Source organism: Mytilus trossulus, chromosome 3 (assembly GCF_036588685.1).
Source record: "Mytilus trossulus isolate FHL-02 chromosome 3, PNRI_Mtr1.1.1.hap1, whole genome shotgun sequence".
Classification (NCBI taxonomy): Eukaryota; Metazoa; Mollusca; class Bivalvia; order Mytilida; family Mytilidae; genus Mytilus; species Mytilus trossulus.
In genome coordinates, this window is record NC_086375.1 from 69,220,285 (window position 1) to 69,272,202 (window position 51,918).

The window sequence follows — 51,918 nt, forward strand, 5'->3', positions numbered from 1 at the left end:
ATTCTATTATATAGATAGGTTAACCGATCTACAGATATTTAAAAAAAAAAATATTGAAATCTTATTTTTTTTTTCAGAAAACTTAATTTGAACCGCTAGATATTACTTATTTCAGCGACGCATGCATGATTATTATCTGAGAATGTTAGGCATGCTGACTATGCGGTATGGGATTTGCTCATTGTTGAAGGCCGTACGGTGACCTATAGTTGTTAATGTTTGTGTCATTTTGGTCTTTTGTGGATAGTTGTCTCATTGACAATCATACCACATCTTCTTTTTTATATACACAATTTATAGTTTGCTTTTTATTAAATCTTCGTGTGACTTTTATCCTTTTTATATTCTTAAAACTGTCACCAATTGATGTTTTTTTATACTTAAGTATCGTAAGCACACGCGGAATTGCCAGTTGTCAAATTATTCTCGAAATTTGTCTAATGAACATGATGAACATCAAATTCTTCTCAAAACTTTCTCAACAAAACTGTTTTCAACAGGATGTATGCTGTAACCGTTTTTAATTAGATCAGCGAATAAAATTGAGAATGAAGATGGGGAATGTGTTAAAGAGACAACAACCCGACCATAGAGCAGACAAAAGCCGAAGGGTCTTCAATGCAGCGAAAAACTCCCGCACCCGGAGGCGTCCTTTACCTAGCTCCTAAACAAATATGTATACTAGTTCAGTAAAAATGGACGTCACACTAAACTACGAATTCTAAACAAGAAACTTAAAAAATCAAAAATCATACAAGACTAACAAAGGCCAGAGGCTCCTGACTTGGGACAGGCGCTAAAAAGCGGCGGGGTTAAACATGTTTTTTTTTATATATCTCAACCCTCCCCTTATACGGTATACCTCTAGACAATGTAGAAAAAAACAAACGCACAACAGTACGCACAGTAAAACCTAACGAAATATACTATAGTGGTCGACAAACAAAATGACTAGCGCATGTAGAGTATAACTTATGATATTGCACATTTACAAGATTTACAACTATTAAGATCAGCTGATGTAAAGGGTCTCCACTGCCTCTGTTTCACCTCCTCTGATGGATTAATTATATCTTTTAAAACCTTTTTAAAAAGTTCATTAACCATTGTTCCATCTTTGGCACTTGTTTCAATGTAAGGAATGTCATGTTCATTGGCGAAGTCCTGTAAAGGATATCTATAATTATACACAAGAATATAATAAAACTATGATTATTAATTATAACTTTAATAAAATTTGGACATTTATAAACTGTGCAATGTGTTTTTTGTGTTTACTTTTAGAATAAGCATTATTAATTTTGTGTCGCCTAAAATAAATGACGGGTAGCGCATAAAGTTTATATTAACGTATGACACCAACATATGACGGGTGACACATTTAGTATAAGTTAACGTAGGATGTCGATATGTGTGATAAGTGATACATGAAGTGTAAATTAACGTTCGATCCAGATATATGACGGATGACGTATGTGCTGATGAATTAACGTTTAATACTGACTAATGACGGGTGACGTATGCAACTTTCAAATAACGTATGATCCCGATTTTAGTATTTTTTTCTAGTATAACTTCATATAGCACGCTCTGAGTCGGACGTTTGAATCGACGATTTATAAAACGTTTCGGGCATTGAAATAAATATGGAAAGAAGAACATACAAAGTGTCTAGTAAATTTTCAAACACGTTTTGTTTTAAGTCGCTCCTTGTGAGTTCACGTGGTGTGTTTTGTTCATATTCGCTCATGCACTATTCAAGCATTATATCTTTTTTACAGCCTGGTTTGGCTTCTACGTATTTCTAAATATTTAACTTAACTGAGAAATTGAACCAAGCATTCAACTCTAACGTAAATTGTTGTATTGTAAAGAAAAGATGTGATTTTGTCGAATATTTTTATACAGCAAAGAAAAGAAAAAAAAGCAAACAAAAATGAATATGCAAGTGCCTCTGCTGATAACTTCGGATCCTTTAATTGTAAAGTTTACTTACCTCTGCTAACAGTTTTCCAATAGCTCTGTCGTCTGTTGTATCTACTTTATTACCAACAAGAACTGGGAGTACACATCTGTTTGAATATTGTCTGATTCGGTCAAAAAATGATTTGATGTTTGCAAAGGAATCCTTAAAGAAAGAATAATTGCATACACCAGGAGTAATATGAAAGGTACGATTGAACAAATTATTAATTTGTTAAAAGATAAAAGATCATAAATAAAAAGAAAATTTCTTCAAACATTTTTTTTGAGAGGATTAATATTCAACAGCATATATAGTGAATTGCTCAAAGGCAAAAAAAAAATAAGTTCATTAGACCACATTCATTCTGTGTCAGAAACCTATGCTGTGTCAACTATTTAATCACAATCCAAATTTAGAGCTGAATCCAGCTTGAATGTTGTGTACATACTTGCCCCAACCGTTCAGGCCGGGTTTAACCTCTGCGGTCGTATAAAGCTGCGCCCTGCTGAGCATCTGGTTTGATTGTTATTATTATCCCGGGTTTTTAACCTCTTTCATTCCTTAAATGTTCAACGGTTGAATCAATTATTTGCCGTCAATTTATTTGTGTGCCAGTCTGGAACTGTACCGTAAAATAAGAAATGACCGTAGTTAGCATATACTTACATAATTTGTGACGTCGAATATCACAATAAAACCGTCTTTATTACGAAACTCTGAAAACCCTTTTTCTCCAAAGAGCTTTTTAGAACACGAGTCATACTAAAAAAATATTCAAAACAGCATGATAAATTTCTGTTAACTTCACACATAGCTTGAGAGAAATCTTCAAAACGCATCAAAAATTATAGCATTGAAAAAAAGGTGAAAAAAAGAACGTACTCTTACTTAAAATCACGTTTTGAAATATTATTTTTTATTGAAATCACCATAGCACCTTATATAGATATAGGAAGAATTGAACTTGAAACTTAAAAATAAAATTTAAACACTGGAAATGTACTGTTTGCCTACTTACGATTTCCAGTTCGATATCTTTACCGTCGATAACTACGGATTTCTTGAACTGAAAATCAAACAAATAGAACGTGTCATTGGATGGTATTACTTCCTTACATTGTTTTCAAAAATCACATATTGTCATCCTTCTTTTTGTGAATATAGTGCCATCTTTAATTAGGTCTAGATCCAGCTTGTTGGTTGTTTGTTTTAAATCATTTTCTAAATATAAAGTTCTGTAACTCCCAAACAAGTTGTTAAGAGAGGGTGGTTAAGATGATATTGAATTTACCGTTGCTTATCATGACGACGGTCAATGGAGAGTCTAAAACGGAGAATCGAAATGGGGAATAGGTCAAAATCGACCATAGAGCAGACAACAGCCAAAGGCCACCAATGGGTATAAAAAGCAGCGAGAAAATCCCGAACCCGGAGGTAGTCCTCAGATGGCCCATATATAAAATAGTGTATTAGTTCAGTTAAAATTGACTTTACACTATAAACTTCAAAACATATAAATGAACTAAGACTAAAAAACATACAAGACTCTTTATAGACCATAGATCAGTCAAATTAAGATCTTAATTTTTCTTCAACTTGTCACTCCGATGATTTATATAACGCCAACTTTTGTTTCACCTTCATTTGAACAAATTACCAGTCTTCAAACATAAGTTATCAAGTTATTATGGCGTTGTCAGTTCGTCTTCGACAAATGCGTATGAATTATTGCTACTATCTACCGTCTACTAGTATTTTTTTATAATACAAATACTGCAAAACCATACTTGGGCATGTAAGACCAAACGAGTAATCAGAAAAAATACCGGTTTTTTCTTAGGCAGAATATGAGATGTGGACCAGTAAAAACATATTTGGTGTTTTTAAGTGGTCTTAAGCTAGATGTTATATAGATATAATTGAAAATTTAAACTATCAAATCTTGAATTTCAAATGAGAATTTTGTTGATTTGTACTACTACTAAGAATATATTACTTACTACGGTTATTTCAGTTGTTGCTTTATATTCATCTGTAAATGTATTTCCCTGTGAAAATTTAAAAGAATACATTCTGAATTGTTATTTGTGCGGAAAAGGTTATCTAATGACCCTGATTTACCTTCAATGCTATCCAATGGTGCCAAAAAGAAATCAAGGATATTTAAAGTAAAAGTTTGAAATATACTGTTTCGGAATTTCAAAAGAAAATCTTGCTATACTTATTTTCCTTACTTTGTGCTATTCACTAGTTTTGTAAGCAATGCATGAAACAAATTTAAATTGATTTTTTGATCCACATAAATTGAGTAAATCCGCTGTATAAGCCAAAACAAAACTTGGTCAATCTCGCATGCCCGTCTGAACGAGTCTACGCATGGAGAAATGTGTATTATTAATGAATATTTGAAACTAACTTCGAGAAGATATATCGATTATATTTTGGGTATAAGAGACATTTGGGGAAATGATCCAAATTTATCATGCGACAGCATTTTTCTTTTTTAGAAGGTACGTGTATACTCAAAGATAAAAGAACTTCCAGAGATTATTTTATCTTTTTTGTCAGTTGTCATATATACGTGATATGTGACACCTTCAGAACAGCTTTTGTTAGACCTACTGGGTCGAAAATAGAGTATATAGGATTAAAAACTGTCCGATGACTGTCATCTGAAACTCAAAACCTTTCACACCTGGAGCGCTGATAAAAAATAACTTTCTTTGATTGTTAAAATGATTGACACCGTTATATTTGTATAATTCTATTTAAATCCAGGGTCTTGACGAATTATCTTGAATATTCTACGTAGTTTCCCCACGGAGGCACATGCATGTTTGTTATATAAAAGTTCCCGAATAAATCAAGACTTTAACATAAATCAATTTTGACAGAAATGGAGGAAATACTTCCAGATATTCTTCTTTATATTTTTCGCTTCGTATTTGGAGGTTGTGAGACTTTTAACAATGTTGCTAAACTTTATTTTCTTCGAATATTTGTTCAGTTTGGAATTTGCCTAACTGAACTCGTCTTTCTCGAAATATCAGCAACAGAGCAGAACACTACTAGGTTAAGCGATGTAGATGATAGAAGCGCACCAGAACAAGCGATGAGATACAGTGTTATTGGAAGCATGTCCATCTTTGTGGCTATTGCGGGTTGGTATTTTATGCATTATGTTTACAGAAATGATAAAGACCAGCCAGCAGTCCCCCATAAGAAGTTAATGGAAATAGTTTGCTTGTTTAAAGTAATGGGAATACTGATTGATAGCTTGTTTGTTGCATATACGGCTGTATTGTATAACGATTTCGAAGTTGCACTTCCTTTTTTTGCCATACCGCATGGCAATATAAATTTAACAGCATGGATTATTTCTCTGGTAACATTCATTGACATACTGTTTGGAGTTGTGGAATTGATTTACACAGTTTATAAACTATGTAAGGAGCCATCTCGCATACATCCGGGGGATGAAAAGCCACCAGAAATACCCGACATGAACGAGATTTTCACTTAAAACAAGAAACAATCTGTTTGCGAAGGGTTTATTTTTGACTGCTGATTGGTAAAATAAAGTGTATGTGACCGTATATACGTCGCTTCTATAACCAACAAAAGAATATAGTAGGAACAGAATATAAATGGTAGTTTAGTAAGGATTCAGATTTCTTTACTTTAAGTGATTTGGTATTTTCTGTATCAATGTTTCAGTGTTATTATTAGATTTTATTATGTGTAATTGACAGTCTTAAGACTACCGTATATCAATGTTATATAGACAGTTATTATAATAAAGACATCTTCAAATCTCTTGAGATCTTATTCTATATTTTATATGATATGGAGTTTTTTACTACATTTCACTAACTAACAAAACACTTATTATTCATTTTAATTTAACGAAGAAAAAAATCAGTTTGATACCTTTTAAGAATGATAGTATGTTTTTGTCACTAGAGTACACCGTCGAGTGATTGTTATTCCGAAGATTGCTTATTTTGTCCCTTTGATCGCAGACTTATATCAGTCGCATACATTAAACTTCATACAAGATAAAGACCAATAATTTGTTAGATATTATGAACTACTGAATTGTACACAAAACTGCATTATTTATTTTGATGACTTATTCTAGTTGGTGGCAGTTAACCATGTTTTCCACTTCCAGAAAAGGGAAATCAGTATATTTAATTTTACAACCGCCCTTGTTTTTGAAACATAATTTATTATAAAAAAAAAAGGCAAACATGTTTATGGGCTTTGTCTGTTGTCGACAGACGTATATATGGTTGTTAATTCCTGTATCATTTGGTCTACGGTAACTGTTGAGAGAGTTGTCTCATTTATAATTATACCATAGCTGATCATAACTTCTTTCATATTTAGGAAAGTCTCTCAAACCTCCTTTTTAGTTGGTTTCTTTTCAAGGATTGCAATTTTGGTTTGAAACAAGACTTTCAGTATAATTTCCTGTACCGTATTGAATTTTGTAGACTGCTTCTTTTGAAATATTTCTTTATTGTTTATGACACGGATGTCAATGCTGTTGTCCGTTTTGTTCTCTTAACATCGACTACATTAGTTATTAGTTTAATTAATGTACAGAACTGATGGATTTTGTTAATATATATATACTAGATAACGATGTACAGAACCGACGGATTGTTATAATAGATACTTCCTACACAACGACGTACAGAACCGACGGATTGTGTTGTATTAATAGATACTTACTAAATAACGATGTACAGAACCGACGGATTGTATTAATAGATACTTACTAATTAACGATGTACAGAACCGACGGATTGTATTAATAGATACTTACTAATTAACGATGTACAGAACCGACGGATTGTATTAATAGATACTTACTACATAACGATGTACAGAACCGACGGATTGTATTAATAGATACTTACTAATTAACGATGTACAGAACCGACGGATTGTATTAATACATACTTACTAAATAACGATGTACAGAACCGACGGATTGTATTAATACATACTTACTAAATAACGATGTACAGAACCGACGGATTGTATTAATAGATACTTACTAATTAACGATGTACAGAACCGACGGATTGTATTAATAGATACTTACTAATTAACGATGTACACAACCGACGGATTGTATTAATAGATACTTACTAAATAACGATTATATTACTAGATAGTTACTAAATTACGATTGTATTAATAGATACTAACTAAATAACGATTGTATTGATAGATACTTACTAAATAACGCTTAATTGTATTAAAAGATGCTCACTAAATATTTACTAAATAACGGTTGTATTACTAGATACTTACTAAACTCAATGAGTAACAATTGTATTGCTAGATACTTACTAAATAACGATTGTATTAAAAGATACTTACTAAATAACGATGAATGATTGACGTCTTTCCAGATGGAAGTCCACATATCAATAAACTGAATCTAAATATTAAATATTTAAAAATGAAATGGTATGTGTCAAGGAAATTATTATTATTATTATTATATTATTATTTTTTAGAAAATAAATATAGGACAGAGGCAAAATCGCGCGCAGATAGATTTAAACATCTCCCTTTTGAGGATTTTAGCGAATATTCCATCGCACTTGAAATAAAGGATACAACAGAAAAATGAAAAAGACAAACAAACAATAGTACACATGACACGACATAAAAAACTAAAGAATAAACAACACGAACCCCACCAAAAACTAGGGGTGATCTTAGGTGCTCCAGAAGGGTAAGCAGATCCTGCTCGAAATGTAGCACCCGTCGTGTTGCTCGTGTTATAACAAAACCGGTAAATAGTCTAATTCGGTAGGTCACATTCATGAAAAGGGAGGGGGTTGTAGTAACGACGTAAGGAACATATCCGATATCATTTGTGAAACGGTTATTCCATAACGGTCAACCAACTCGTGATGGGGTCCGTAAAATTTACGAAGGGATGATTTCAACTTCACCATTTGGAACTCTTTGTTAAATAGCTTCCTTGTGAGCAGCAACCCTCTATCTAGAAAATCATGATAGTATATGCGATCACGGGAACATCGTATCAATTGGCAGATAAATATCCCCGTATGCAGGTGCTGCTGGAATGTTGCTACTTAGAAATTGAAAGTTCACAATTGGAAAGCTTTGAAGATTTGTTTTCAACCGACCCTCGTTGTCAATTTCTAGATGTAAGTCAAAATAAGAGGCCGACTTAACTGTATCTGTTTTATCCTTTACCTCTTGTTCGATGTGATAGATGCGTTGAACATAGTCACCAATTTTTGAATTATTTAGTGAAAGAACGTCATCTATATAACGGAAAGTAGAGTTCAAGGGTATTGCTAACTTCTTATCCTTCTTCCTAAGAAGTTTCTGTATGAAATCAGCAAACAAGTCGGCAAGAAAACAGCTTTGTGTTCTAAACACTAAACTTCTGGATTTTCCTTTAACAATACTGCAATAATACAATTTAAAAAGAAGATGTGGTATGATTGCCAATGAGACTACTCTTCAAAAGAGACCAAATGACACAGAAATTAACAAGTATAGGTCACCGTACAGCCTTCAACAATGTACAAAGCCAATACAGCATAGTTAGTTATAAAAGGCCCTGAAATGACAATGTAAAACAATTCAAACGAGAAAACTAACGGCCTAATTTATGTACAAAAAATGAACGAAAAACAAATATGTAACACATGAACAAACGACAACCACTGAATTACAGGCTCCTGACAGGCACATACTGACAGAATGTGGCGGGGCTTAACATGTTACTTCCTCTAACCCGGAACAGTGGTGTAACAGTTCAACACAAGAACGAACTATAAATATCAGTTTAAAAAGGCTTGACTCATCAGATGGATAAAAATACAAATACTACTGACAAATACAAGTGGACGTGGCCGGGTACTTGTACATCCCAACAACAAAAAGACACGAAGTACAGATCTAAGAGTACTCTCAGTTATTAACAGCTAGTTCAAAGCCACTAACAACTTATAAAAAATCAGGCATCTAAGACTAATGGTTTCATTTTAATGTTTTATTTTTAAATAATAATAGACGTTGGTTTTTTTAACAAAAATTAATAGTAGTATTATAGTGCTCACCAAAATATATATAACTTACTTTAAAATATCAGTGTTTACTGTCGACATTACTAACATGGATCAAGATATAGCTTTTAAACCCTGATTAATCTGAACCCAAAATTAATCCGAACCCCAAATTGATTTCCTTAATCTTTAAATGTGTAAATAATAAAAATGTTAATTGGTATTATATATATAGCAGTCAATCTTTTAAAATGAAAGTACAATCTTGATATATTGTAAAAAAAAAAAATAACCATGTGTATACTGAAAAAATAGCATATTTTATTTCAAAATATGCAATTGAGTCTAATTATTACACAGGAACATATTGTTAATGTTGTTTCTCCCTGTAATATTCGTGTTTAAGAGGCCAAAGACGTGTCAATACCTAACAGTAAACACTTGGCTTTAAAAATAATGTCAAACCTGAACAAAACAGTACAAAAACATGTGTCCCGTCTTTGGCGAATGTATCAAAACAAGGAGTCCTTAAATCTTTGTCATATACCTGAAAGGAGAGAAAACTTTTCAATACACAACTATTCAACGATCTTCAACAGTACACTACTTGAGATTTCACCCCTCCCGAATGCCATATGAAGAAATATCAACTCTTTGTATGTTGTGACAATAGCAGGTGGAAATAAAGAGGACTGTATAATAACATATATTTCGTACTTTATTGGCATTTTTAACTTTTTGGGTTGAGCGTCATAGTTGAGCTTTTTTGTAGACTAAGCGTACGGCAAAATCAATATCATGGAATTTGGGACGATAAAAATAAAATGCTCCACGGAGCGCAGCTTGATACGACCGCAGATGTCGAACTCTGAACAATTGGTGGCAGTATTGACTAATTCAAGCTTGATACAGCTCTGAATTTGGATTGTGGTTAAATACTTGACACACCATAGGTTTCTTACACAGAACGAATGTGGTCTAATGAACTTAAAAAAAGTTACCTACTATGGTCCAATATCCAAAATCTAAATACATGGAATGATTCAGCATATCAAAGAATCCCAAGAATTCATTTTTTTATGAAATTAAACAAAGTTTAATTTGGACCCTTTTGACCTCAATGTAGACAAATATAAATACACGATAAGATCATGATTTGACATATCAAAGAAGCTCAATAAGTCAATTTTTGATGAAATCGTTTAATTTTGGACCCTTTGGACCTCATGTGGACCAATTTAAAAAAACGGGGCCAAATTTCAAAAACTTAATACACGGTTAGATTCAGCATATCAAAGAACCCGCAGTATTCAAGAATAAACCCCATTGAAATTGGTCAAGAAATAAGCAAGTTATACAAAAGAGGGGCGAAAGATAACAGAGGGACAGTCAAACTCTGTAATTTATATGTGTCACCTGTTTTTTTTCTTTTAAATTTTATATGTTGCAATATGAATGTTTAGAGGACGAATATCATTTTTGTTTTATGATGTCCAGCTGAGACTATTATAACAATGTGTTATATGACTTATAGTAGTCTCAGTGTCCAGCGTATAGATCTGACTGCGCGAATAGAATTTTTACCTATATTTTACTACTCATGGCCAAATCGGTAAAAGTATATTTTCGTTTGCCATAACATATAAGCTTGCTTGCTTCTTGCAAATGAAATATTCACTTTAAAAACTTGTTCATACTTTCTTCAAATCAAATGGTTTTAGGTTTTATTGACATTTCGCAAATATGTAAACAACTTAGTTGTGGCTTCTGATTATATTGACAATCCACAAATTATTAAGGCATAATATTATGTAACTATGGTGAATTCTAATCATTTCATACCCTTGAAAAAATACGATCAGGGCAAAATAATAGCAGATAATGTAGACTTTTAATATAAAATAGTTCAATAATGAAATGTTTTAAGTTTGATCAAATGTAAAGTGGAATTATGTAAAAAGATATGTCTAGCAGACGAATACACAACAACCGGTTTTTTTTATCAAAGTAATCAACCAATCAAAGGTAGTGTGACATTTTCATACCTATATACCGGAAATAAAGACACACCTGAAAGAAACTTGTGGAAGATATAGCATTAGAATGGTAAGAATACTAATATAAAACTATAAAGCAAGTTTTCAATAAATAAGTCCATAAATTCGTGAAATAAACAGAAACATATACACAAAAAAGACATCAAAGTAAATTATTTACCTGTAACGACTTACCTTGATCAATATTTGAACACACTATTTACCTTTTTACTTTATACTGAAATCACGAAATTACCTGCAATAAAGAAATTATGTAATAGGCCATGTAAACTATATACTTTTTTTTGTATTTGTAGTCGAAGTTTTCACAGCAGCAGCTAGAAGGTAAGTTCTTGTATAATTTTGTGGACACGGTCAGTTTGAACTGTTAACGTAAACAATGTGTTATTTGTTTATATAGATCATTATAGGTACTGTCATACTTTAAGGTTGGGATTAATAACACTTGGAATATGATATCCCAAATCGGGTCATTAAAGTAGCAAGTATATAATATAAAGACCTTTATTGCCTGTTCGAAAATCAGAAAGTACATATGCAGATATAACTATATATGTATCTATATTTTTGAAAATTAGAAAACATATTGACATACAATGATGTACTGAAGGGTTTCAAACTTATTGAATTTAGTGTGTATTGCAAAAATTAGCATTTTGAGATCATTAAGACATTTTCAAGATTTGAGACATGATTTTCCCCAAAAAGGATTTAAAAAAAAGATTAAAATGTGTAACAATTTTTTTAATTGTTTTCTTGAAGTAGTGAAAATATTTTAAGAAATTCTTCTTTTCAGTTTTTTTCTATGTACAGGTAGATTTAGTAAACAATTTTGAATACCATTTAATACTGATTGGAAAATAAAAACAAATGCATATACATGTATATGTACATTATAATTTAGATCACTGTATGCACATTATATGTGATCTTTTAAATCAATCTTAATATATGGAGCAAACCTGATATACTATTTTTTATTGCAGAGCTGAAAGAAGCATTTATTATATTTGACAAAGACAATGATAAGAAAGTGAATATGAAAGAATTAGCCACAATTATGAGATCCATTGGCTTTAGTCCTACTCAGGCAGATTTACAGAACATTGCTCAGGAATATGGAGCTTCCCATGGTAGGTACTGGCTGACAGAAATCACAAATATTGAATATCATGGTTACCATAATGTATACTTCCTAGCCAGAGTAACCATAACTTGTACATCCCAGTCAGAGTAACCATTACTTGTACACCCAAACCAGAGTAACCATAACTTGTACATCTCAACCAGAGTAACCATAACAGTTACATCCCATTCAGAGTAACCATAACTTGTACATCCCAGCCAGAGTAACCATAACTTGTACATCCAAACCAGAGTAACCATAATTTGTACATCCCAACCAGAGTAACCATAACTTGTACATCCCAGACAGAGTAACCATAATTCTTACATCCCAGCCAGAGTAACAATAACTTTTACATCCCAGCCAGAGTAACCATAACTTGTACATTCCAGTCAGAGTAACCATAACTTGTACATCTCAACCAGAGTAACAATAACTTGTACATCCCAGCCAGAGTAACCATAACTTTTACATCCTAAACAGAACAACCATAATTTGTACATTCCAACCAGAGACCGAGTAACCATAACTTTTACATCCTAACCAGAGTAACCATAACTTGTACATCCCAACCAGACTAACCATAACTTGTAAATCTCAACCAGAGTAACCATAACTTGTACATCTCAGCCAGAGTAACCATAACTTTTACATCCCAACCAGAGTATCCATAACTTGTACATCCCAGCCAGAGTAACCATAACTTATACATCCCAACCAGACTAACCTATAACTTGTAAATCCCAACCAGACTAACCATAACTTGTACACCCCAACCAGAGTAACCATAACTTATACATCCCAACCAGACTTACCATAACTTGTACATCCCAACCAGAGTAACCATAACTTGTACATCCCAGCCAGAGTAACCGTAACTTTTACATCCCAGCCAGAGTAACCATAACTTTTACATCCCAGCCAGAGCTACCATAACTTGAACGTCCCAGCCAGAGTAACCATAACTTGTACATCCTAACCAGACCAACCAGAGTAACCATAACTTGTACATCCCAGCCAGAGTAACCATAAATTGTACATCCCAGTCAGAGTAACCATAACTTGTACATCCCAACCAGAGTAACCATAACTTGTACATCTCAGCCAGAGTAACCATAACTTGTACATCTCAGCCAGAGTAACCATAACTTGTACATCCCAGCCAGAGTAACCATAACTTGTACATCCCAGCCAGAGTAACCATAACTTGTACATCCCAGCCAGAGTAACCATAACTTGTACATCTCAGCCAGAGTAACCATAACTTGTACATCTCAGCCAGAGTAACCATAACTTGTACATCCCAACCAGACTAACCATAACTTGTACATCCCAACCAGAGTAACCATAACTTGTACATCCCAACCAGACTAACCATAACTTGTAAATCCCAACCAGAGTAACCATAACTAGTACATCCCAGCCAGAGTAACCATAACTTGTACAGACCAACCAGAGTAACCATAACTTGTACATCCCAGCCAGAGTAACCATAAATTGTACCTCCCAGCCAGAGTAACCATAACTTGTACATCCTAACCAGACCAACCAGAGTAACCATAACTTGTACATCCCAGCCAGAGTAACCATAAATTGTACATCCCAGCCAGAGTAACCATAACTTGTACATCCCAGTCTATATAGTTTAAATAACACAATACTATTACAAGGGTTTGTAACTGCAGGAAGACAATGTCACATTGTCCAAGGTATGCTTTTTTCTTTATCAATTTGTATAGTCTATAGATTTCAGAGGTTAGTAAGATATAAGTGTTAATAACTTTTGTATAGGTCTTCGTCTGTTTCGGTTCTAATTCATTCTTGGCTTTCTTATATTTAGCTTTGAGTACTCCTAATAAAAGGTAAATCCAGAAAAGTGCTTTAGAAGATTAAACTTAGAATGTGTTGTTTCAATTTATTAACTCCAAAATTAAACAAAGTCGATAATGGATTACAATGTATTATGTCAAACTTGTCTGAGAAAAATACATTATGTTGCTTCAGGGATGTTTTTTTTTGTACTGGGAGGTGAATGCTGTTAAAAATGTCTATAATATTACTTATTCAAATTGTATATATTTCTGAGGTCAGTAAGGTATATAAGTGTTAATAACAGACTTTACATTTACCTTCTGCTGTTGTCTGCTCTTTGGTCGGTTTTTTGTCTCTTTGACACATTCCACATTTCCATTCTCAATTTTATTTACAGTACATGATATAAACTCAAAAATAAGACAAAGTCCATAATGGGACAAATCGTAATGTATAATGTCAAACTTGTCTGAGAAAAATACATTGTTATACTTTTAGAGATGTATTAAATTTGTTTTTGTACTGGGTTAATGCTTTTAAAATGTATAAAATATTCTTCATTCCTTCATCTGTAGTTTGTTTTTTAACTGCCTGGTATTTTTCTTTTCTTTATTTAGATGAATTAAAAACATTTCACAGGATCTAATTTTTTCTCAAATAAGTATTATTTTAAACTCCATGACATATAGTTTTGTAAAATCTCATTTTCCCCTATTTTAGGTAATAAATTGTTTGACTTCAATGAAACACAGAATATTATTTCTAAACGTGCACCTCCTCCAGAAAAAGAAGACACAATCAGGGACTGTTTCAGAATATTTGACAAGGATGGCAATGGTTATGTCAGTGCTTCAGAACTCAGACATGTATTGACAAATTTGGGAGAACGACTGACAGATGAAGAGGTGGATGAAATGATTAGAGAGGCTGATATAACTGGGGATGGACAAGTAAACTATGATGGTTAGTATATAGGATAGCATTTATAATTATTTAGGACTTGGGAGAAAAATTAGTACTTGAAGGGCTTTACACAGTCAATTTTATGCATCAGTAATCATCATCACTGTAATGTACAATATGTTGTTTAATTGTTTTTTTAAATAGAAATATAAGAATAAGGAGATGTAACTCGGATAATTTAAGCCCTTTATGTGTCCAATTTTCTCCCACAAGAGGGCTTGAACTCCTTATGATCATTGGCCGCGTCGCCTGCTCTCTGTTAGAGAGAGCCAATAGGCGGCGACAGGATAACGAGTCTGCGCAACTGTCTTGTAATTGTCTTACCAATCACGTGTGTTCAATTAACACAAATCCGATAATATTTAACATCAATTAAAGTCAATTAACATCAGTTTACATCATTTAACATCAATTAACATCCGGAACTCCTCCTTCTTTAGCTGCCAACTTAAATCAAAATTCCCATATTGCATAACGGTGTGAATTTTCCGGTTGATGGTCTTTAACGAGGAAGACATTCAGGCGTTAATGTAGCCTTCGTATTACTGCATTGATTATTTCATAAAGCATATGTTTATATTGTGACAAGGGTAATAACTCTGTACTAGTGTAACTATCATTTCAATTAACATGATTTATTTTTGTTTTTCAGAATTTGTAAAAATATTAACAACTGGAAGATAAATTGGATCTACAAACCTTGACATTACAAATTATAGTGGTTGTGTTCTATGCAGATTAGGTACTACACATTTGACCAATGGGATGCATGCAAACATTTTACTGCTGCATTATTTCAATAGACATGAATCTTTAATGAATTCCATTCAGCTTTACAATTGTTTTTAAAAATTATACACAATTTTTCTGAGGTGAAAAAAACAAGATCTGTATTTATTGCATTGTTTTTATATATATTTTACTTTATTAATCATTAAATATACAAGACATTTACTGCTTCTTTACATATTGTTCATTTTTCTTCACCTAAAAAAAATTCAGTTGACCATAACCTTAACCAGTGGTAGTATCATGTATGGAAGATTTGGCTTTTTAACATCTATAGTATATCCACGAGTTACTGTGGATAGTTGTCTCTTTGGCTTTCATACCACATTTCCTTATTTTAAAACAGTGCTTTTTGTAGTCCAGTATATTTGTACTCTAGCATACTAGTGATGATGTGGTCTGTCAAGTATACCTTTGATGATGTGGTCGGTCAAGTATACTAGTGATGATGTGGTCGGTCAAGTACACCTGTGATAATGTGGTCGGTCAAGTATACCTGTGATGATGTGGCCTGTGTACTTGTACTATCTTTTGTATAGAAAACATTATTTTGTGCTTCATTGTACTAGTAATTATATACTCAGTATATAAAAGAGAGACGAAAGATACCAGAGAGAGAGTCAAACTCATAGATAGAAAATAAACTAACGTTACGCCATGGCTAAAAATAAAAACACAAACAGACAAATAATAGTAAAGACACAATATAGAAAACTAAAGATTTAGCAACACGAACCCCACTAAAAACGAAGAGGGGGGATCTCAGGTGCTCCGAAAGGGTAAGCAGCCGATCCTGCTCCACAAATTGTTTAAACACATTTCAATAATTTTTAGTGACAAAAGCTTAGGAATAAAAATATCAAATACTTTTGAAGGAGATGAATGTTTAGATTTCAGGAGCTAAAGTAGATATGTAGTTATATCAATACATGTACACCTATATATATGGGCAAGCAAATCATTACTTAAATCTATCTTTGAATGTTTCCCTTGCCCTTTAAACTCTAAATAAAATTGATCCAGACTAACATCAAACAGATAAGTTGGACATCGCTTAAAACATGGATCATAATTTACTTCAAAATTGAGAACCCTTCATGTAATTCTGTAGGACACGATTAGACTATATAAAATGATTTAAGGTAGTTACAGCATCAATAAGCTGCCTGGCTTTATCATGGAGGCAGACGCTGAAGTAAATGCTATGTAAGACCAACACGTATTCAAAAACCTGTATTAACAGATAATCGTGGTTATAATAAACATAAGCAAGAGTGCACATGTTGAAATTTCTTGTCTGTTTTACTTCTGATTTATTTCATGTTGAAAATCCGTAATATGAATGTTTCACTACAAGTATTACAAACTTAATATTATCAATGATCCATGAAAAATTATGTCACAGTCAGATGAAACATGCCAAATATCTAACAATCATTCCATACACCAAATATAGCCGTTCAACCATTTTCAGTACCAGAAGAAATTCAAACCACAAAATCTGAATATTGATGCATGAAATAGATGGTCAAGGTAATATGAACCCTGCCAGACAGACATGTAGATCCTCAATTCAATCATTTCACACACCAAAATAGTTGAGCTTATGTTTATAATAACTTTACATGACCACAAAAAAAAACTATCATGTCAGACAAATGAAATATGAAGATGAGATCAAGGTCATATGAAACCTGCCAGACAGACATGTACAATTATTCAATACAACAAATATACTTCACCTATTGCTTACAGCCTGAAAAATGGACCAAAACCACATAGAACATTGTTCAATGAACCTTGAAAATAAGATCAAGGTCTGATGAAACCTGCCAGTATATATGTACACCTTACAATCATTCCATACACTTTTAAAGTGGCCCTTTTGCATATAGTATCAGAGAAAAGACAAAAACCTAAACTTAAGGTCAAAGTCAGATGAAACCTGCCTATCAGAAATGTACTGAATCTTAAAATCATTCCATATTACACCACATAAAGTTGACCTAATGCTTATCATAACTGAGGATCAGACTTGGTCATGTATCTGTACCCTTGATCACTCATCAATGAAATAAGGTTGAGGTCAGGTGAATCCTACATAACAGACATGTAGACCTGGCAAGGAATCCATATACCAAATATAGTTACCATAATACTCATTATAAGAAATGATCACTTTATACAAAAGCAGTAAAAAACCAGATGCTCCGCAGGGCGTAGCTTTATACGACCGCAGAGGTTTAACCCTGAAAGGTTGGGGCAAGTATGGACACAACATTCAAGCTGGATTCAGCTCTAAATTTGGATTGTGATTAAATAGTTGTCACAGCATAGGTTTCTGACACAGAATGAATGTGTTCTAATGAACTTATTTTTTTTGTTTTCTCTTAGAGCAATTCACTATGCTGTTGAATATTAATCCTCTCAAAAAAGTTTGAAGAAATTTTCTTTTTATTTATGAAATTTCAACTGAGAAAAATTGAACCCAATTTTTTTAATCACATCCCCCTTTCCCTTATTCCAAAACTAATCTCAATTAAAATATTCTATTGGAGTTTGCAACAATAAATACTCATTTAAATACATCATAAAATATTAAGATGTAAAAAAACTGCGTGTTATCACTGAATGGTAAAGATTATTTAAATTTATCAGTTGGTAGTAAAAAGTGAATATACATTGTATATTGTATATAACAAAGATTTAAGTTGATTCTGGACAAAGAAAGATAACTCCAATTAAAAAAAATCTTGCTATTGCACAATAATGTGCAATAAGATATTTCTTGCTTAATAATCTGGACAAAGAAAGATAACTCTAATTAAAACAAAATTTGCTATTTCACAATATTGTGAAATTAGATATTTCTTGCCATTGCACAATACTGTGCAATTGAAAAGACTTGCTATTGCACAATACTTAATATAATAATTTTAGATCCTGATTTGGACCAACTTGAAAACTGGGCCCATAATCAAAAATCTAAGTACATGTTTAGATTCAGCATATCAAAGAGGCCCAAGAATTTAATTTTTGTTAAAATCAAACTTAGTTTAATTTTGGACCCTTTGGACCTTAATGTAGGCCAATTTGAAAACGGGACCAAAAATGAAGAATCTACATACACAGTTAGATTTGGCATATTAAAGAACCCCATTTATTCAATTTTTGATGAAATTTAATTTTGGACCCAGATTTGGACCAACTTGAAAACTGGGCCAATAATCAAGAATCTAAGTACATTTTTAGATTCAACATATCAAAGAACCCAACCGATTCATTTTTTGTCAAAATCAAACTAAGTTTAATTTTGGACCCTTTGGACCTTAATGTAGACCAATTTGAAAACGGGACCAAAAGTTATGAATCTACATACAGTTAGATTCGGCATATCAAAGAACCCTAATTATTCAATTTTTATGAAATCAAACAAAGTTTAATTTTGGACCCTTTGGGCCCCTTTTTCCTAAACTGTTGGGACCAAAACTCCCAAAATCAATACCAACCTTCCTTTTATGGTCATAAACCTTGTGTTTAAATTCCATAGATTTCTATTTACTTATACTAATGATATGGTGCGAAAACCAAGAAAAATGCTTATTTGGGTCCCTTTTTGGCCCCTAATTCCTAAACTGTTGGGACACACACTCCAAAAATCAATACCAATCTTCCTTTTGTGGTCATAAACATTGTGTTTAAATTTCATTGATTTTTATTTACTTAAAACTTAAGTTATTGTGCGAAAACCAAGAATAATGCTTATTTGGGCCCTTTTTTGGCTCCTAATTCCTAAACTGTTGAAACCAAAACTCCCAAAATCAATCCCAACCTTTCTTTCGTGGTCATAAACCTTGAGTCAAAATTTCATAGATTTCTATTAACTTAAACTAAAGTTATAGTGCGAAAACCAAGAAAATGCTTATTTGGGCCCTTTTTGGCCCCTAATTCCTAAAATGTTGGGACCAAAACTCCAAAAATCAATACCAACCTTCCTTTTATGGTCATAAACCTTGTGTTAAAATTTCATAGATTTCTATTCACTTTTACTAAAGTTAGAGTGCGAAAACTAAAAGTATTCGGACAACGACGACGACGACGACGCCAACGTGATAGCAATATACCACAAAATTTTTTCAAAATTTGCGGTCGTATAAAAATTCATAGTCACTGAAAAATAATGTGGTCAATTAATGTTATTATTATATAACAAAAGCAAACTGTAATAATACCTTGAAATACCTGTGTAGCATTCTGCAACTTTCACTGCAAGCTAAACAAAAAAAAAAAGATTTTTGTTATAGAAATTCCCAAGATTTGGAAATTAGACAGGGTCGTCGGATGATTTTTGAACTGATATATTATCTAATGTACCTTTAGTTAACATATTAAATTCAATAGGAAATAACATGTAACAGTTCCATTCTAATATTCTTTTATTACCTTTTCCACTCATAATCACTATTTCAACAATATACAATTCATGGTAATGCTATACATGTGAATACAAATTTACATAAATCCCCCATTTTTACAATATAGCAAATAAATGCTACAACCTTAAAAGGCATGACAGAATGAATTAATATACAGCCAATGATAACAATTTGTTTTAAATGTTTCTATAATACATGATTTATAAAGTTTAACATTGTACATGTACCACAAATGAGTTAAGAAATGATTTAACAGAGTTAAGAAATGATTTAACAGAGTTAAGAAATGATTTAACAGAGTTAAGAAATGATTTAACAATAATGTATGTAATGCTTTTTTCAACAGAAGAGAAAGAAACTTGTATAATATTCATGGAAAAAAAGTATATTTAAAACTGAAGAGGAAAATATTTTGAAATGATTTTGAAATGACTTTGCCTTAGCAAGAACAGACGCAGAAATTGAAAAGGTGAGAGTACAAAGTTAACCCAATTACTCCTTTAAGTTGTTTAAGTATGTGTATAATCATACTGCAGATGAAGAATTCCCAAATAACTTGAATTAGCTTTATACAGCATTTAGCACATTGACCATTTACTTTTACCTGTAAACAAAAACTATTTTACAAAGGATGTCCTGTATGTGTTTCATTACCATTCTTGACATAGTGATATTTGTATTCAAATTCAGACAGTAAATTTCAAGATATGAATTGACCAGTATTTTAAAAGTATCTAAATAGATACAAGTAGATGTGGTATGAGTGCCAATGAGACAACTCTCCATCCAAGTCATAATCTGTGAAAGAACAAGTAAAACTGCAAGCTACTGCTCACTGATGATACCCCCGCTGAAACATTTCAGTTACAGTGCTTATCCAGTGACCTTTGGGGTATCACATTTGCAAAGACCAAACCTGTTTACCAAATTGCAGTCAGATTTCTACTCCAACTAACTAATCAACTGGTTAAATATTTTAGCAGATTGCTCAAGTGAAAAGTTGTTAGTAAGAAGTGAGTGCTGTAAAATAAAAAAGTTATACTTACCATCCAGATCCAGTCAGTTGATACCTTTGTCAATCATTTCTAACACAAATAATATCTTACTATAGTATGAGTCACTGAATAAAATGGTATAATTTTAACATGGAAACTTCTATCATAAATAAATATTATAAATGAATAGTTCAAAACATTGTTTTGTAGGTGTATATTTTATAGCTTTGTCTTCTAAGATGAAGTTATTGTGCAATTGTGATTCGAGTAACATTTTCTATGCAAATTACTGATCTGCTGTCATTAAAGGGAAATAATTTATATTGAGTTCAAATGTACACATAAAATTTAATCAATGATACGAGGCTTATGATTTTGCCTACAAAAGATTCATAAAAAAATATTGAAATGCAAAATTAGTATGAAATTGAAGGGCATGTAAAACACAAATTAAAAAGGTTTTGCAAAATACTGCTTATAAGATATCTTGTACTCCTTGGTAGACAATCCTTTATACTTTGAACAATTCAACATTTTGCAAAACAGCTGTTAATCGTCTTTCATCATTAAATAAGTTTCATTGTTCGTTTTAAAACAGAGGATAAAAGTTAATTAATAACAGAAATAATGTTACAACAAATTAAATAGGGAAATTTGATATTTGTCAGACAGAACAAAATTTTGCTGATTATTTGTAATGTAAATTATTTCCCTTTATTGCCAGCAGATCAGTAATTTGTATACACAATGTTATTCGAATCACAATTGCACAATAACTTCATCTTAGAAGACAAAGCTATAAAATATACACCTACAAAACAATGTTTTGAACTATTCATTTATAATATTTATTTATGATAGAAGTTTCCATGTTAAAATTATACCATTTTATTCAGTGACTCATACTATAGTAAGATATTATTTGTGTTAGAAATGATTGACAAAGGTATCAACTGACTGGATCTGGATGGTAAGTATAACTTTTTATTTTACAGCACTCACTTCATACTAACAACATTTCACTTGAGCAATCTGCTAAAATATTTTACCAGTTCATCAGTTAGTTGGAGTAGAAATCTGACTGCAATTTGGTAAACTGTTTTGGTCTTTGCTAATGTGATACCCCAAAGGTCACTGGATAAGCACAGTAACAGGAAGTTGTTGTGTGATGAATCTGAAAACCCATTACACAATATAGCTGACTTATATAAACCCTGAAACCAAATTTCATAAATCCTTGTCAAGTAGTTCCTGAGGAAAATGTGTTGAAAATATTCATGGAATGAACGGACTGACAGATGGACTGACGGATGTATGGATGTATGTATGGATGGATGGATGGATGAATGGATGGATGGACAGACAGAGTTTAAAACAGTGTACCCCCTTTTTTAAAAGTTGAAGAATTGAAACCTGTTTTGTCTGAAAGCATACATTGGGCTCAATGTAATCCTACTTATGGTACAAAAGCCCTCCTCCAAGGATGTTTAAACAATCATCTCAGGTATGAATTGAGATGAAAATTGAACCAAGCAATTACGGTAAGTGAAAAGGATTATCAACCTGACCTTTTACTTGGATACTGACATCATGAGATGAACCTTTATATAAATTTAGTTAATAGTTGTATATTTTGTGATCCCTGAACAATTATGTAAAAATTAATATAGGTGGGATTTATTATGACTGACCTTTTTACAGTTTAATACTGAAATATTAATTAAGATCTAATTTCAAATCTTATCCAAAAAAATAGTCAGAATCTCTAGGAAGAATTTATACTATAATTTGAATAAACATAATTAACAGCTGTCAATTAAACCTTTCTCAATTGTTGGGATAAAGCATGAATATCAGTATTTATATACATGTATAATGTAAGTGCTAATGTACAAAGACAATCTTAAGGTATGAAATTAAGTAAACATAAATGTACCCACAAACTTAAAAACTGGCATTCATGGAATAACATTACTTACAGAGTATACAATATTGAATGACATATGTACAGTACTGTTTTACAGTGTCAATGAACTAGGATGCACCAATTATATAGTATTAAAAGTGTCATGGCAGTGCTTGTAAATAATAAATAACACACATGTCTGCTGGCTTAAAGAGCAGGAGAGAACAGGATTTACCAGCCATAATTTTTAAGGAAGATAACCTTTTACTTGAAGTCTTATCAGGTTATTATATCATTACCAGGCGCAGATCCAGAGGGAGACCCCCCTTTTTTTTGGACGATCAATGCAATTGAATGGGGACATGTAATTGGAATCCCTCTTTGTCCTGGGTTAGGAACCCCCCCCCCCTTTTTACAATGGCTGGATCTGCCCCTGATTACTATTTAGGGTTTTGTTTTGATATATCAAATAAATATGTATTTTCGTAACAGTTTTGGTTTGATAAAATGGTTGTGGTTACTCATGAGGTTATTCAACAAATCAAGTGTCATACTCTAAAATAAATCTTTTTTACACAAAAGTAATTTTTCTGAATTAAAACTTTATTAATAGACTTATGATATTTAAAGTTATCAATAGCCCTAATAAGATATGATGTAAAGTGAGGTCGAAACACTTCTTTGATTTTTTTCCAATTGCTGTTTTCAATGTAGTGAAGACATACATTTGATGATTACCCTATAATATATAGTATGAACTTGAATGAATTGAAATACATGATATGAATGACCTTGTACCCACTACTAATCAATATGCTATATACATGAAATTCGAACTAGCACCTGTGATTTACTTACTAGCAATATATATATTTTAACATCCACATCTATCACTCCACACAATGGAATGTTATGTTAAAAGATTTTCTCAATATAATAATATATATCTATGTAAAACATAACAAAAAAAAGAAAAACAATATTCATTTATGAGACATAATTATTTTTTTAAGTACAAAATGTAGAAATTTTTACTGTCAGAAAAGAAGAAATAAATAGGTGGGAGTTATTTTAAGAATGTTGTTTTTTTAAATTCTAAACACACATAAAAACAGTATTTTTTCAAAAGAGTTAAGATCTATATGAAAATAAAGAAGTAAGAAATACAATTACATTAAAAACATCAAACCTATACTAAGATTTTAAATTGAATGATCAAAATTTTGAAAAACATTAAATCATTTCATTAATTCAGCACTATTCTAACACACTCAAGCTGCAAAATAAACAAACTTAACACTAAAAATAAGCATCATCATGATCTAGAAAACTGATAAATTATAAAATAAACTAGCATACAACTAATGGCACATTTCAATTTTTGGTTTAAAACAAAAGGAAAATAATTTGTATTGAAAAAAAATATCAAGTTCTTCCAGAAATAAATAAATCATCCAAGTTTACAAACAAATTATTTTGAAATAGTGGATGATCAGTGACCATATTGAATAATAGACTTATTTATACGAGGAAACAAATTCTTTTCAACTGGCATTAGAAGTTATATTGAATGAACTTGGACATTGTTACAAAGAACTTATTTTTCAAATCAAAATATTAGGGTGCATTTGTTACCACACTAAAACCTAAAACAGGTGTCAAAAATCTTACTTTTTACAGTATGGTACAAATATAAATGGTATTATTTCATTTAAACAAAGTTTGGAAAAAAGACAACACAATAATTTCTATATCAAGAAATATACTGAAATACAAATATTATGACTCTAAGGTGTAAAATATGATAAAGAAAATGAAACTTTATCACCTATTCTTGTTGTGTTTTAAGATTTTCAAAAGCATAATAATTCTATCTCTAAAACTTTAGTTCATGAAAAACAGAACATCCTAGAAAAACAGTTAAATATAATTGTTATCAAACAAACCAAAATTAATGGAATTTAAGCATCTTCATAAACAAAGCATTTGAATACAATAATAATTTCATAATGCATATTTACCTATATGTATTACAACAATTGCATAGATAATAACAACAAAAACAAAGTTAGGGTGAGATCAAATAACTCCTTTCATTCATTTCATATATTATATCATCACAGATAAAAAATCACAATAATATTAAAATCTTGATCTGACTCATTTTTGAGTTCAGAGCATATCAAGGTTAATATATATGGTCATTGATAAAAATTTCTGACACACTGTTACTTAAACTGAAATTAATCTGCTCCTTTGCATCAACTTATTAAGTCTTATAGTATATAAATTGTGAAATGTATAGTAATACTTTTTGATAACTGATATATTTATTCATTTAAGTTTGAACAATTAGTTTGACCATATTGAACTTTACTGCCAATAGAACAGAGCATGGCTAAGTTTGAAAATCAGACCCAACTTGAATATTAAAAATCTTTTCAGCCTTCAATACATTATTTGAACAACAACAAATGAATTAAAATTCAATCAATAGACCACTTTCGAGTTCATCCGTCACTGGAGAAAACTTGTCAATTATACGTGCCTTTGTAGCGTCATTTACCAGATAGAGGGGCTCACCCGTATCCCTGCACGAGTGACATTCATCAAGCGTCTAAGTGACCGTTATAGTGCAGTGTAAACTAGAAAAAATATTTGTTCCGTAGGTAACTAAACACAATTCCCTAATGACAGCAGTGCAGATTGTCAATTATGAGAGTTTGATTTGCCAAATTATTTGTGCAATATAACATTATAGTTTTTCAACCACTCCCTAAAATTGAAACGGTAGTCATGACGCACCTAAACGCACGAGAGACGTTCACAAAAACCAAATTTTTGACGGAAATGCATCGAACTCAAAAGTTGTCTTTTGGCATCATTTCAAAGTGAAATGTCTGCATGATATTTATAGCTGTTTTTGTTGAATCGCTTATTTCAATAATCAATTAATTCCATTATTATGCCATAGCGTTACAATGAGGCTCATTAGCTTGGTATCTTTAAATAGTTTTATGGGGTTTAACTTAGGCATTTGTATAGATCTAGAAATAGGCAGAGGAGATATAAAAAAGTCTGAACAAATGAAAACAAAATCTTATGTCACTAAAGTGAATGATAAGTTAAGTAAGTTATTAAGGTTATCAACTAAATCTAGGCAATACAAAATTTAAATAAAGTGTGTTTGGTGTAGCTTGATGAACTATCAAAATTATGTAGGCTTTATTTTTTTATATTTTTTTTTAAACTAGAGTTTCTAAAGAATTTGCATATTTATCTAGATCTAAGCCCCCAATATTCAAAATGGTCACTCTCTAAACTAATCATTATTTTTTAACTAATTTTGTTTTCAGCTGAATGGAATAAAAATTGCATTCTTCTTTATAGTCTTCTAATCATCATACCTATGACATTAGAAACACATTGACTTTCTTCAGAAACAAAATTAAATCAAGATTTGCCTCTGGCAATAATATCATGCCAATAATCTACCTGAATAGAGTTTTTTATCACATTACACTACTCATATCACATTAGCTACAAGATGATATAATGCTGAGCTACCAGTCGTTTTTTCCTGGCCTTTGAGAGCAACATCAGTGGCAGCTAATAATACTGCTATCAAGACTAAAATATCATACTACAGTAACCATTAATAAATAAATATTGAGCACTGACTAGAATTAATAAATGTGCATTTCTAGTTATTTTTTCCATGTGTATATTTCATTTATCTGCCATTTTTGTGATGCTTTTCCAGGTTCACAGCGTTGTAAAAGTAGTTTTCCATCAGTCATTCCTTCGACACACTTATCATGATGTTGTTCTCTGATCACACCAGTATTCTGTTGATAGAAATTAAACATTTCAATCAATTGTTTTATAAATATGAGATTGAAGGTAGATATTTTCAAGAGACTTATACTAATCAAAATATTATCATACATGAATTTATTTATTTTTTAATCTTTAAACTTCATTTAATAGACCATGTTTATGTGATAGAAATTAAACCCTGCAGTGTGTGTTCTGCAGTAAGACAAAAGAAGTTATTCTGTACAATTGTGTACAATTGCAGAATTATTTCTTTAAGAATTAGGAACAGAAGTACATGATGGCAGGCTGCTCCTGAGAAATAGGAATAACAGATCTTATTTTGACACAATATAGGCTGTAATTCTAACTTTATTACATTTTTTATCTTCAAAAGAAGGGTGTGCACCATTTAAATTTGCACATGCCAGGTAATTGCAATTAATGCCAAAGAAGCTGTGACCTTTAATATTTGTTTTAATGCTCCCAACAAGATGAACATAAAACATTAATGGCATATAATCTTACCTCATCCCAGCTCCATGGACCAGTGGGCTGTACATCACAGAAATGTAAATGTAGTGTTGACCCTCCGGATGCCTTGATACAACGTTCACCAACACCAATCTGACCTTTAGTATTCAATCTGAACAACTAGAAAACATAATAAAAACAGTTAACATTAATATGTTTAAATCAAAATTTTAGTAAGTATCCTATTTCAATATAATCTATCAATACATTTAATTTCCCAAATTTTGTTCAAAATGCATGAATTTTGATATTACTTAGTTTATTGAAAAGACATTTTAATTACATTTTCATAATATATTTTTTGAACTACCCTTTTAGCATATTATTAACATCTTGATTTGAGCTGTTAAGTCTAAAGTATTATATCTATGAATTAATGCATATATCACTGTCTTTCCATATCAAGTATACACAATTGCTGGACTCCCAGTAGACAACACATGACTAAGAAAAGCCAGTTCTAAACTACAGCTAATAATCTAAGCAATAGCAATATTCAATGATAAAAAGTAGACAATATCCCATATCTTTGTATCAACAGCACTAGCAGTTACATCAAAGCACAGAGTAATTATCCCAAATAACACAATTTGCAGCAAAATATTAGTTTGGCATATTTTTTTATGTTAAATATTTTTTAAGAAAAGAAACTTTCAGCTTTCCCAACTTTATATAATCTAATAAAGTAAAACCAGACCAATCATCTGTACTACATGATTTTCCATCCCACCACCAGATACTGCTCTTGTTACCTTTGTGTTATTCCATGAAAGACAGATGTTATGTTAGTAATGTAAACATTGTTCTAATAAATCACTGAAATGACAAAGATTTAGTGCAAGGTCATCCAGCTTACCAAGGTCACCACTATAATGGTAGCCTTGTAAACTGGATGACAACATATAAATACACAGAATTGATGACTTAATGATCAGGTTAGTTATGTGTTTTACAATCCATCTATATCAGTTTACAACAGTTCTACTCCCAGACATCTTGAAAAGAATCAGAGAGAAGCAGATGAGAGGAAACAAGATCTACATTTTAGTACCATTCTGTACCAGATGTAAAACTCACATATTAGGAACCTGATTATTAAGTCACATGGTCACATGATCTCATCCATTTTACCTGGTTACCACCATAGTGATGACAATAACTTTGGCCGATAGGTCCACCTCCCACTTGTTGTCCCATAACATCCCAACACTTGTTACTTCCTTCCAACTTGAACTGAAAAATAAGGAAAATACATTAAACACATTGCTGGTCCTATCATATAAGTTTCATAAAATTTTGGCGATAATTGTACACACAAGAGCGCTAACAATGCAATTTTCCATATAATCAAAATTTACCAGGGACATTACTCTTTAGAAAATAATTGATCCGCACAGATTTTTGCACTCTTTCACCACTCTTTTGCTGATATAAATACATGATATAATTATTCTGAAAATATGTCAACAACTGAACAGATAAAGGAAAACGATGCAATTTTCCATATAATGAATGTTTCCAAGGAACATAACTCTTTTAAAGATAATTGATCCCCACTGATTTTCAAATTTGCTTTTAAAAAAAATCAGATTTTTTTATAAGCTGGAACATATTTAGGTTACTTGAATATTCATTTGCAAAATAAGAGATGTTATACAAACCTCTCCCCAAGCCTTGTTTGGTGGTAAGGGAGGAAACTTTTCATAAACTTCATAAGCTACATTCTCCATAAACCATTTAAAACTTTTACAATTGTGTTCCTTTTTAAACTGCAGTTGTTTAGACACATCTCCTATAGGGTAGCCTCTCACTCCTGGTTCCCTGGTGTAGAAATACTCCTGAAATTCTGGATCCAGCCATACTGCAACAACTCTCATGTAATTCTAAAATCAAATAAAAACATAATGATATTGTAAAAGTGTTATCTTCAAAGGAAAAATTCAAATGATTTTCTAAGTTTAATAGATAAAATATCAACGACTTCAAAAATTAAAATTGCTTGTACAACTTTTAGCGCAGCCTTAATAGACTAATAAGTAAATTATTTTTTACAAATATACAGAAACTTACCAGCTGAATGACTGGTATTTTAACATCAACTTTACCAAATCCATAAGGCATATGGTTTCTGTAAATATGGCCAACTCTAGAACATGGAACCCATTCTATACTACCTCCACATTGCCATAGCTGAAAAATTATACATACATATTACGTAAAACATAAATATTTTAAAGTTATCAAACTAATCTGTAAATTAAAATAATCAAAGAGCTGATAGCTCTGAAGTGGAAGAAGGTGAATAAAAAGTAACTTGAATTACCATAAAAGCAGCCCCACTTACCCAGACTGCTTTGTTCCATAATTGTTAAAATGTATTTTTTTCTTCAAACAAGAAAAGGTCATAAGTACATGGATTTCCCATCCGTACAATCATTTCCTATGTTCAGTTGACTATGAAAATTAGGTAAAATCTTTAATTTGGCAGTCAAATTAAGAAGATCATATCAAGAGGAACACATGTGTACTAAGTTTCAAGTTGATTGGATTTCAACTTCATCAAAAACTACCTCGACCATAAACTTTATAACCAGAAGCAGGACGGACGGACAGACTAGAAAACATATTGCCCATAAATGGAGCATAAAAATAGTAAGACTTGTTACATACCCGCCAACTTTTGAAAGTTCCCATATGGGTTTTTACTGCACAACAACAATTTTCAAGGTTACAATTTTTAGCGACGTATTTTGCAAGATCTGGATTGTCTAGAAAAAGTGTCATATTTGTATAATGAACTTACATGCCTTTTCCTTAAGTCTGTTTGCATGATTCTAGTTATATATTAAATCGGTAGAAAAAATATACACGAATCTAGCAGACCAGGGTTTATTTTCCAGATTAAGAATATTAGATGCTTGTTGAAATTTCCAATTTTGAATAATGAACAAAGATGGACCTTTAACAGGTTGGGAACAACACTCCAAATGAGGGTAACCTAACTGGAAGATCATCACAACCCACTGTAAAAAATGAGCACAAAAAAAGTCATTTATATTCATATTATTTGATGAAACTTTTCCCCATGGACTATGCATCTATTAAGTACTGAATGGTCAAAACATCATGTTTTTTTATCGACATAAATTTTGTCGTAAATGTAACCAAATGATGTAGAAATTGTGTTTTTTCTTCAAATTTCCATCAAATTGTAATGTTTATAGTTCCCTTATTGCCTCTCTATTTGAATAAAATAAAATAATAAGAAGAATCTGTTTCTTGTTTTGTTTTGTTTTTGACAAATGATTGTTCACTGCTTGCAAATGAATCATTATATTTATATATCTTATGTGTGTATATTTTTGTTCATGTCTCCATCTCCTTATCATTTGTAAATGCTTAGACAAATAAGAAAGAAATAAGCTCCACACGTATATTTGCAACATTGTAAATTAATTAAAAAAATAACATACACTAACACTAGTACTGCATGGATTTTAAGCATTATGAAAGTCATATTTGTAGAAAGCGTAAAAAGACTTAAAAACAGTGTAAAATGTCTTGCTATTTCTTAGCTTACACAATAAAATCTAATATATACTAACATTTACAAATTTAAATTTCGCGATTTTACAGGAACTAATCTAACTTTTAGACCTATTATTAGTTTTGTTGCACATATTAAATATATAGACTTTAAGCTATAAGAAACAAATTTATCATATAAACTTCAATGTAATCCTTGAAAGGAGGTCTAGATTGCTAAAATAATTTATAAATTTTAATTTTTTTATTTGTCCAAAATCATTTAAATTCATTTAATCAACATCATTTTATGATTATTTGATTAAAATATTAATCATTTATAGTCTTTTTACAATTTACATTTTTTAAAGCAAAATAACTGAAAACAGACTAAAACAAAGGGAAGTAACAAAAAAGTATTTCAATATTCCCAATACACATCGTTTTGATAACACAACGGCAGTTAGCCGGAGGTAAACATCGTTGATTACCAGTATGTTTGACACCCAAGATGTCAAGTGAAGCCATATAATTATACATCTTCTTTGATGTTCAGGTAAAATTTAACACAGGTGTCAATTACACCCGTACAGTAGTAAGAAATTATCAAATATGGCGTCTGAAAATTTTCCTTCATGAAATATTTCATACATGGGAGTTTTTTCTCCTAAACGGGAGGACGGGAGGAGACCCCTGAAAACGGGAGTTTTATACTCCCGTCGGGAGGTTCACATGTATGTTACGAAGGGCATCTAATTCACATGACAAAGGAAAACCATGAATAAAGACAACACTTTATATATCCTTTTTATTTATATAAAAACAAAATCTTCTTTTCTGCAGGATTGCAAATTCGTAACTTCAAGGGCGAACTTGTAAACAGGGCGAGTTGTCCCGATACCAAATTCACGCATGCGTAATACAAATATCTACAGTTAAAACATCCTGTTACAAGTAAACAAATAACGTTCATGTGGATGAGATGAAATCTAATAATTTACATAAATAAAAGGGTCATATTTACGATAGTGATTGTTTTACAATCATAATTTACAAATTAAATGATTCAGATGCCTAATCATGTGTAAAAATCGGTGTCAGGAATCTTAAGTTGTTTTGAAATTGTAATACACGAAATGAATGCGGCATACGGAGACTCAATGCCAAGGGTCGGCCCCTTAAGTCTTCAGAAGACTTGACGTCTTCTTCCACTAAAAAAAAAGGATGTGTGCATATTACATGATTGCCAAACATGCCCTATAATTTTCTATGATCAGTGGACCCTGAAAGTCTAGTCGGTTAAAGAGCTCACCAGAGCTCATGTTTTGTCTGTTATTATGCATATATATGCTGACTCTAAATAAAATCTACTTACTTACTTACTATTGGGGTAAAAACTCTAATTTGGCATTAAAAATAGAAATATCATATCATAGGGAACATGTGTTTAACTTCAACCTAAACCTGAAGCGGGACAGACACACACTAATGGACGCACAGACCAATTAACATCTACATTTTTTATCAATATAAAGTATTTTTGGAGACATTTTTAAAAAGTTTGGTTTACCTTAAATGACAATTCAAAGTTTTCTCCACCCCAGATCTTCAATCCAGGATCATAAGCTCCCATCTCAAAGAAGTACTTCCTGTCCATAGCAAACAACCCTCCTGCATGTGTTGGTGCTCTATAAATAAATATAATAATTTATAAACATAGCTAACAGTGTGTTATAATACTTTCATTATGACTTAACTGACCAGAACTGAATCTTTTAAAATTCTACAATCCTTCTTTTGTTTCTGTGGCTAAGTTTTAAAATTTTACATACAGTCTGCAAAATATTTTATGATTAAACCTATCCCACTTTGATGAACAGTTTATCAATGGGAAAGCAAAGAAATATTAAGGCGATAATTTGAATTGGGAGTAATCTTCCATTGTCCAACATTGTAATTGAATATGTTTTTAGATCATATGTAAGATTGGGAAAATATTATTAAGTACACACATGACAAAACATGAAACCAAAAAAACAGCCATGCTACCACATCTTCTTATTTATATAAAACATCATGGAGGATATTAATATCGTAATAAACAGATGTTCTCTTATATAAATTATCAGATCTAAATGGTGATTAACACCACATTATTATCATAGATATTACACAAATGAATGCAGAGATGACAGTATCATGTTGCACACTTCTATCTGTTCTATTAATCATTACAATAAGGAGGGGGTATATAACACAACCTTCCCCATAGCTATGTATTCACACAGCAAAAAAGAAAGATTTCAGAAATGATTAGAGTTACTAATCTGTGGTACTTACCTATAAGGTTCACTGTTATGTTGTCTTCTGTCCAGTTCTTGTTTAGGTACCTGGCTTTCCTTATATAGAAATCCCCACTCAAATATACCTCTGTGATGTGTAGTACTATATACAGGGTGGTAGCCAAAGTTATCCCAGTCTATACCATCAATAGTAGGTACTGCCATAATTGTTCTGTAAAATATCAAAGTTACCTTTTTATGTGACAGAAGAAGGTTTTCCAGTACCATCTGTTAGTTATTTCTTGTATACCTCAAACTATAAGGGGTTGTGTATGTATCTGATTGGGAAATAACTGACTATCAAAAATTGTTGCTCGTGAAATGTAATGTACTCTTGTTCCCCAAGTTGTCATTTTAGCATTTCAACTTCAGGCCAAACTGAAATATTTAAAAATAAAACAGAGTATAATGTACTTAGGTCCATCTTTCCTTCCATTTGTGAAGAGTTTACTTTTTTTTTTTATTTCTAAAGAACTTCCATGAGTAATATTTATATAAGTCTTTAATGATAGTAGAAAATATATTTTTTCATGGCCTTAATTCCATGCTTCCAACTTTTAAAAATAAATGTTGAATTAGTAGATATTTACATAATTCTAGTTTTATGCTATAACTTGTCATTATAATGTTTGGTTTGTTCTTTTCCATTATCATTGCTTATACTTTCTTTAATGATAAGCCAACACATTCTTTAAAAGCAAAATATTAACTGTCCCTTCTGCATACAAGGACATTAACAGTAATTCTCATGTTTATTACAACACCACAGTTACATCCCCTGACTTACCTGTCATATTTAATTCTAGCCAGCAGTGGTACCAGCCAGTTTTTATTACATTCACAGTGAGCATCTAAGAATACAATAACATCCCCAGTGGACAGCTCAGCTCCTCTTGTTCTCGTACCTATCAATCCCATCCGCTCTTTATTTCTGTATAACTTCACCTTTCCATTAAACTGTTTAATATATTCCTCTAATTTGCCTTTTAAATGTTCTGCATAATAAATGAAAGAATGATGGTTATGGAGAGAAGTTTAAAATCAGTTGTATAATTTTTTCATTTGTTTTTTAGATCAAAGTTTTCAGATACAAAAAAATAAGTTTAAGTTTCAGAAAACCTGTGTTTTTGTTTAATTTGTGCTAAATCCTGTTTTAAGCACTATTCTGCTATTTTGTTGTGGTCAGTTTTCATTGATTGAGGAAGCCTGAGTGTATTCTGGAGATAAAAGCTTAAAAATAAGAAATAACCAATAGTCTGTTCTGTTCTTATGTTTTCCCTTTAAGCAAATGCACAATTGTTTTCTTTGCAATTACATAATAATTTGAACATGATTAGATTATGGTAAACTACATTCATGAAATTAAATATCAGTAACAATATAGAAATCTTCAGTAATAAACATTTCACTTTCTTTAATAAGTTTTTTTCTTTTTGTTGGTGTGAAAGCATTGCGTAAGAGAAATTTGAATACTAGTAAAACAAATATGTGTATATCCCCTTTATCCAAACCTTTTTCACTAAAGTCATCAACCATGACGATTTCATGGAGAAGATGTGGCGGTGAAGTGTCAATTACACTGTGTACAGTCCTGACCAATGTTGACCATCCTTCATTATGGAATACCAGAATAACACTAGCTGTGGGTAGATCTTCTGGGTACTGCCAATATTTACATCTGGAATTTTAAATTTACAATATTTATCTCACTTAAATGCATCCAATCACCAAATAAAGGATTGTATGTTACTTACCATTTGAAAAATTAACTCAAATATACAACTTTATATCAGTCAATGAATAAAATGTAGATCAGAATTACCTACTGTTTATAGTAAGCTGATCCCTAGGATGCATTGGTTCATAAAGTTATATGATTGTTGGTCATTTAGTATATTATCAGATATCTGACATGAAAATACAACTTAATTTTCATCGAGTAAGTTTACTTAAAGTTAATAATGTAGAAACATTAATTTTCATGGGGAATAACATTTTGTGGTTTCGTCTCTATATAATATTTCACGGGGATTAAATGAGGATTTCATTAAATGGAAGTGATATTATGTGTAGGTTAAATTTTAGTGGGGTTTTAATTTCATGAATATATTCTTTCCATGAAATAAATTAAATTAAATCCTCCACGAAAATGTTTTGCTTTTTTTTTAGAAATGGTGCACTGATATAAAGGTTTCTGTACACATAAGCTCTAAATGTAGCTTTCATTAGTAAAAGCCATGTTAATTATTGTGTATCAGCGACGAAAATATTAAAGCATAAAAATAAAGTATATGCCAAAACACAACAATAACAGCAGCTGTTGATGTTTTATAGCATGACCAGTTTCAGTTCATATAAACGGACCTTCATCAGATGCCAAAAATTCTGAATTTAAAGTATATCAAAGCAATCAATTCCCCCAAAAGTAATTTACAACTTATTCACAGATGACATATTCTAATATTTACAAAACCTAATAATTATAGATTTAAAGTACAAGTAAGAAATGTGATAATGATATTACGATGGATTCATTAATTTCCATGGTTACCATTTTAGGGGATTAAGGAAAAATTGTATATTTGATTTTGCTAAGTTAGCATATATGTTGTGTAAAAGTTGTCATAGTGTTTTATTTACCGCTTTACACAAATGGATGATGCAAGCACATGTTTTGCATATTTCTGTCATATTTTCACAACTGCATGGTACAGTCTAAAACTGAGCATTGATACAAACACATTATCAGAACACAAACAGACTTTTTATAGATATGACTTTGGTATAAGGAGAAAAATAATATAAAAACTTAAATCATTCAGGTATCCTTATTTACTGTTTTAGGACAAGGAGAATAGCACTTATTGTTAGGTTAAAGTATATAAATTTGAAATTTAAAAGACATTAAACCGATAATGGAAAGGTGAAGTTATACAAGCCTATACAAAATTACTATTCTGTGGAAAATTTATATGCGTGGCTCATCAGTATCAAAAAATTTTTATTCCATGAATAATTATGAATCCACAGTACACAACTTACTCATCTAGTCTAGTATCTGGTATAGCTCTATCCATGGCAATTTTATCACTGTTTACCATATTAAAACCATACTCTCTAACAGACTGGTCAGCTCTCAGTTTCTCTTCCATACTGGTATATACAGCCTGCCCACCTTCACCTGCATTAAAAATGTTAAATATTTATTGGATAGGGTTACAGTTATAATTTCCTACCTAGCCCATGGTTTATATAATTAAATCTAGCATGAACTAGATATAAAATGATAGGACTTTCAAAAAAAAAAAAATATATAAAAAAAAATCTTTGCTCTTCTCTAACTTGCTATCAAACCCTCGTCTCCTATACACATGATATCGATTGTATATCTGTTACTGTCACCCAATGTATCTTTCTCTTGAAGAATAACATGATAGTGATTCATTAGAAATACATGGTACAGATAAGCAAATATAGTACACTAATAAACTATGGGTGTCAGTCAATATCAGATTTACAGTGATCAATACTGAAGATATATGTAGAGTTATCTTCCTTTCATTTAGAGATATACGGCTTTGTGTAAGTCTCTTGCAGTGTTCCTTTCCCTTTTGTGTGTTTTTGCTGTGTGTACTGATTTGGTGTCACGGATTTACAACCTATTTCCTTTGTATATTCTAATAAAAGTGTTGTTTTTTTTAATCCACTATGCTAACCTAGTCTACTTGAAGCTGTTTTTTCTTGTTTAACAGTATTTAATTAGAATATGTGATTTTCACTTGTCATCATTACTTATCATAACCAATATATACTTGGTTTTCAGTTTTTTAAGATATTGCCTACAGCTATTAAAGGTGTTTGCGTCTTGCCATGTCTAAATGCTTCTTATTTTGATAACCTTTTGCTTGTTTCTCAATTAGGAAGGTCTATTACCTGGACCACTTTTAGCTGGTTTCTCTTTGGGCTCAAAGTTACCCAATACACCTGGTTTAAGGACAGCAGTTGGTCCAAATTTCCTCTGTGGCTCGACTGGTTTTAAATCTTTAGCCTCCATTGGATTTTCCACCACATTTTGTACCACATCATTTTTGACAGGAATTCCAGTATCATGATGAACTCCCTAAAGAAATTAGAAAGTGTATATCAATTAGTTATAGTTAAACTTCCATTTATCATGAGTATAAGGAGACAAGTACAGCCAACAATAACTCTAAAGATTCTTGGTTTTACTTTATTAAACATATTTTTAGTATAAATCAAAATAGGAAAAGAAACAGACTTATGGAATCTTCTCCATTGAACATATCTAAAAAGAGCATGCAAGTATCATTTCAAAATTGGTATAAATTGGACAGAAATTAAAATGGCAGAAAAAAAAAGAAACTGAACTTTGATGATGATGTGCTGCAGTTTGTGATCAGTAAAGAATAATAATTTCATGTAAAACATGTACAATGTAATACCTTTCTTTTACGCATACGTTTCATCAGAGCTTCACTTTCACTACTGCTACCTTCTAATTTACTGATCAGAAACGGTAGAATAAAAATCAAGGCAAGCACTGCCACTCCAATTTTTATAGCAGATTTCTTCCTAATGTGGTACCTCATTTTCACCTGTTATTATCAATTTCTTGATCTGAAATATATTCAAATAGAAAATTATATATGAGCATTTAGAAAGATTACAATTCACATTGATTTTTGGTAAAACTTTTATATACAATGTACATTGTAGGATGAATGGAGACAGACACATATGATACAAGAGATTGTATATTTACATGGCATAGTATATACTTAATAGTTTCTGTACAATCAAACCTATAAGAAAGCAATTTACTGCTTTCATTAGCTAGTAAATTGGAATGCCATTTATTACATATTATATGTCTCTGATGGATGTAACCTGATTATATTGTCCTCCATACATGTATGCCCTTTAATAATTATTTGTAAATCTTACTTTGCTGAACATTATTGCTGTTTACAGTTTATCTCTATCTATAATAATATTCAAGATAATAAACCAAAACAGTAAAATTTCCATAAAATTACCAATTCAGGGGAAGCAACTCATCAAAATGTTGTCCCATTCATCTGAAAATTTAAGGGCCGATAGATCTTGACCTGATGAACAGATTTACCCCAGATAAATTTGCTCTAAATGCTTTGGTTTTTGAGTTATAAGCCAAAAACTACATTTTACCCCTATGTTTTATTTTAAGCCATGGCAGCCATCTTGGTTGGTTGACCGGGTCATCGGACACATTTTTAAAACTAAATACCCTAAAGATGATTGTGGCCAAGTTTGGATTAATTTGGCCCAGTAGTTTCAGAGGAGAAGATTTTTGTAAAAGATTACTAAGATTTACGAAAAATGGTTAAAAATTGACTATAAAGGGCAATAACTCCTAAAGGGGTCAACTGACCATTTCAGTCAGGCTAACTTATTTGTATATCTTACTTTGGTGAACATTATTGCTGTTTACAGTTTATCTCTATCTATAATAATATTCAAGATAATAAACCAAAACAGTCAAATTTCCATGAAATTACCAATTCTGGGGCAGCAACCCAACAATGGGTTGTCTAATTCATCTTAAAATTTCAGGGCAATTAGATCTTGACCTAATGAAAAATATAACCCTAGTGTCAGATTTGCTCTAAATGCTTTGTTTTTTGAGTTATATGCCAAAAACTGCATTTTACCCCTATGTTCTATTTTTAGCCATGGCGGCCATCTTGCTTGGTTGACTGGGTCACCGGACACATTTTATTAAACTAGATACCCCGATGATGATTGTGGCCAAGTTTGGTTAAATTTGGCCCAGTAGTTTCAGAGGAGAAGATTTTTGTAAAAGTTAATGCCGGACGACGACGAACGCAAAGTAATGGGAAAAGCTCACTTGGCCTTTTTAGGCCAGTGAGCTAAAAGCAGACAAATTCTACATGCTTAATAAACACATCCTACAAGAAGTACAAGTGAATCCATACTTTGGACTCCAAATCTCAAACGATCTTCCACATAAATAACATCAGCAAAAAGCCAACGCCACCTTGGGCTTTTTTAGGAGGAACTAAACCAACTATGAGACGCCAGCTTGAAGTGGAGACACTAGAGGAAAGAAGACACAGCCTCCGTCTTATCCTGATTTACAACTACAAGGTGGTTGAGGGTCTGGTGACGGCTTTACCAGCCGACAATTTTGTCATACCAGCAAGACCTAAACGAACAATTAAAGCCAAAACATATTCAAACTGTGAAACTGACAATATCATCGAACATCAAGTTATCAATAACACCAGAGGACTTAAATTAAAAAATAGCAACAAACCACAGTACAAACATTCATTTTTTGTGGAAACAACCATTCACCGGAACCAACTACCAGATAAAGTTGTGCATGCAGGTTCTGTAGAGGCATTTAAGACCGCTCTACAAGAACACCGCCCATAACAAGGGGGCTCTTCTCCACCATGTATTAAAGCCTAAACAGGATTCTACAGGTACCACTACAGATACCTTTATCACGGCTGCATATGAAAAGAAAATGGCAAAACATGTTGCACAAAAATAACCCTTCACCCCCTCCTCAGTATAGTTTATCATATGTATAATGGCATGCTATTTTTTCCATTAGGCTTGCTGTTTTGATATAAATGCATTTATAGTACAATCTCATAAGGGATCATAAACCCAATTTGTATAGGAGATTTAATAAACAGTAAAACTGTCAACGTGGCCTGAGCAGTTGCCGAAATGTTCTGTCACTCAACCTGCTCGTTCCCTCATGAAGAAAAACCTTCAGCATGAAGTTAAATGATTTCGTAAAAATGTTTACACTTTATCTCATTATTTTTACAATCACAATTGTTTTTTTAACGAATATTTTTAAGAACACAAGAAATTTACCGGAAACAGGTTTCTGTTTACAACAAAACTGGAGAGGTAACACAAGGGAAGTAATTCGTTATTAGAATCATTTTCATAACAGTGTGGACAATCGCAATACTTATGTTGATAATTTTTTGTGTTTTAAAGCCACTTTTTTAAGAACTGCTTTTGGGCTGTTTCGTGGGGGACATTTGTTTTGGATAGGAGAAAACTGATAATCCTAGTCAATTATGATTTTAAAAGTGGAGTCGAGTGCACCCGCACGAGCGGGGTTCGAACTCACAACTTCACGGTTGGCTGGCTGGTTAGTGATTACAGTAATAACTACTAAGACTGCTCGGCCTTCCAGACCCCTTATGTTAGTCAAACTACTGAATCATTTACCGTTTAACTTGTTTATCATCGGTTATCGATTTTACGCTCAGTGCTCAGCCGGTTTGTCAGAGGTTTTCCAACCACGGGGATTTATTAAAATAGTACAGAAGACTGAGTCAAATACGAGAAGAAGAAACACAACGTTTTGTCTTCTGCTAGTTATTACGGTATTCTTTTTATTTAAACGTTTTTAACCTTTGGCAACCCCACAGTTTATGTCTATATCACGTACGATATTAAAATTGGGCGTTACAGTCAGACGAACGGCAGCAGTCATTTGTAAATTACTAGAACACATCATTTGTTCAAACCTAATGCAGCACTTTGAAAAACAGAACATCCTAAATAGCCGACAACATGCATTTTATAGAAGAAGACACAGCTGTGAAACCCAACTTATCAACGTTATACATGACTGGGCAACTGCCATTGGTAAAAGGAAACAAACAGATATATTTATTTTGGATTTTGAAAAAGCTTTTGACACCGTACCGCGCTTGCTCTAAAGAGTAAACTTCACAAATATGGCGTGCCCAAAAACATCTTGAATAGGATTGACGATTTTCTATCTACAAGATCTCAGTGTGTGATAGTAAATGGAGTTAAATCGGAAACATCATCAGTCCTATCAGGAGTACCTCAGGGAACGGTTCTTGGTCCAATCCTATTTCTGGTCCATATCAACGACATAGCAGATAACGTAACATCAGAAATTAGGCTGTTTGCAGACGACTGTGTATGCTACAGAGAAATTAATACTGAAGATGACTGTGCTGAACTACAGAAGGATATTGATACCTTAGGTAACTGGGCGACAGATTGGGGAATGAGATTTCAACCAGTTAAATGCAACATGCCGACATTGAGTCGCAAGAAGAAAACAACATCATTTAAATACACCTTGAAAAATACGGAACTCCAATTTTTAACATCAATAAAAGGAGTTAACATCACGAATGATCTACACTGGGGTAAGCACATAGAGGAGATATGCAATAAATCTTACAGTACATTAGGTTTACTAAAAAGAAATCTATCCGTATGTCCACTTGAAGTTAAACTCCAGGCCTATAAAGGACTTATACGACCTGTCCTAGAATATGCAAGCACTGCCTGGGACCCACATCAACTATATCTCCAAGACCAACTGGAAAATGTACAGAAAAGAGCGGCTAGGTTTATAATATCAAACTACACTGATTAGATCAGCTACAATTACCCTCACTGAAAGACCATCGTACACAAAACATATTAATTCTTTTCTGCAAGAATATACATGGTCAAGCAAACTTACCATCCGACCAACTGAAAAAAACCATCCCGTACAACCAAGAACATGCACAGTCAACATTTCCTCCGACTTCAAACAAAAACAGACACGTTAAAATACAGTTTTATTCCAAATACCATTAAAGACTGAAACCTACCACCGGATATCTTCACCAAAATTCAGACAACAGAAGAACCAGCTAAAACCTTTAGTGAAATTGTAAGGGGGGCCAAACTTAAGTTAATTACTTGACGCACGCGCGGTGTATTAATATCCTTGGATGTATCACCGTAAACCTATCAAGATCAAGATTTGATAACCTGAACACGCCAAGAAATGGTCTTGTCCACACTGTAATGAGAATGATTCAATTAACGTCGTGAAACCGGTTCTCGGAGTCCATATCGATATAGGCCTTCATGATACCAAGGAATTGTATACTTAGTATTTAATACAATTCCACGGGATGATGATGATATATTGATAAATTACATTTAGCGAATGACAAAATTGAATATTTTCCTTGAAAATTAATGAATTATTACTGAGACTTCTATAACACATTATAAGCTTGTTATTCCTATCATTTTCGAAAAAACTTCACAGACACTTCTTCATTACTTATGTTAACGACAAACAAAAAACTGCTTGTTCTATACTCCAGTGACAAATGTTTCATATATGTTCAGGATGAGAACAAATTTACAATGTATACAATAGCTACGTCCGGTAAGCAGAGTCGATCGTTATGAAGGAAAGTCCATTTGGAATGTCATTGAAAATTATGGTATATTGGATACCGTGGTAGGAATCTAGATATACAACATACGGACCACGAGAGAGAGTAACACATTATGTTTCCATTCTGAACCAAATTTTGCTGTGTATTAAAAGATCAAACCCAGTTAAATTCAAACATTATTTGCTCTTCATGTGAGATTATCATATCTGTTGGTTTTTTTTCTTCAATTCTGTATACATATTAATGTGACCGGATTAGATAATTAGAATTTTTTTCAGAATTTCCAGAATTGACAAAACAGATATCTCACATGACGGGCAACATATGATTGAAGGTTTACTAAGTTTGATCAATTACCTCAGACGTTATCATAAAAAGCTTCTACCAAAGTATCATAAAAAGTTATATGAAAGTTTGTCAAATTAATTGTTGTGTAAACAGACCCGGATAAAATCTACTTGTCCAATATTAAAAAAAAACTAACTTGTCATAAATCAATGGATTAAATGGAGAAACAAATTTTTTAATAGTTTTCAAAATTTTGCCTTGGATTCTTTATTCTGGTCATAAAGTTAAAAAGCTTCTGCCTAATTTACTAAAATTCCATAAAGGTTTGACAAAGCTATTGATTCTGAAAAAAATTAACCAGAAACCACTTAAATGATTTAAATAGGTTTTAAAGTTGTGAATGCAGAAATTACAAAATTAAGCCCCTCAATTGAACGAAATTCGCCAAATAACTTTAAAAGGCATTTAGGTATGACCTAAGAAAACACCGGACGAGTTCCATGACCTGGAAAAGTTTGAATTTTGTTTAAATTCTGTATTGTACTGATAATGGACTCATTGATTGACGACATCAAAATTCATGATAAACACTTTGATACTGGTAGCAGTAATTGCATGTGTTCTGAACCCCTTACGCATATTCTCGTTTCTTTCTATAGCTCTTTATTTGTTTCGCATCTTATTATACATCCTTGAATTTCAACATCCTTTTTCTTAAAGTTCTTACCAATAAAAACAGTTAAATTCTGAAGATTTCTATTCTGATCAATATAAATAGGTCACCAAATGCACCTAGAGAATTATAAATGTTAATACCAAGTATTTAATATTTCTTGGTTTAATTCTCTACCATATAGTTTAGTTAACAGCTGTTCAGAGGAAGAAGTGACTGAGAGTGTCTGTACTTTCCAGGATATAAGTTTTAAAGTAAAAGGTAGATAGGTGTGATTGTCGCTATTTTGTGCATTTTTCCTTTGATCTTTTTTTGTGATAATTTTCATATCATGCTTCTCGCTTGAGATGGAAAAATTATCGCTAGAAACTAAGGAGGCCACGTGGTGTTGCTAACCACATTGACATTGAAATTGACAACGTCGTCATATGTAAAATAGCGATAAACAGATTATCATTGGTCATCTCAACTCGATTGCTTTTCTCACTTTCGCTGTACCAGCTCAAGCGAGAAAATCAATCTCGTTGAGATAATCAACGATAATCTATAATTAGAGCATGCAATATTGCACTATATATAATAGAGGTCGCAGATGAACTCTTAATTTTGGTGTCAATTTTGAAAGGATATCACCTATGGTCATTGCCATGACATTTTAACTTCCAACTGGCCATATGTTACAGCTAAAATGAAACAAAAATTAAAGGAGAGACGAGAAACTGACAATCATATGAGAATATGGTGGTGTGTCCTTTTTTTTTTTGTTGGTGGGTTTTGTTTTTTTTTTGGGGGGGGGGGGGTATATAGTTTTTTAGTCCACATTTTTTAAAATTTAATTTCTCTTTTTGAATTGAAATTATTAACTAAGTAATTTTCACATGGCCGAGCATTAGACCTAGTCCCACGTATATTACCATGATTACATAAAATTGTGTTGGTATTTATCAATATAACACCATGTTAATATAAATGTAGGTCAAACGTCGTAAGTTCGAATGTTTTAGAAGAAATATAAATAGCATTGACATTGTTTGCGTAGATACGACGGCGCAATTAACTTTCTTTTTATTCTTCTGTGATTACAGGTAAGTTTTACTGTTTCTGTTCTTATATTTTACTTTTTCTGTTCTTAAATTTTACTTATTTCTCAAAATTTAAAGTACTTATTAAGATCCTTAATATTATTTAAAATTGTCTCACAAGGAAACAAACATTCTTCAAAATTGAACTATTAACAAAATTGAACTATTAACAATGAAATAGCTATTTCTTGCTCACGAGATTGCATGTAAAATAAATGAAAATATATTGGATGAATTAAATGGAGAAAACGATCTTTATATGTAATGAGGATTATGTGGAAACACTAACATGTATCTCAACAGATTTGAGCAAATTATCTTAAAAACTAGAGGTTCTAAAGCAAAGGTCTCTGAGGTAAATTATCTAAAACTAATTAGAGGTTCTAATTAAAGCAGTGCAAAGGTTACTAGACTTTTATATTCAGTTTACAGTAGTAGTAGTCGGATGTAGTAGTAGTACATAAATCTATATGGCCTGCAGTGATTAAATTCTGACCTGACACTAGAGACTTGACCGATTGCAATAGTAAGAGAATATTTGATATTTACGTGAGAAACTTCCCAAAGACATAAATAACATTAGACGTACTCGCTCGTAGCTCAAATGTACAATATGTCCGTTTATCAGCTTTTTAGTCAAGGTATAAATTTAAAATAAGCACTGGTATATGTATATCGATGAAAATTGATCTTTTATTACATTCTGAGGTAACATATTGCTAGGATTTATATGTTTTACATATATTATTATTTTAACATGTAAACAATCTCAAACAAAATGTAAACGGCCTTCAGAAGGTAAGTTATGTTACGCTTCAAAATACAGATACGTTTGAATGAAGCTTAGATTAAGAATTAGATTACAACATATTTGAAAAGAAACTTTTACGTTTTTATTTTGCATTTAATAAGCCTATTAAGAATGACGGTTGTCAAAATATAATACATATATGTTATACTACATTTGTGATGTATTTTCTGTATTTCAAGTAGTGCAAGGCTGGCATGCACTACACGCACATAAATTTCTCAAGGTTTAAGAGGATTCTATATTTTCCTTATTTTCCCGTTCTCACTTTTCAAAATCATGCACTCATATTCCTCTGTTCTTCATTTTGTTTTCGGCACTTTGAGCTTTACGGAATATGACCCCGACTCTTAATTTGAAATAAAAAAATAAGACTTGAAAGTTTTAATAAAATACAGTAACAATGACAATACTATCACTACTAGTAAAACTTAAAAGTACTACATTTTGTATGCTGTGTGTGGCTGTCAAATGTCAAGAAAACAAGTTAAGTGGTCGTCGTTGGTTATCGTCCGTCTGTTTGAGAACTCGCAGTTACTGAAATCAACTTCAAAGCCAATTACAACTGAGAAAAAAAACAAAATTTAAGTTAGCATTTTGTCTTGTCGGTGGTTTTTTTTTAAAGCTAATCGTGTGCATTGGTTTAGCTCATTGTTGAAGGACGTGCAGTGCCCTATTAGTTATTTACACACAAGTCCTTTGATATATAATTGTCTCATTGGCAATCATACCCCTTCTCTTTATTTTTATATTCAGTATTATATATTCAAACCTCTATCTAACGTTACCCACGCCTCCTTCTATTCATTGTATGTACAACCATACGTATGCAATAGCATGTTACCCGTGACAATGCACTTTAACTTTGTTTTGTGGAACAACATGTAACTAACAACGTAGAAATGTTCTGGTACCAGAAATCTATTCACCAAACTATATTATATATATGTATGTGTGTGTATATGATTAGATTTTCCCCTAGCTGATTGCTTGTGTGTTTATGTATTTTTCGATCGTTTTTATCAAAATATTTTACTTTTAAATTGAAAAGAAATTATATAACCGTGACAAATGCATCGAATATTAAATGCCATATATATTTCATTCCATATAATTGCTAACATCCATGCACTTATTTGAACATTGGTGGGTAGTTGTCTTATTGATGATCAATGAACTAGTGTATGGATAGCTTGTTGATCTCCTTATATAAATGTCTATTATGGTTAATGTGAGGAAACTTTATATCTGCCATAACATATCCAAACGCCTCTATTTTGGTTCATTCGCCCAAGCGTTTTTTCTTACAACTTTCATTGAATTAACCCGTAGAAGGAAGCATTGAATCAAAAGTTTAAAACGGCATACATATATATAAAAACCTCTGAAAGTGAAGAATAAAAAAAACGAAAATTACATTAAATATATTACTAAAATATTTTGATTGTTTCCAACAAATAATTCCAGTCCTGAAATAAACAATTCTAGTTTTATGTCTATCTTTTAAGATAAAATAGCGAATTGAGCTAGGAATCTTCAAGCATAGGTGGATAAAAACTTTTTTGTCAATCAGTAGTATTTTAATCAGTACAAAAACAAAGAATATAATATAAAGGAAATATCGATTACAATTATAAAAGAGGGACGAAAGATACCAAAGGGACAGTCAAACTCATAAATCTAAAACAAACTGACAACGCCATGGCTAAAAATGAAAAAGACAAACAGAAAAACAATAGTACACATGACACAACATAGAAAACTAAAGAGTAAACAACACGAACCCCACCAAAAACTAGGGGTGATCTCAGGTGCTCCGGAAGGGTAAGCAGATCCTGCTCCACATGTGGCACCCGTCGTGTTGCTTATGTGATTACAAATCCGGTAAATAGTCTAATTCGGTAGGTCACATTCATGAAAGGGAAGGGGATTGTAGTTACGACGTAAGGAACATATCTGATATCATTTGTGAAACGGTTATTCCATAACGGTAAACCAACTCGTGATGGCGGCCGTAAAATTTACGAAGGGATGATTTCAACTTCACCATTTGGAACTCTTGGTTTAATAGCTTCCTTGTGAGCATCAACCCTCTATCAAGAAAATCATGATAGGAAATGCAAGCACGGGAATATCGTATCAATTGGGAGATATATACCCCGTATGCAGGTGCTGCTGGAATGTTGCTACTTAGAAATGGAAAGCGGAAATCATCTCTTTTAAAATTTGTTTTCAATCGACCCTCATTGTCAATTTCTAGATGTAAGTCAATATATGTAGCCAACTTAACTGTATCTGTAGTATCCTTTATCTCTAGTTCGATGGGATAGATGCGTTCCACATAGTCACCAAATTTTGAATTGTTTAGTGAAAGAACATCATCTATATAGCGGAAAGTAGAGTTAAAGGATATTGATAACTTCTTATCTTTCTTCATAAGAAGTTCCTGCATGAAATCAGCCTCATAATAAAAAAGAAACAAGTCGGCAAGTAGAGGGGCACAGTTTGTTCCCATGGGAATGCCGACAGTCTGTTGAAAAACACGTCCTCCGAACGTAACAAATATGTTGTCAATCAAGAAATCAAGCATCTTGATAATATCAGTTTCAGAGAATTTTTTGTTTGAATCAGAGGGATTCTTTACCAAGTAGGATTTATCCCTCCCAAAGACAAGATACTTGTATCTACGTTGGCCATTCTGTATAAATGGATATACAATAAATATTCTTGCGAACCAGAAAATCGAGATATTTTTAGGAGAAGTTCATACCCGTAGTCAGGGGTTTCGGGGGGTTCGGACGACCCCCCCCCCCCCCCCCCCCCCTTGGAAACAAATAATCACTTTTAAAGTCAATGTTATGTTCGAATTGTGACTGTTAAAGTCGAGTTTGTGAGTCCAACGAACCCCCCTTGGAAATTCCTGGCTACGGGCCTGAAGTTTCTTGACATTTGTTGTAAGTTGTTAGTTTGCTCTATAGCGATATCAACATACTATTTGGCACTGGAACTGTGACAATATTGGCCACTGTCAATGGTAAGATAAAAATACGTACAAAGATGACAAGTATTCAATTTTACATGTATTGCTATTGTTTTCTATTTATTTATCTAGGTAACACAGAACCGTCAAGTACGAAGAGATCGGACATAGCTGTATGTTTATCTAATGTTGATATCTAAACAATAGAGAAAAGTAAGTTGTTCTGTATAAACGGAAGTCCCGATTTTGATTCAAAATGAATGCGAAATTGAATAAGAAATGTTTAAGTCTGTTTTTGACCACGCAACAAAAACAAAACAAACAGAAGTATATTCCAAACTGAGCTGAAGGACAAGTGAACTATCCGATTGTCAGATTGAAGCGTTCAGTTCCTTACAGCAAGGAATTTATATCAAAAAACGGTTAAATAATTGAAAATAAAATTAATAAAAAGTTTCGTTTTCAAAGTGATTTTAGGAATTTGTCTTTATGAGGAACGCTCAAACCCAAATAGCCATAGATATGTTCCTAAGAACTACTTGACACTCAGAAACAGATGTTTGGGCAACTTTTCATATAGAATTAACTTTGCTTGTCTTACCGTTAAGCGGGGTCTTAAGGGCATACGATACAGTTTTGATTCTGTATTTACAAGTTCATGAACATTTGTATAGGCTATTTTTCACCTGATTAAATCAAATATGTAATAAAAAATATACCTTCATGTGCTACTTTTCGAGTAAAATGAGGTCGAAATTTGGTATATTTGCTCAAAATTCAGATTTGTGGCCGTAATTTCTTTTTCGAAAGAAAGACATAACTTTTTTGTTATAAAAGATAAACACAAATTGTTTTTTGTTAGATACTCGGTAATTTCTGTATTTTATAAGTATCATAAAAAAGATGCAATTTTTTATTCAGAAATAACTCATATTTATCAAATGTTCATGAATTGAGAAAAAAACGTAATTTTTTACTGCATGTTTTTCAAAATTTAAAAAAAAAAACTCTATTTACAGTTTTATAAAATTTGGGTCACATAATCTCCCTGCAAAATGAAACAAATTGCCGTTTTGAAAAATAGGGGTTCATGAACTCGTTTTCAAATTAAATCAGTTTGAATGACAAAAGTCAGTCGAAAATAAGGCAGGTAAGCTGTCAATAGCATTATGAATTTTTTTCATAAAGATGAGAATTAACCGTAGTTGAAGAATAGTGTTCCAACAATATGTATCATCGAACCAGACATTAAGTGAAGTGTCTACAAAAACAGGGGAAATTAAAAACATGGATAATTTTTATATCAAATATATATTTTTGAAAATAATAAGACCGGTATTATAAGTCTTGTTTTAACATAGTACCGAATTTCTTTGCAGATTGGTATGGAAAGTTTCCAAGGACTTTCCGATCGTGTGAGGAGAGTTTTCTCAGAGACAGTTCAGCTGGGACTACAGCCTACAGTAAAGGATTATGATGTCCCACAACTGTTAAGGGAACCAGGCGTTATCAGGGGTTACAGAAAAACTCATCAACCATTCCGGTATTATCTCATCAGTCTTTTTCAAATTCACAATGAAACTGTCAACGTTTGGACACATATTGTTGGTTTCTTTGTCATTTGGTTCACAATGGCAGATTATTACGAAAAACTTGATTTCTGGAATAATAAACATTCATGGGCTATGTTAGTTCTAGGATGTTGTGTTCTAATCGCTTGCTTTGTCAGTTCTTGTGTTCATCTTTTGCATTCCAAGTCAGAAATTTGGCATTATAACGCATTTATGATTGACTATATCGGTGCTGCATTATATGCGTACGGAACAGGTGTCATGGCCTTTTACATATGCTCAGACAGAGAGACATACTATGCTATTGAAAAATATTACTTTCCAATTTTATGGTTTTATTCATTATTCAATTACGCTGCTATGTGCTTCGCCAAGGTTTACTACGGTTGTGATACCCACAACAGGAATAGGAAATTGATAATGGTGACTGCAATGGCTGGCCATGCGATAATGCTAACGATACCAATGGGACCAAGATACATTAACTGCTATATGGATGAGACATGTAGTCTTTCATCTTTAAAACACCTTACACGTTGTTATATTCTCTTTGCACTTCAAGCCTTTTTCTTTGCCAGTCATCTTCCAGAGGTTTTGAGCCCAGGAAAATTCGATATTCTTGGACAAGGACACCAGATATTCCACGTGCTTTCGACCATTTGCCAATGCGCACAATTCAACGGAATATACCACGAAATACACACAGGTCACGCCGCTCACGGTGATCCTGATCTTCCACACTTGATATTTTCTACAATTATGTTGATAATTGTTCAGATTGTTGTGATGCAGTTTATGCGAAAAATGATTCCAGTCAAATCGACTAAATCCAGCTAGATTAGTATTTCGTCGGTGGTGCTAGATTAATTGTCAACAGCTTCCAGAACAACTGTTTTACTTCATCGCATTGTAGAAATGTGTTTCACGAGCAAGACTGTAGAAACCTAAGGTTGTTTTTATTCGCTTCCTTGTGTTTCAATTTATATTTTTAGACGGGGTTTAATATATCTTTGCTTAGTTGAGTAAGTTCAATTGAAATGGGAAACAAAAAATGAGACAAAAGATGTAAGCCTGATAGCTTATGGTGAATAACAAATTGTTTTAAAGTTAGCTTTCTTTTCCTATCTATATTTTTGTTTATATCGGGTTGTATGACCGTCGGCAGTATTCGGAAGTAACCACGGTGGTTATTTGGGTGGCTTCTAGAATAAAATATAATGTACGAAATGCTTGTAGATATTATCGAATCTATGCATCGTAAATTGTTTTAAGAATTATACGTTTTAGTATGTTGTAAATCAATTACGAGTATTTGAGTCAAATCGGTGAACATGAAATTGACAGTTAATGGACCTTTGTAAGTTTGATCAAGATTTTTTTCTTCATGTTTTTGCGCAATTGTTAATAAAAAATGTACAGGAAAAAAACTATGTTTATTATGTACTTTTTCAATGTTACAAAAATTCAATGTGAACCACACAAAGAACAAGTATACCTTTCAGAAATTAAATCGTTTCTATTGTATCATAAGATTTGATATAGTTTCCATAACACCAATTTGATTACACTGTTAGACCAAACGACTTTGAACATGAATGGTGATTTATTGAAAACTTGCGTATCCATGATGATATTTGAAATTTTGTTCAACTTTACCTATTAGGGGGATTATATTGGACAATACAGGACTGGAACAACTACCACAATAAAATCAACACCTAAAAAACTACATTGTTTCAATAAAAGACAAATTCAATTCTCCGCTGGACACCCCTTAATACGACCAATGAGGTCGAACCCTGAACAGTTAGGGCAAGTACAGACACTTTATTGAAAGTTAATACTACTCTTAATTTGAATTGTGATTAAATATTTGATACAGCATATGTTTCTGA

General features: G+C 32.2%; 4 protein-coding genes across 7 annotated transcripts; 2 read left to right on the forward strand and 2 right to left on the reverse strand.

The window, feature by feature from the left end:
- Positions 1–972: 972 nt before the first annotated feature.
- On the reverse strand, positions 973–9,138 carry LOC134710991 (ras-related protein RabF1-like). Its single transcript, XM_063571414.1, has 4 exons — positions 9,110–9,138; positions 8,216–8,432; positions 1,997–2,128; positions 973–1,164 (listed from the first exon to the last, which is right to left on the reverse strand). Exons 1-4 carry the CDS (start codon positions 9,136–9,138, stop codon positions 973–975), a joined length of 570 nt encoding a protein of 189 aa, XP_063427484.1.
- A 1,890-nt stretch (positions 9,139–11,028) lies between these two features.
- Positions 11,029–15,948, forward strand: LOC134712245 (calmodulin-like). Its single transcript, XM_063573592.1, has 5 exons — positions 11,029–11,142; positions 11,390–11,417; positions 12,080–12,226; positions 14,752–14,994; positions 15,647–15,948. Exons 1-5 carry the CDS (start codon positions 11,140–11,142, stop codon positions 15,676–15,678), a joined length of 453 nt encoding a protein of 150 aa, XP_063429662.1. The 5' UTR covers positions 11,029–11,139; the 3' UTR covers positions 15,679–15,948.
- Positions 15,949–25,089: 9,141 nt separating this feature from the next.
- On the reverse strand, positions 25,090–40,293 carry LOC134712246 (N-acetylgalactosaminyltransferase 7-like). 2 transcript variants are annotated; one of them, XM_063573594.1, is made up of 13 exons: positions 40,253–40,293; positions 37,801–37,975; positions 37,271–37,457; positions 36,380–36,518; positions 34,849–35,015; positions 34,125–34,332; positions 33,336–33,509; positions 32,566–32,683; positions 29,541–29,660; positions 29,132–29,353; positions 28,602–28,703; positions 27,465–27,590; positions 25,090–26,968 (listed from the first exon to the last, which is right to left on the reverse strand). In XM_063573594.1, the coding sequence occupies exons 2-13, from the start codon at positions 37,945–37,947 to the stop codon at positions 26,828–26,830; spliced, it is 1,851 nt and encodes a 616-aa protein (XP_063429664.1). In that variant the 5' UTR covers positions 37,948–37,975; positions 40,253–40,293; the 3' UTR covers positions 25,090–26,827. The 2 variants fall into 2 exon arrangements, with proteins under 2 accessions (XP_063429664.1, XP_063429663.1); XM_063573593.1 differs by lacking the exon at positions 40,253–40,293 and adding an exon at positions 40,117–40,243.
- A 4,237-nt stretch (positions 40,294–44,530) lies between these two features.
- LOC134712247 (membrane progestin receptor alpha-like) lies at positions 44,531–51,467 on the forward strand. 3 transcript variants are annotated; one of them, XM_063573595.1, is made up of 3 exons: positions 44,531–44,667; positions 48,585–48,665; positions 49,832–51,467. In XM_063573595.1, exon 3 carries the CDS (start codon positions 49,838–49,840, stop codon positions 50,858–50,860), a length of 1,023 nt encoding a protein of 340 aa, XP_063429665.1. In that variant the 5' UTR covers positions 44,531–44,667; positions 48,585–48,665; positions 49,832–49,837; the 3' UTR covers positions 50,861–51,467. The 3 variants fall into 3 exon arrangements, with proteins under 3 accessions (XP_063429665.1, XP_063429668.1, XP_063429667.1); XM_063573598.1 differs by lacking the exon at positions 44,531–44,667 and adding an exon at positions 44,897–45,019; XM_063573597.1 differs by lacking the exon at positions 44,531–44,667 and adding an exon at positions 45,432–45,462.
- Positions 51,468–51,918: the final 451 nt, after the last annotated feature.

Excerpts from the sequence above, each read along its gene's own strand:
- LOC134710991 (XM_063571414.1), bottom strand. The coding sequence starts at position 9,138 with ATGTCGACAGTAAACACTGATATTTTAAA. Across the intron at positions 8,433-9,109 it reads GTAAACACTGATATTTTAAA|TATTGTTAAAGGAAAATCCA; the intron begins GTAAGTTATATA and ends GTATTATTGCAG. Across the intron at positions 1,165-1,996 it reads TTGGAAAACTGTTAGCAGAG|GACTTCGCCAATGAACATGA; the intron begins GTAAGTAAACTT and ends TATCCTTTACAG.
- LOC134712245 (XM_063573592.1), top strand. Across the intron at positions 11,418-12,079 it reads TTCACAGCAGCAGCTAGAAG|AGCTGAAAGAAGCATTTATT; the intron begins GTAAGTTCTTGT and ends TTTTTATTGCAG. Across the intron at positions 14,995-15,646 it reads TGGACAAGTAAACTATGATG|AATTTGTAAAAATATTAACA; the intron begins GTTAGTATATAG and ends TTTGTTTTTCAG.
- LOC134712246 (XM_063573594.1), bottom strand. The coding sequence starts at position 37,947 with ATGAGGTACCACATTAGGAAGAAATCTGCTATAAAAATTGGAGTGGCA. Across the intron at positions 35,016-36,379 it reads CCAGATACTAGACTAGATGA|ATGTAAATATTGGCAGTACC; the intron begins GTAAGTTGTGTA and ends TTAAAATTCCAG. Across the intron at positions 28,704-29,131 it reads CAAACAAGGCTTGGGGAGAG|TTCAAGTTGGAAGGAAGTAA; the intron begins GTTTGTATAACA and ends CTTATTTTTCAG.
- LOC134712247 (XM_063573595.1), top strand. The coding sequence starts at position 49,838 with ATGGAAAGTTTCCAAGGACTTTCCGATCGTGTGAGGAGAGTTTTCTCA.